Source organism: Nannobrachium achirus (assembly GCF_963921795.1).
Source record: "Nannobrachium achirus genome assembly, chromosome: 8".
Taxonomy (NCBI): Eukaryota; Metazoa; Chordata; class Actinopteri; order Myctophiformes; family Myctophidae; genus Nannobrachium; species Nannobrachium achirus.
This window is the reverse complement of record NC_137817.1, coordinates 18,371,760-18,443,848: the sequence shown is the minus strand read 5'-3', so window position 1 is coordinate 18,443,848 and position 72,089 is coordinate 18,371,760. Positions and strand designations below refer to the sequence as shown.

At 42.2% G+C, this 72,089-nt stretch overlaps 2 protein-coding genes across 3 annotated transcripts; both read left to right on the top strand.

Moving 5' to 3' along the window:
- The first annotated feature begins 36,326 nt into the window (after positions 1-36,326).
- rbm7 (RNA binding motif protein 7) lies at positions 36,327-46,752 on the top strand. 2 transcript variants are annotated; one of them, XM_080731065.1, is made up of 5 exons: positions 36,327-36,480; positions 37,714-37,876; positions 41,811-41,871; positions 43,797-43,887; positions 45,697-46,752. In XM_080731065.1, the coding sequence occupies exons 1-5, from the start codon at positions 36,388-36,390 to the stop codon at positions 46,120-46,122; spliced, it is 834 nt and encodes a 277-aa protein (XP_080587191.1). In that variant the 5' UTR covers positions 36,327-36,387; the 3' UTR covers positions 46,123-46,752. The 2 variants fall into 2 exon arrangements, with proteins under 2 accessions (XP_080587191.1, XP_080587190.1); XM_080731064.1 differs by having other exon boundaries at positions 45,670-46,752.
- Positions 46,753-50,636: 3,884 nt separating this feature from the next.
- Positions 50,637-66,669, top strand: LOC308289968 (homeobox protein BarH-like 2; the record flags this gene model as incomplete). The annotated part of the gene is made up of 4 exons (XM_080731748.1): positions 50,637-50,823; positions 62,130-62,457; positions 65,744-65,828; positions 66,364-66,669. 4 exons carry the CDS (start codon positions 50,637-50,639, stop codon positions 66,667-66,669), a joined length of 906 nt encoding a protein of 301 aa, XP_080587874.1.
- Positions 66,670-72,089: the final 5,420 nt, after the last annotated feature.

Sequence of the window (72,089 nt, the reverse complement as noted above, 5' to 3'; positions counted from 1 at the left end):
GACTTTGTTGAACGTGTAAACAAGAGAGTGTGGCTGGGTTTGACTGACAGAGACAGAGAAGGATCATTTCAGTGGGTAGATGGAACACCACTAAACACACCAACGTAAGACTTATCTCCATTTTCTTGCTAATTTCAACAAACAGTACATTTCACATATTAAATTATATATTGTAAATTTTAATCTTATTACACTGCTACTAATAAATGATGTATGATGTCTACTTCACTGTTTATATTATAGAACATCACATAAATGGTAAATGGTAAATGGTGCATTTATATAGCGCTTTTATCCAAAGCGCTTTACATAGATTGTGCATTACATTCACCCATTCACGCACACATTCATACACCAGTGGCGGAGGAAACCATGCAAGGCACCAACCAGCTCACCGGGAGCAATGTGGGGTTTAGAGTCTTGCCCAAGGACCCTTCGACATTAACTCAGGGGGAGCCCGGATTCGAACTGGGAACCCTTCGGGCTCTAATAACGGTTTCTCTACCCCTGAGCTATGCCGCATCACATGAGATCATGATTAAGAAAGATTGAGAGCAAAAACATCCTTGTCAATGTGTAGTAATGTATTCAATATCCTACTTCTCCAGGTACTGGGAGGATGGTCAGCCTAATAACTATGGTGGAGATGAACACTGTGTTTATTATTATGATGGGTATGATATACCTAAGTATCCTAAACCAGGATGGAACGACATTAAGTGTTCTGATTCTAAAAACTGGATCTGTGAAAGACTGTGCTGAAATCATCATTTCACAATGTGAGCTGGGGCAGGTTGCACCACCAGAACGTAAGTTCACAATGTGAGCTGGGGCAGGTTGCACCACCAGAACGTAAGTTCTGCCCTAAGTTAGGGTGTAAAGTCCTTACTAGAGGCTTAGTAACTACTAGTTAGTTTGTAACTAAGTGAGTTACTAACAGGTGTTGCACCACGACTTCTTAAGGCATAACGTAACTAGTAATGCATAGACTGTTCCTAAAGTAATGTATGGTCGCATAAAATGACGTCATAGCTCCCGAATCCAATGAAAACGAACTGTTTCTAACTGTTTCTTCGGATTGTATCACAAATTATATTGGCCTCATACATTTTCCCCCGTTGTGAAGTAACGCAGGGCAACGCATATTTGGAGACACAGGGGAAGAGAGCGCACCGTTCAATTCGCTGTTGTGCTGTATATGCAGTGGTTGAAAAGTACTCAAATTAATTAAAAAAGTATCATTCCTGCAATATAGAAATACTCTATTAATAGCAGACACATCGTGAGCTTGTAGATCGGCTATTTTCAAATGGCCGAAATGTATATAGGGCTTAATGTATGTTTTAAACAGATGGGTCGTTTCATTTTTAGTAGTTACTTACAGATACGTTAGAGTGGTGCAGCAGCTGAAATTTTAGTAATGCGTAAGTCTTGACTTAGAAGCTATTTACGTTACAACTAGGCTACGTTTGAACTTAGTGTGAGGTGGTGCAACACCGCCCTGGTGTGTTGCTACAGCTACATTATGGCTGTGTTTGCATGTGGTAGTTTGTGTGTTTGCTTTGGTATATCTGCCTTGCAATTATATCCCATTAACATTTATATAGTCTCTCAAGAACAGCCTCAGAGAACGCTACCGATAGGTGTCGCCCTTTCTTCTTTGACGATGGGTTCCCAGATTGACATTTATAGAATGTGAATAACCATACTAACCAGTAAGACTCCCTAATCGGGAGATAAGCGACCGTTGGTCGCTTATCTCCACAAATAGGCCAAAAGTTTGTTTTACCAATTATCAAGACATACAGTGACAGTTTGCCATGGTTACTCATTGAAGTTGAATCTCCATATATGGAGATAACCTACGCATCACACTAAGTCTGACCTCACCAGCCCATATTTGGGCATGAGCAACTTATGTCTCCATATATGGAGATATGATGACATCACACAGTCCTCAGCCGATGATGTGGCGTGATGTCATACAATACACAAACGAGCCCTACAGTATAAAGGGGCAATTCTTGCCAGGAAAGAAGCATTTCTTCGACTCAGACCTTATCGCCAGGGTTGGCTTATAGCAGCTGTCGGTAGGACCATATATGGATTCTGTTAGTGTGGATCTCCTAACAGGGCATCATCTGGGATACAATCCCTTTTATGCCCATATATGGAGATCCCTAACAGAATCCCTTTCATGCCCATATATGGAGATCCCTAACAGAATCCCTTTTATGCCCATATATGGAGATCCCTAACAGCATCCCTTTTATGCCCATATATGGAGATCACTAACAGCTAACAGAATCCCTTTTATGCCCATATATGGAGATCCCTAACAGAATCCCTTTTATGCCCATATATGGAGATCCCTAACAGAATCCCTTTTATGCCCATATATGGAGATCCCTAACAGAATCCCTTTTATGCCCATATATGGAGATCCCTAACAGAATCCCTTTTATGCCCATATATGGAGATCCCTAACAGAATCCCTTGTATTCCCATATATGGAGATCCCTAACAGAATCCCTTTTATGCCCATATATGGAGATCCCTAACAGAATCCCTTTTATGCCCATATATTATAGAGAAATCCCTGCTCTGAGTATCTGACATCAGTGTGATGTCACCTGTTTATGCCCATATATGGAGATCCCTGCTCTGCGTATCTGGTTGCTATGGTAAACAGTTGGTTGCTAGGGTAAAAAAACATGGTTGCTATGGTAAACAGTTGGTTGCTAGGGTAAACAGTTGGTTGCTAGGGTAAAACCATGGTTGCTAAGGTGGTTGCTAACGTACACTAACAAACCAGCAACAACAGACTGTTGCCACAGCAACGTACACAAAGGTTTGTGTACACATGTGGTGTGATGTCATACTGATGCGGAGATATGAGCAGGGCAAAGGTGTGACGTGTGACGTGTGACCGACGGACGGACGGACGGACGGACGGACGGCCGGTGGAGGTTTTCATAGTAAACTGCTCCCTGACGGTCGCAATCAAGGAGGTTGAGCAGTTTGAAAAATAATTTACTGCTGCTTAGTCTGAGCTTGTATTGGCAATGGAGCAGACACAACTGCTACTAATACTATTTGTGATGTCAGCACAGTCTCATCTGCACTCATGCTGTTTCCTATGCATTGTTTGAAAATTCATCTACAGTATTACCAGTTAATAATAACCAGTAAGGTCGCTTAAGGTCGCGTTGGTCGCTTATCTCCACAAATAGGCCAAAAGTTTGTTTTACCAATTATCAAGACATACAGTGACAGTTTGCCATGGTTACTCATTGAAGTTGAATCTCCATATATGGAGATAACCTACGCATCACACTAAGTCTGACCTCACCAGCCCATATTTGGGCATGAGCAACTTATGTCTCCATATATGGAGATATGATGACATCACACAGTCCTCAGCCGATGATGTGGCGTGATGTCATACAATACACAAACGAGCCCTACAGTATAAAGGGGCAATTCTTGCCAGGAAAGAAGCATTTCTTCGACTCAGACCTTATCGCCAGGGTTGGCTTATAGCAGCTGTCGGTAGGACCATATATGGATTCTGTTAGTGTGGATCTCCTAACAGGGCATCATCTGGGATACAATCCCTTTTATGCCCATATATGGAAATCCCTAACAGAATCCCTTTCATGCCCATATATGGAGATCCCTAACAGAATCCCTTTTATGCCCATATATGGAGATCCCTAACAGCATCCCTTTTATGCCCATATATGGAGATCACTAACAGCTAACAGAATCCCTTTTATGCCCATATATGGAGATCCCTAACAGAATCCCTTTTATGCCCATATATGGAGATCCCTAACAGAATCCCTTTTATGCCCATATATGGAGATCCCTAACAGAATCCCTTTTATGCCCATATATGGAGATCCCTAACAGAATCCCTTGTATTCCCATATATGGAGATCCCTAACAGAATCCCTTTTATGCCCATATATGGAGATCCCTAACAGAATCCCTTTTATGCCCATATATTATAGAGAAATCCCTGCTCTGAGTATCTGACATCAGTGTGATGTCACCTGTTTATGCCCATATATGGAGATCCCTGCTCTGCGTATCTGGTTGCTATGGTAAACAGTTGGTTGCTAGGGTAAAAAAACATGGTTGCTATGGTAAACAGTTGGTTGCTAGGGTAAACAGTTGGTTGCTAGGGTAAAACCATGGTTGCTAACGTACACTAACAAACCAGCAACAACAGACTGTTGCCACAGCAACGTACACAAAGGTTTGTGTACACATGTGGTGTGATGTCATACTGATGCGGAGATATGAGCAGGGCAAAGGTGTGACGTGTGACGTGTGACCGACGGACGGACGGACGGACGGACGGACGGCCGGTGGAGGTTTTCATAGTAAACTGCTCCCTGACGGTCGCAATCAAGGAGGTTGAGCAGTTTGAAAAATAATTTACTGCTGCTTAGTCTGAGCTTGTATTGGCAATGGAGCAGACACAACTGCTACTAATACTATTTGTGATGTCAGCACAGTCTCATCTGCACTCATGCTGTTTCCTATGCATTGTTTGAAAATTCATCTACAGTATTACCAGTTAATAATAACCAGTAAGACTCCCTAATCGGGAGATAAGCGACCGTTGGTCGCTTATCTCCACAAATATCACAACCTCCACCTCTCACGTCATACGGGTAGCCATAGTTACACCTGGAATGTTGAATCTCCATATATGGAGATAACCTACGCATCACACAAAGTCTGACCTCACCAGCCCATACTTGGGCATGGACGACTTATATCTCCATATACGGAGATGGCCATATATGGAGATACGATGACATCACAGAGTCCACAGCTGATGATGTGGCGTGATGTCATACAATACACAAACAAGCCCTATATAAAGGGGCAATTCTCACCAGGGAAGAGAGCATTGCCTGGAATGTTGAATCTCCATATATGGAGATAACCTACGCATCACACAAAGTCTGACCTCACCAGCCCATACTTGGGCATGGACGACTTATATCTCCATATACGGAGATGGCCATATATGGAGATACGATGACATCACAGAGTCCACAGCTGATGATGTGGCGTGATGTCATACAATAAACAAACAAGCCCTATATACTGATGCGATACGATGACATCACAGAGTCCACAGCTGATGATGTGGCGTGATGTCATACAATAAACAAACAAGCCCTATATACTGATGCGGAGATATGAGCAGGGCAAAGGTGTGACGTGTGACGTGTGACCGACCGACGGACGGACGGCCGGTGGAGGTTTTCATAGTAAACTGCTCCCTGACAGTCGCAATAATTGTTCTGCCCCAGGGCCTAGCTCCTCTAGGGGGCGTAATTGTACTGTCTTACAGCCAGCCACCTAGCTCCTCCATCTCTACTCAGGTATAAATACCTTTCTGTGTTGGAAACTGTCAGTCGACCTTGAGCCTCAGAGCTGGTAGCAGCAGAACTATTCTCTCCTCACACAGGACCTTGAGAGTCGTGAGACTGTAAGCTTATGTTTATTATTTTCATAACATGTACTGTGCAAGATATGTATGACATGACTTTATTGTTTCAAGAGAGAGAAAATGTGGAGCAGTATGCTTATGTGAAACAGCTTGTGATTAGCAGTGTTTGTTTGACACTAACCTAAGTTTACTTACCTGTTTATATATTATCAATTGCTGTATATTGAAAATATGTTTGTATGATTGTACAACATGCTAAGAAAGTACAATGTATAATTTCTGTTTGTTTGGCCATGCTGGCTTCAGTGCACCTGTTGATCATATCTAATTATAGCTCTGGTCCATAGTTATGTTCCTCTACCTCCCAAATCCTGGCAAATCCGGAAAGACCCGTCGTCTGACACACCTGTTATGGATCATTCTAATTGGTGCATTGGCATTTCATCTCAATTGTAACCCACCTGACTGCCTTTTGACTGCCTTGGTGTTGAGTTTGTGTGCAAATGTGTCAAGATTATTATGTGAAGATGATTGTAACCCACTTATTTCTTTCTGATTGCAGTTTTATAAATAAAAACGCTTTGTGCCAATGAAGGTGGTCTGTCCATTTATTGGAGCTGTTCCTGTTAACTATCTGTCAAGTCACATACATATTAAATGGGTGTGTGATAAGGACAGACTAATAATAACCATCTGTTGGAGCCAAATTACATTTGTATTTATTTTGTTTTCTTTATTTAAATGAATGGTCTGGCCTTGTTACCAGAAATGATGTCATGTCAATATCAGGTGGTTGTCATGGTTGCACCTGTCAATCTGTCAATCAGTTGGTTGCTATGGTTACTGATTTATACCTGGCAGTGGGCGATTGCAGTCAGCTGTGCAATGAGTTTGGAAACAAACAGTTTTCAATCGTGTTTTCATGGCCGTACAGGTCGGCATTCAATGTTTTTGTGGAGTTTTTGTATATATTTTTGGCTTTTTATGTACAATAAATGGATTGGTATACCCAACTTTATATCACTGCTCTGGACATTGAATAGACACATTTTATTATTTTATAGACACACACGTCAAACGTAAGCTTTTTTAATAAGATTTCAAAGTTTATTTTGAGTTGTAGTAACGCAATTTAGAACAATGGCTCCCATTACTAACCTTTCTATTCGGATGGATTCTCCATCTATTATGCCACTGGTACGTGGGTTTATGAACTATCCACAGCCTTCCTCTGAGACAGAGGGGGTTTATCTTTATCTTAACTTATTTTAACAGTTCCTCTTCTTTCTTGTACTTGTATCATTCATTGTCTTGTATCACATAGAAAAATATTTACATTAAAGTTTCTGACATGGACAAATTACTTATAAACTATAAACAAACTGGAATATCCCAGAATATACCCTGGGTATAGTTTGGTCGGGGGTATACTCTAACTGAACACACTACATTATAGAGTCATTACGGTTATTCTTAATTTAAGAATTTAGAATCTGTAAAACCAAAGTCATACTTTTAGACATGTCTGGCGTACACACACACGCACACGCACACGCACACGCACACGCACAGCGCACACGCACACGCACACACACACACACACACACACACACGTCCATACTTTTGGAGATTGAAGGTACAGGTCGTATCAAGGGCTACTTTGGACCGCCCACCAAGTGCTCCTTTCGATTCAGGCATATAGAAATGACATTTAGTGTGGCTTGTGGGACATCAGTCACAAACACAATGTTTACGGGTGTACAAATGTCTGCCCAAATCCAGATGTCAGGTCTATGTCCTGACTTCTATATATGGATGGAGACCACTTGAAACTGGATTGTCAGCTCTCTCACACACACACACGCTCCCGCAAACGAGCACACGCGCACACATACACACACGTTTTAAAAGTATAGGCACTATTTCCTCCATTGCTGCCTGCCTTTGCTTTCTGCTAAGGGCCAATCCAATCTACTCAGGTTACTGGCCTCCTTTCCCCCCAGAGACAGATCCCCACCAGAGAGGTAGTGTTGTTTGAACAAAACTTTCCAGCATGTCTTTTACTGTTAAAAGTAAAGGAGACAGCCATGTGGGCACGGGCCAAATATAGGAGAGTAAACTAAGAAAAGGTGGAGAGAAAAGAGCAAAGTGCATGCGTGCGTGCGTGCGTGCGTGCGTGCGTGAGAGGGAGAGGGAGAGAGAGAGAGAGAGAGAGAGAGAGAGAGAGAGAGAGAGAGATGGGGGGCGGGAGAGGAGGAGAAGAGGAGAGTGCAGACCAGCTTTAAGAACACATCCACAGAGGGCTTTTAACATATCAAGCGTTAGCTGGGTAACACTGTAAAGGCTCCCATCTCCCTGCTCTCTCTTACACAGCCTGACAGGCAGTCTTACTTAGCCCATTGTAGGAAACACTGGCATCCTATTATTAATTCATTCCATTTCATAGCTGCACTGTTGCACTACGTCCTTTGTTGCTTATGGAGGAAGAATCATATTACACCCAATCTCTCATGTCACAGCAGTGGGGGGCAACCCCCTCTTTGTGGTCAGAGTGGGCTATTGGACTGATCAGAAACAACCATCATTAATCATTACATGCTTAAAATGTCTCTCTCCAGATAGTCAGAATGTATTCATATAAAATTATTATATCATTCTGTTAGATTTTATTATTAAATGATTGACTTATTTTGAGGTTTTAATTAGCAGCCTCCAATAAGACATTGATTGATCACATCAGCCTTGGAAAAAACGGCGGAGTGATTTTGTGCCCGAAACGATTGCCCACCCCTGAGCTAGTGTTCATGCAACTCCTGAAACAATGACTATACTAGAAAGACGCAATTCTGGGAAATTGCAAGTGTGGTTGCCGTGACGCGAGTCACACTTGAAAATGAATTCTATCCTTGTCCCCACACACACACACACACACACACACACACACACTGACCAAGGGTCAAATTAGCCTTCATGATATTGGGGGATGAACCATTAGCTCAAGAACAGCTATATACAATCAGTGTAATATCACTTTTATGCCTTTTTTTGTGAAATTCCTGTACGTAGTTACTGCACTCTGCCTTTGTAGGGCAGCGTAGACCTACTGTACATTTCGCCACAACGCATCCCACACTTACATCCAAACATCATTAATAGTAAACAGTGTGGTTAACAGGTTTCTATCCTACATGTAACAGTGTCCATTCGGTGGCAGCAGCAGAGTGGGTAGAGAGGCCAGTCCTCGTCAAGGTTCACTGCTCCCTCCTGTGCCCTCAACATGACCATCTGAGCAGCCTTCAGATGGGTTAAGCTAAAAACTGAATTTCCTCTCACAGGATCAATAAAGGCTGCTCAGGTGTCCAAAACGGTTATTTTTCAGGAAATGGAAAAGTTGTTGTTGTTCCAATGGATCCATTATAGTCATTATTTAGTCACAAGCTCCTTAATATCTTTCATTGGTTCAATATTTATGAAGCCCACATACTGACTTAACCCCCTTCACCTTAATTACCCCCCCCCCCCCAAATAATCAAAGATAGCCGATATGAGCGCAAGCTTTGTGTGTGAATTAAGGGTTCAAAGATGGTATTTGATAAATATATATTATTTGTAAACAACAACACCTTCTTATTCCCCTATGAGATACAATAATCCATCAGAAAGAAATAAGACAGGAGAGTGATTCAGAGTGAGAATGGAATGTTTACTATGGAGAGAGAGAATTCAAGGCAGGTACAGTACAGAAATAATGGTTCAATGGTTCGTGCTCTCTCTGAAAATGATGTTTTGACATGAGTTTTAAGTATGGTAATTTGGTCAGTCAATGGATGACGTTTCAACAGTTCATAGGATGTAAGTGGGTTCCATATACGTGGCAAAGAGTTCATAGGTTCCTGAAGGGATGTCCTTCCCTTGTTTTTGGTACAGGCTTCATGGCAGTAGATAAGGCCTCATTTCTACCAGACAGAAACCTGTCAATGCTGCACATGGCATTATAGCAGGACACAGTCACGAGCTGTGCCTTAGGGTGGTCAGTTGGTCATCAATATGAAATGATAAAAAGATGATATAAACCACAACAAAATACCTAACAGCATTATTTAAGTGGTGATACAGTTTAAGCTAATAATGTTACAGCTTGTATCATTTTGTAAATATTTCAGTATTTCTGTAGATGACACTTTTATCCAGAAAGATCTACCAGTGTAGTGTCAAGATTACAAAAAGTAAAACCAAAACTCATTTGGGAGTTTCCCCTAGTTCCTGTGGCTTTGAGTTCATGGATGTGGTGAGCTCATGGATGCTTAAACAAAAATCACACTTTTAATGTCCCACTAAAACATTCATAAATGTTTGGCACTGGTGGATGGATAACAGAAATAGCTGATATGCATGTTTGCTTTACTTCACGGCACCATTTCATGACTCTTTCAATAGATTGATTGCATCCTCTGCAGTAGGGACTCTCACGCGCAGGAAGAAGTAGTCTATTTGTGCCTCCTGTTTCCATAAAAGTGCCATATGTATCCTAAAACTATGAGTTATGGTGTTGTGCAAACTATGTACACTATTTTTGAATATATAAATTGTAGTGCTTCGTGGTCAGCATGCACAATCTCCCAAAAAGGGCCCATGAATTATGAATGATGAACAAAGATCCCAGAGGCTCAGGATGTTGCTGCCAAGATGTACAGTACAATGAGTCGCTTGGCTGATGAAGATACAATCAACAGCATAAAACACTTCCAAACTCAAGTTTGTTATAATTATCCAGCAGGCAGGCATCCCTAGTGTGCGCACATACAGTACGAAACAGAGCTGCTACCTTTAAATGCATTTTGAGAAAAAATAATGCTGTATTTGTTCCAAAAGCTTTATACCCTGTTTATACCGGTATATAAAATGTCACAATGCGACATAGCTCTGTTTACTGTGTGTGTGTGTGTGTGTGTGTGTGTGTGTGTGTGTGTGTGTGTGTGTGTGTGTGTGTGTGTGTGTGTGTGTGTGTGTGTGTGTGTGGTTTATCTATAGGCTACCACTAAGCCAATCAGCGTCATATATCTTGTGCAGCAGGCCAAGGAACAACATGCTTGTATAACAAATATGCCAAAATATATCACAACATTTCACACAGGGATGCATTGTGAGCTTGTAGATCTGCTATTTATTTTTGAGCGGTACTCCTGTATAAGGAGCTAACCACTCCTACATCTGGCTTTGTTCGTTTGTCCCTTCTTTCTGTAACTGCCTATTTCCCTTTTAAGCCCATATATGGACTCCAGGCATGCTCAAATATGGAGTCAGGCCAGACCAAGATGCCAATACTACGATGTCATGATGACATCAAGGTAATATGGATGGGTATTCACGGATATCAATAGGGCCATTTCTTTTTTGAAGACCCGCTGAACCGATTGACTTCCCACTAGTCGGCACATCACTCCCTCAGGTTCACAAGATAATGTGGGGCTGGGGACAGACGAATCAGATCAAAATGTATCTGTCAATGTTTTGAGCGGTGCAAACTGCTTCTACATTTCACTTTGTGTGTATTAGTAGGATCTCCATGTATGGAGAAGTAACTGACGTCACGGACAGAACGGCCCATACAAGGAGATATGCATGTGAGTCGTGTTTGCACCCCTCACTTCTCACTGGTGCGATCTTTCAAATTCCATCCGATTGGCTACGATTGCCTTTCAAAGTTGGCGGGAGGGCCCACATATATTTCAAATCATTGGCTCAAAAAAATAAAACATCCACATGATCATGAAGCAAGCCCCAGACTCCTATAAATATTCCCCCATTTAGCGTTTTCTTCAAACACACTTCTTGCTACTTACTACTCCTGCAGACTTTGTCCAAAACTCACGCAAATTGGTACACATCGTCTACGCAGTCATGTAATCAAGATGCATCAGTCAGACTTTTCAGATACCATTCAGATTGGTTACGACTCACTTCCGAAGTTTGGATTTAGCCCTTGGTAAGCAAACCCGGACGGGCGGAGGCTCTGTGCTCAGAGGAGCACTCTTTTCATTTCTCTTTTTACCAATCCCCACTGTAGGTCTAGGAACGATGTAGACGACCATGTGCATCCACTGATTCACATGGAGCTCAGATCTCCTGTCCAGTTGACCAGCTGTCTAATTATTTTTATATATCAAACTTTAAAAAAAAAAAGTCATTGTACAGTAATTGATTATTATGTTGGTCTTGACATCTTCCCCAGGCCGCTTGTCATGTTGGATTCATAACACCTCATGTCATGTGCATTACTTAAACCCTTGTGTCAGGTACATATTTTTAAATCCTTGTAAGCCATGTAGCCAGTAACATACTTGAAGCAGAGTAGCTACAAAAATACACACATAGGCCTACAAAATAAATGAAGATTATGGAATGATTTACTGCCCTCCAGTCAGGCGCAGCATTGAGGTGAGACGCAGGACAAGGTGGAGGGTGGAGTCCTTATGGATGTTGTAGTCAGACAGGGTGCGGCCGTCTTCCAGGTGCTTGCCAGCGAAGATCAGCCTCTGCTGGTCAGGGGGAATTCCCTCCTTGTCGTGGAGTTTTGCCTTGACATTCTTAACATTATCACTCGGCTCAACCTCCAGGGTGATAGTCTTGCCAGGGAGAGTCCTCACAAATATCTGCATGTTTGCTCAATTCGAGTCACCCAATGTACCACTAGAAGTCAATTTGAGACACTTTTATGTTGGAGGTGACATCACAGTTAGTTCCGACCTCGCGTTGTGATTGGCTGAGAGGCGTATTTGTGTGCCCGTTTTGACTTCACACTTCAATCGCGTCACGTCATTTCACTTCACATCATTTCACTTCACGTCATTCCCATTTGTTCACGTGCCAAGGAACTACCGATATAGCGCTAGCCAATTGGGTGCAAGCTGTCTGTCCAATGTCCATCATATGGGATCCACACTATGCCAATTTGCTTCTCCCTTTGGCTACAGCTGTGCGACTATTGCATCATGGTTGATACTCTATGCTTGTAAAATAAATTATAACAATAGTCAGCAAATCTCTCGGTTATACCAACATTGTTATTTTGAAGTCGTTATGAACTTATTAGTGAAGATTGTAATGATGATCATTAGCAGCAGAGGTAGATTAGGAGACGACCAAAAGAGACCTATAAAACTGGACTCTTTCTACTGATTCGCTGCCTGATTAGCAATGATACTAATGTGTATTCCTGATCTCCTTGGCTATCGTTCAGTGTTTATTCCTTGTGTTCCATGGCTTAAAGACTTAGATTGGATCTTTATTTTTGACTCTCTGCTTGTTTTTGGACTTTAAATTCTGCCTTCCCCGGCCTTTGGATTCGTTTGCCTGTATTTGAACTGCTTGTACGGTTTTGACCTCTGCCTGCCTCAAGTCAATGTAAGCCTCTTCCCTTTGGTTCGGTCGCTAATAAATACTTTGGACTTACTCTGTCTGTGTGCCTGCATTTGGGTTCAACTGTACTTTAACACAAACCGTCAATGTAAGACCAACATACTAGTGTATACATGATATGACAACATACCCAAATAAAACTACTGTAGTTATGACTGCCTTAATGTTCGAGCACATTCATCTCTGTCACTTTTACAGGTTAATCTTTCTTGCTATCAGTTACAGTACAGGTACACAAAATTCACCGTTTGTCAGCCTTCTGATTGGTCCCTGAGACTCCCTGACTGGCCAACCAGAAAAAACCATTCACTTTTTGCTATCGGGGGTGGAGTTTGTGCAGTGGAGAATGTTGCTTCAGGCTTTCAAAAACTGTCCGCTCTGCGCGACACGGCATTCGTCCAGTACGGCCGCGGGCGGTGATAGCGATCTTGCTCATCATAATGAATAAGCTTCAACAAACTAGTTCACATGGACCTTATCAATGGTCTAAGAGTTACGATTGGGTACATATATTTTAAATGGGCAGAATTACGAAAAGCCAGCCTATTATGTGAGGAGAACTATAATCTGGCTCTCCTCTTCCTACCCAAGATGCAATGCGCTTTCTCTTTCTATTTCTATTCTCTCTCTGATCCAGAGGATTAAACTAATTAAAACATATATTTTCGGGGGAAAACTACTGTTTTGCTATGTAATTACTGTACCTTTTTCTTCCCTTTTTATTAATATCACGTAGATGTGTTTTTTTTGGTACTTTATATAGCTGTAATGAGGCTATGAAAAAATAAAAAAATACCATCCACTTCCACTATAAAAGAATCTGCAATGGATGATTCTGTCCCACTGGGATTAAACAAATTAAAACATGTATTTTCGGTTTTGCAATGTAACTACTGTACCTTTGTCTTCCCTTTTTATTAATACCAGTAAGACTCCCTAATCGGTAGAAGAGGGCCATGTGAGAAATGAGGGGTGGGGTGTCCGCGTTGCCTTGGCGGACGAATAGGCTCTCCCGGACCCTCCTAGCCCGAGTTACGGCATTTTATGTGAGCTGCAGTGGAGGGGGTCCTCCACTGGGGGCGCCACCACTTTTGCATCCGTTCTGGAGCACCAGGAGTCGGTATATCACCTAGATGTTTTTCCTTTGGTACTTTATATAGCTGTAATGAGGCTATGAAAAAATAAAAAAATCCCATTCACTGCCACTATAAAAACAATCTGCCCAGGGTCAAATGTCCCACCATAGTAACAGGGCAGAATGGGGCGGGATTTGCAAAAGCCTGAATTGGTGACGTACTTTAGGTCTGTGACTCCAGTGCTGACTGTTTTTCACTGTTTTATCAGAGATGTTTAATCTAATAGGCACACCTTTCTAGTTACTTTCTGAATGGATAGTAACTATAAACATTTTATGTAGTCTTTTTGAATTTTCCATCAATTAAAAAGCTTTTAAAATTGTGAAAATAGCAGATTAGATCACAACTCGTAACAATTAGATGCGTCATGAGCTTTACTTGAAATATAGCTTAATTTATTGATTCAAAATCTATTTTTGTAAGTGTGGGCCTCTGGGAGACACCAAATGTATCGTTTGGGTCTTGAGCTGCAAAGGTTTGGGACTCCAGAAGTCAATTAAGCTTTGCAGGCAAATAGTGGGGACAGTGTCATGTATCGTTCAAGATAACTGGCAGAGTGACCAAACTGGGTAGGAAAAAACTTCCAGATTTAGCATTTTCTGAGGAGTGTTTGCCTCTGGCTGGGAGTGGTTGCCTCGCTGCAAAGGCTGGCACATTGCCGTCAATCATTAAATGGTCCTCCCTGTGAGCTGCCAACCATGCACAAATACTTCTCATTCAGGCAACATTTACCTAATGCTAATAAGGATGTTAAGTGGAAATAGAATTAAAGTGTTAAAGTGCACAGTCCACAGACTGTAAATTGATCATGCTAAGCTAAGTGGTTCCCAAACGTTTTAGCTTGAGACCCAAAAGAGAGATTAGACCTTAATTTGCCTGTGACCCAATCTAGTGAAAATAGCAGATCTACAAGCTCACAACGCAGCGCAAACTTCTTAAATGTGTGAAAATAGCAGATCTACAAGCTCACAACGCGGCGCAAACTTCTTAAATGTGTTTTCTAATTTATGGAATTTCTTCGGTTTTTCTTCTTTTCCTTAAACATTTAATTTGTTTTTTAATTCATGCAAATTTTAGCTTTTTTTGGGAATGCTTTTGAAAATGTTTTGAAATAAAAAAAATGTCCGTAACCCACAAATGCGGCCCGATCCAATGTTTGGGAACCAGTGTGCTAAGCTGCAAAAGGCTAAAGAGTGGGGACTCGGGTGGTGCAGTGGTAAAGTGCCTGCCCTCCACCACATGGTTTAACAACAAACCATTATGCGCCAAACCTAGGCCATATGAGCAGCATTTAAACACCTGCACAGGCCTTAAAGTTAATTTGGAACAGATCCTTTGAGTGCGAAGCATTAACGCCAAATGAAAAACTCAATTAACATTTAACCAAGTGGTAAAATAGAACAATACAAACAAGAGCACCTCTGGGCACTGTGAAAATAAGCCCTAATTAGCCAGATGGAAATTATTAAAAAAAGATAATCAGGAGACCTCCCTCAGTGTGATACAGGCTGTGTGGGTGCATGGGAGAAATAAATACTTCGTTTTCATGTAATAAGAAAAAGTAGTGGCAAAGACTGGGAGCGAAAAACAAACAAAAACACATCTCTAACCTTAAAACATATATAATAAGGGTAGTAATAATAATAAGGGTAATAATAATAATAATGATGATAATAATAATAGTATTAGTAAACACACACGCGCACTTTCCCAAGAGTCAAGCGTTCCATATGAAATGTAGAAGAGTAAAAGGCATGTGTGCTCCCAAAAATGTACAGTAGACCTACTCAAGTAGATATACTTAATTAGTTACTTGCCCACCAGCTTGCTATGGCTGACTATTGGCTTTTGAGGACTCACTCACCAAAGGTTCCATGGCTGCTGCAAGAAGCATCTCAGCTGTCCAGTCTCTTAATGCAGTTTTGCCTCAAAGTAGTCTTTAAAGTCAGGTAGTGGTAAATGCAAGAGGCTTTTTTTTCTCCTTTTCTTTATTCAATGAATATCATTATAGTTTCCAAACTGCAACACAAATCTAAAATGTGTTTGGTTCCATTGGGTGACATATTGTATCTTTCCCTCTGTACCCATGCCCTGACAGGTTGTTGATTCACAGTTATGGTATGCAGCTTATGGTTTTGTACTTCCGTACTCCTTGTTAGACACAATAGAGCAAACAATAAATCTGCTATTAACCCATCCCTCTGAGCCACGATGAGCCCACATCATCCGTTTTACCGTGCGTTGCCATGAAGTGAATTTGAAATGCCTGTGATGCTATCAGACCTGCATGCCAGGTTGTACGATGCACAGAGAAGATTTATGGAACAGCACCGTCAGCCCACCAATTCACAGCCATACCTGCTGCTATGATTACACTCAATGGCATTTTTCTTGTACTTGCTGCATGAATTGATATGCATAATTTATTTACTTTCTGACAGGTTTTAAATAAGAAGCATCAAGCCACGGAGTAACCTTGGGGCCACATCCGAGTGCTGTCACTTTAAATAAAACAGGAATAGGCAAATGCAAATCCAGTTAATTCTTCAGAAAACCCCAGCTCTCAGTTAAGAAGGCTCTGTCATCTTTCTTTGTTTGTTATTATCGGTAACTCCTATGAATATAGCAACACAATGTTTGGCCCGGGTTGAATTCATTTCCGACTCACAGGTCTTTAAGGGGATTATTCTTTTCTTCTTTTAAACGTGGGCCCTAGTTTTACAGTAGGTCATATGAACCACAAATGAAGGGTGGTTGTAAATATTTCCAATCGTTCGCCAGAGAATCAAATGGACCAATTCCAAATATGGTGTGGTCCATTGTGCTCCAAATTATCTAAAAATAGAATCTCCCGGGGGAAATTTTTAATAAAAGTTTCCCTTTAATACGGCTGAGTGAGGAGCAGCTCAGCAGCATGTCTGTAGTGAGGCAAACTGGACAGACAGAGCTTAATAATGAATAAAGAGAAGCAAGAAGCCTCAGTCGATGGTGGAGGTGGAAGACGCCTACGGGCGAAAAGCGACCTTGCACAGGACGGAATTCATTTGCAAGTGTGATTTGAGTTGCGGTCGGTTGGTTGTTTAAGTTGGACTGGTTAAACTGACACATTATGTCCATATATGGGCATTCCCAGATATGGGCTTAATATTTGACATAAAAGGGATTCTATTATATGGGCATTCCCAGATATGGGCTTAATATTGATGAGCATAAAAGGGATTCTATTAGTGTGGTTGCCCTAACAGGGCATCATCTGGGAATCAGATGTAGAGGGCAGGGATCTCCATATATGGCATAAAAGGGACAAGGACGGGATTAATTTGCAAGTGTGACTTGTGTCGCTGCAACCACACTGGTTAAACTGACACAATATGTCCATATATGGGCTCGGGATTCTATTGTATTGGCATTCCCAGATATAGGCTTAATATTGATGGGCATAAAAGGGATTATATTAGTGTGGTTGCCCTAACAGGGCATCATCTGTGAATCAGATGTAGAGGTCAGCTCCATTATGAAGATCTATAGGTGATGATCCAGTCTTCTCCATGTATGGATATCCATGGTTTGATCTTTGATGATGTGATGTCACAACAATGTCACAATGTCAACAAACAGGTCAGCAGCTATAGACATGAGGCGTATGGACAATATGTGACAGTTTTCATGCGACCTATGGTCGCAATAAGCAGTGATGAGACTGACCCAGTTCTTAGACTGTTTTTTTAACTAGACATTATCTTATTTAACTTTCAAAGAATGCACAAGCAGGGCCTCAGCCATTCGATATACTATAGGGTTTTCCTAATCCAACCCTTGATGCTAGGGTTAGGGTTAGGGGAGGTGCCAAGCAGGGAGCCATTGGGTCCCATTTTTTGACGGAGGGAGAATTCTCCTCCCATGTCGAAGAATGCAGGAAAGAATACCGGTATTTCATAGTGCTCCATCGGCCGTGAGACAAATTTGTGTGGACATCCCATCAATAAATAGTTGAAAATTTGATAGAACATGATGTCCCTAAGGTGGAGCACGGGTCAGCTGGTGGGGGTGTTGATACAACGAATACAATATTTTGGGGAGATTCCTCTTTCTCTCCTGTGATCTGGTGATCATGGGGAAACCGACCACCTTACTCAACACATAGCTGTAGAGTCCAGGAAAGGGGATCATATCACACTCACTGGTCTACCAGTTATAGTTGCAATATCATCGCTACTCGCTGACATACTCATTAAGTCATTTCCATTATATAGTCACAAAGGTTCTTTTTTTTCTAAATTAAATTTCTACTTTATATTCATGTGGGAAAATGTCGCATCTGCATCTTCAGTAAAAACATATTTCTTACAGGAAATTAGTTTGGCTTCCACTCTAATGGTTCACAATTAAATCACTGTCACTGGGCACATTCAATTATCACTGATAGATTCGGTAACAAGTCCATTTGTTTCGTTTTCCCTTCAGAAAATAAGAAGGCCATCTGTCGCAAGACAAATGATCAGTGGGCTTTATCATTACGGTATATACGGTAAGCACTATGACATCATGTGAACGTGAATGTATTTGAATTGTTACCGTTGTTCTATAGGTTCACGTATGTTATGCTCGAGGTGTTTCTATTTGTAAATGAACGAGCAGCTTTCACCAAGAAAGCTTGAATATAACTGTACGCTCTGTGTCATTTCTGCCTGAGCTTTTCTATGAATACCAAGATCATTTTCAGCTATTACCTCTCACCTACTCATTTGCTCTTCTGGAGATTTTTTAAATAATTAAATTTATTTTTTAAATTAAGACCATTTTAAATTAATGATCTGTTGCAAATGTGGCCATGGGGCCTGGTATGATCTGTTGCATTGCTGTTGTTGCGCCTAAGGAACTCAAAGTACAGTATATGAGGATGTGACTTGAACGAGAAACTTTTCAATCTAGTAGTAACTGCAATACTATAATCCAAATTTTGGATTATAGTCTAGTAGCCAGCCCATAGAGCCCCATCGTGAACCCGGACATTTTGAGTACCCTAAAGTTTTATGTTAGAAATGTTGAGTATGGGTCCCCAGCATGTAGAATCTGCCGGATGCTAACTTGTATATGTTGAGCAATTTTCATAATTAGCACAATTAGCTTTAATTAGCATAATCACCTATAATAATGGATAATATGTCAAAAACTGATTGGCTGATTTGAACAATATTGGAGTGGTTTTGGGGGTTATTGAGGATGCTGAATCCATTTCTGGCATTTTTGTTAATTCAAAATGGCTGTTTTAAACCGGAAATGGCCATATACCAACTTAAATTGGGATGATTTTGATAATTTTTTGTTGATTTTCCAAATGATGAAGTGACTATTTTTGCTAGGCTATTGTGGCAGTCATTGTTCTAATCATTTTGTGTGGATTGTCTATATTTGGCTTTTGAAATGCAGATAATGTATAAGCATATATATAACCACATTTATAATTTAATTCATAATCAAAATCAACAAAAAAGTATCAAAATCATCCCAATTTAAGTTGGTATATGACCATTTACGGTTTAAAGCGGCCATTTTGAATTTAGAAAATGTCAGAAATGGATTCAGCATCTTCAATAACCCCCAAAACCACTCCAATATTGTTCAAATCGTCCTATCAGCTTTTGACATATTATCCATATAGGTGATTATGCTAAGTAAAGCTTATTATGCAAATTATGCAAATTGCTCAACATAATAAGTTAGCATCCGGCAGTTTTTACATGCTGGGGACCCATACTCAACATTTCTAACATAAAACTTTAGGGTACTCAAAATGTCTGGGTTCACATTTTGGCTACTAGACTATTAGTACTTGTAGTTCAACAACTCGTAGATTGTATGATGGTAGTTTAACTATAGTGCGTTTGTAGTGTTATTGATTTATTGATTGTTACTATGATGTCAAAAATGCAACATATGCAGTAGTCAGTAGAGTAGAAGAATATATGCACCAGTAAGACTCCCTAATCGGGAGATAAGCGACCGTAGGTGGCTTATCTCCACAAATAGGGCAAAAATTTGTTTTTCCAAAATCTTCCTGATCCATGTTGATGACATGAGTGTAGACATGCTGTGTAGTGATATTCTGTTTTTAGGGCAAAAACTGTAGGAGCAGTGTCCAAAAATGTGTTTTAAAAATCGGCCTGAAGGTGGCGCTAGAATAGGGCCATGTGAGAAATGAGGGGTGGGGTCTCCGCGTTGCCTTGGCGGACGAATAGGTACCGGCCCCGGCTCTCCCGGACGCTCCTAGCCCGAGTTACGGCATTTTATGTGCGCTGCAGTGGCAGGGGGTCCTCCACTGGGGGCGCCACCACTTTTGCATCCCTTCTGGAGCACCAGGAGTCGGTGGTCCCCGGGAATTCCCCGTGAGCAGCCCCGTTGGGGTGGTAATTTGGTCATTTTTGCACATTTGGTCATTTTTTACATCTGGGGGTCCCCCAGGGACCCCCAGGTCCGGGGGGGTCCTTGGAGGTTGTAGTTTGGCAGGCAAGGAGTGTGTGTGTAAAATCTGGCATGGATCGGGTCAACGGGTGCGGAGATATAAGCAGGGAAAAAGTGTGACGTGTGACGTGTGAGCACATTTGGTCATTTTTTACATCTGGGGGTCCCCCAGGGGGTCCCTGGGGCTCCGGGGATCCTTGGAGGTTGTAGTTTGGCAGTCAAGGAGTGTGTGTGCAAAATTTGGCATGGATGGGGGCAACGGTTGTGGAGATATGAGCAGGGCAAAAGTGTGACGGACTCACTCACTCACTGACAGACAGACAGCCCGTGGAGGTTTTGGTAGTAAATGCGACCTACGGTCGCAATAAAAGGCATACATTGAATTTAATAAGTGCACTAACTGGCTAAGCCAAAAGGACACAGCTGGAAGAATATTAACTGTCTTGCTCAAACCAATAGGAGCACCACTGTAACTTCAATAATGTAATGGACATAGTTCTGCATTTGAAGGATGACTAAAATCTAATTGTGTTAAATGACAACTTTCGTTTTTTACAACAAGGGTTCATATTTTAGATTGTAATTAGAGAAAAGAAAAGATGAGTGTTAAACTGTTTTCATTTACTGCTTTCTATTGTTTTAGTGATTTTAGTATTTTGATTTCAGTGGGTGGGGGCATGCATACAAGTGGCTAAATATGTCTTTTTAGACATAATAAGCCGGCAATTTCTTTGTTATTATTTACACCAGCCCCCATAAGTCACATCTGCCCATGAAAGATGGCGGTGCATCTTGGGAATGGGCTTATTGTGTCTAAAAATACATATTTAGCCAGTTGCATGCATGCCCCTAACCTGGGGGCATGCATGACTAAAATATTAACCCTTGTTGTAAAAAAAACAAAGTTGTCCTTTAAGGCACCGTACAGACATCTGCGTCACGCATCATCATCTTATCGTCTGAGAATGGCCACTGGGGGCGCCGTACTAATGCATTCTCAATGCAAGGTTGTTTGGTGTTTTGTCGTTGTCGTGTCTCTTCAAGAGCGTACAGGCTGCGGTTGAGCTAGAGACACGGCAACGACAAAAAACCAAACAACCTTCCATTGACAATGCATTAGTACGGCGCCCCCAGTGGCCATTCTCAGACGATAAGATGATGATGCGTGACGCACATGTGTGAGCGCGGCCTAAGGGGAAATCTGAGTACTCACAAAGAAACAAATTAAGAATATCAGAGCACAACACAACAATACAAGTCGTGCATCCAAGCCCATGGAGAAACATTCAGCGGCTTTGACATGGTCCCATCTTGCTCAATTCTGACAAACTGCTTACAAACTTTTCTTCTCTGATATTTTATGGTTAGAATTAACATGGCACAGCCTAGAGCCTCGAGCTCCTGAATGAGTTTGAAATAATGTGACAGTGAAGATAAAGTGTGCTGGGGGTGGGAGGAGCACGAATGAGAAAAAACAACAACAACACAGAGAGGTCTCCTGAGAGCTTCTATGTATTTGAAGGTTAGCTCAGCAGTTTTATGCCGGTATAAGGTCGGCAGACGATTCAATTATTCTATAAAGCTTCTGCCAGCAATTAATTTACGCACAGAGCGTTACCAACAAGATTGAGGATTTTTTTTTACCTTCTTATGCACTCCATAAACAACCTGGCAATGCAGATAGCTACTCCGTGAAATGACATGGCTAAATGCAATTCTGTTTCACTTGCATCACTGACTTCTTGGAGGTTGGCAATTTGGGCCCAAAGGCTAAACTAGGGTAGTTAAGCATATACTTTACAACAGCCTCTGTCACTCAGGAATACTTCATAATATGGCTGTGTAAACATACTTGCATAATGACACAAGTGTGACACACTTTCGCATGTATCTAGTCATTTGAGCATTGTCTCAGCGGGACAGTTATATGGGAAAGTAGCTTCAGTTATGTGTGAGTTAAATGTCTGTTGTGGTAATCAGGGAGCAGCTAGTTAGTGATTGTATTAACAGTTTTTCCTCATTATGCTGCTCTATACTTTTCTCATTGTTTGCATGTGACTGAATAAAACATTTCAGGCTGCCCTTATTTTACATTTCTGGGTACTTTGCTGCCAGCTTTTATGGCCTTAGTTAGTTTGATGTTAGGCCTATTCATACTTAAAAAAAATACCCTTTAAGATATTGTTATCACAAATTGCTCCAGTTTACAGACACCATATGAATGTTGTCATTCAAACAGTTGCCTGCTTAGGCTGTTGCCGGTTGTAAATGTTTCACTTAAAATAAAAAATCACAGTGTGTGAAATGAGCCGTGCTATTTATGAGTTAATTTCCTGCGAAGCTTGGCCAATGGGACCGTGAGTGTACAACAAACTTTGAGCCAAGATGTAGGCCATATCTATACCAGGTGTATTCCAAGCTTCAGTTTACTTTAGGGCATTGACATTTTTTGGGGACTGGACATTTTTGGGGAACCGGAAAAAGCCAGATGTTGGAGCTTAGCTCCTTCCAGGAGCACCGCTCAAAAATATGCCCAAATGCCCAGAATAGGGACGCTAGGGTTCATGTGGTTAAAATGGCATTACCACGGGTTGGTTAAGCTGCTAAGACTTCATGAACTCAAGTGTGCATTTCAAGAAATGGTTTTAATCCTGCGGTTTTGCCTGAAAAGCAACTATGTGCATCTCAAGGAGCTTGTTTGACCCAGCCTCATTCCTGATCAGACGATTATCATAGCGATGAGAATCTTCAAAGAGAAAACTCTCCCTCTGAGGTGGGGCTTGAGCTCAGAGCAGCAGGCGCTGAGCTGCAGTATTGACTGACTCTGAGGCCATGTTCTGCTCCACAGCAGAAATATGGGACACCACTATGCTGATTATCAAGATGGGAAGGAGAGAAGAGAATGCTTGCTTTTGGAAGAACACAAGGAAAAGAATAATAAAAAATATAAATACAAATAAACAAGAAGCCTTTAGACAGTTCTCATTAAATTCAGAAAAGGTGTTTGAAGCCTCAAAACAAAATCAGCATGCGTTATGGGGCTGAGAGAGATGTAGAAAGCTGAGGGTGGGGATAAGGAAGAAGGGATATTGAAACCTGTGTGATGAGCTGTAAGACTATTTTATACTTTGCCACATAATTCTGTTTTGCCAATCACATGTTTTGATGTCATTTTTGTCATACAGTTGTACAACAAAATATAACCTATGCCTATACTAGATACCCTCCCACGCACGCACGACAACCCTCCGTATGGCACCTTCGGCACAGGGGTATTACTATCTGCCTTGATGTGTGGTGGCCGCAAGGAACGAGAGCCCGAGGACTCGCCGGGCTCGCTGAAAATGTGCCGACGCCTCACTTCCCAGGGATGACGAAAGAGGAGGGCGAGACGCAATGGCGTTGGGTTGGAGAGGGGAGGGCGTTAGGCGAAAGAAATAAAACAACCGCAAGAAGAGGAAGCAAATTAAAGTGTTGCCCCCTGTGATTCATTGTGTAACAACCTACGCTCCTTCCCATACTCTTCAACCGCTGAAGTTAATTTAAGTCATTTAAAACACCTCTCAGGAGGGCAAACGAGAGTGGATATTATTAGTCAGGAGGGAGGGGGGAGGAGATGGGAGCGAGGGGCTCTCTGAGGTAAGTGAAATGGAGGCGGAGAAGAGTGGCGGGTTGCTGTGCCGCAGTCAGTCGTTCTGTGGCACGCATGGGGCTGATGCCAGCCATCTCCCTCTCTGTTACTGCTACTCAGCACTGCAGTACTGTAGCAACAGGGTGGATCCCTCCCCTCTGCCAAGTGTGTGTGTGTGTGTGTGTGTGTGTGTGTGTGTGTGTGTGTGTGTGTGTGTGTGTGTGTGTGTGTGTGTGTGTGTGTGTGTGTGTGTGCGCGCGTGTGCGTGCGTGTGTGTGTGTGTGTGTGTGTGTGTGGACTCACAGAAGTGGAAATATAATCACATTCTGTCAGTGCAGCAGCAACATGCAGTGTTGATTTTGCGATAACAAGCAAATACAGTGTGAGCGAACCAACGCGGACACCCCTCAGCGGACGTTTACATCCATATAGTCCAGAGGGCAATGGACTCCAATCCACATTTGACGATCTGTGTGTTGTGTTTATGTAAATTAGAGGAGCCGTTTAGATATTGCTGGTCTGGAGGGAACCCACAAGCAAGGCACTGAACCCCAATCTGCGCCAGTGGACTGAAAACTATGATTACAGAACTCAAACCACCATATAGGGAGACTAACCTCAAAACACTATTTATTCGGGAAATGGAACTCGCTCCTGCATAATATTGAAAACAATCAGTGAGACTTTAAATTTTAAAATTGTGGTAGTTGATAAGCTTGCTCGGGCAACACAAGCAATTTCCTTTCGTGTGTATAATAATGGTAATATTTCTAATCATCACAGCTGTTAAAAAACAAAGAAAAAAAAACATCTTAAAAGCAGGTGCTTAGGCAGATAGTGAACATCAACTTTAAAAGAATTGCCTGCACACTGCCCAACTTGCACTGTACAGAAGGACATTTATTGAAGCAACGTTTCGGTTACTAACCACCTTGACCACGCCTGAGGATTTCTTCTATTGCATGCTAACTTTAAAACATTATAGATTAGTAGCTATTAATGTGTGGTATTAATGTATGGTATTAATACTGTACATACCGTAGAATAGATACTGTATGCAATACTAGTGTATCAATTCCATTTGTGGAATTCATTTCATTGTCCATTGCTAGTGCACAAGTAGACACAGTAGGATAGATAGATACCGGTAGATAGATAGATAGATAGATAGATAGATAGATAGATAGATAGAAACCTGTAAAATGACCATTCACTGATACAATCCTCCACAGCCATGAGTAATATCTGGCATTTGCATCCTGCTGACCAGAAGTGGTTCTGCTGCTCTACTGACTTAAGTGTGATTGATCAGCATCCTCTCACACTGGCCACCGAGCCCATTCCAACATCTCCATTCCTATTAGCCCCACTCCGTCCAATAGCAGCAAGGGAGGTGTAAAATAAGAGCAGGATGGTGGGTGGAGGAGGGAGAAGGAGGATCTGGAGGTAACGGATAAGCGCTGAGTAGCACTTATAAAAAAAAAAGATTCAGGCCATTAAACCAATCATTGAATGGGAAGGCTCTCGATGTCATCACAGTGTAAGCCAGAGAGCGATGGCTTAATTAAAGTTTTATCCAACAAATATTCATAGGGCATTTTGATGATCCCGAATCACTTAATTCCACATGAATTATGAATATTAATGAATAGGAGCGAGAAGTAAGTCAGGCTGATGTAGAGGGGTAAGAGCCTGAGGCAAGATGCCGGGATGGGTATGATGATGATGATGAGTACGAAGTGTCATGCCACCAGTATCGCCGTACACTCCCACCCCAGAAGTCACAGTGAACTATGGCAGTAAGCTGGTGTAGAGGCACTATAATTCCCCAAGATGTCATCCAGGCCTGACTAGACCAGGCACTGGCTGCTTGGTTGGTGGGTGGCCTACATTCTGTGACCCTGTCCCTTGTTGTCACATTGACGTCTTTGAATGCACATTGATTTCAAACGTGCCCTAGAATGCCTGCTCCTCTTTGCGGGCATCTCTTTCATCTCAAATAAAATAATGTGGCCAAATATATGACTATTTTTGAGTTTCCAAAAATAGTCAGAGGTCTGGTGACTCTGGTCATATCATTTTGAACATGAACATGAAGCAACCATCTTAATACCGGGAACTGGTCTAACTGAGGCAGCATTTCTGTTATTTCTACTAGTGCGATGCCTGTCGGAAAGCATGCCCCTTCAGTTAGCAATACCTGAGTTTATAGATACTTCATAAATACCGGCCTACTACTGGAGGACCACACACATTGGGAGGGACGCCTGATTATGGATCCCACTGGAGAAGATGGATGGAAACAGTATGGGGCTGTTAAGTATGACATCATTTTGTAGGCAGAGGAGAATTTCTGCCCCCAGTTTCCGTTAATCTTTTTACTATTTTTACTATTTACACATTTTTCTTCTCTTTGTTGTTGAAAGGAAAGTGTTAGAATTATACTTTAGTCGTTATTTTTGTCTCGGATCTGTTGAAAAAGCGAGGGACAGAAAATGCTCTGGGGGCAGAGTTCTCCTCTGCCTACAAAATGATGTCACGGCTTAAAAGCCCCTAGCGCTCGTTTTCACCAGCGTCGGACTCGGCAGGTTAGCTACTCACCAGCGTGGCAGGTTAGCATTTCACCAGGTTAGCATTCACCAGCGTTAGTTTTACTGAGGTTAAGGTTAGGGTTCAAGCTTCAAAAATTGAGTCCGGGGTGTGGTTATCCATCTTTCCCAGTGGGATCCATAATCACGCGGGAGGGACGTAAACCGGTGGGAATGCATGCCAAACCCAGTTATGCAAAAACCTACCCCGTCCGAGAACTTGCTGAGTACCGTATTTTCCGGACTATAAGGCGCACTTAAAAGCCTTTAATTTTCTCAAAAAACTACAGTGCGCCTTATAGTCCAGTGCGCCTTATATATGGATCATTCATTGACATTGACATTCCCTTTAGCACAGCTCCATCTGTTGGATGCATAACGCAACGGTAGCGTCTATTATGTGCGCCTTATAGTCAGGTGCGCCTTATATATGAAAACAGTTTGAAAATAGACCATTCATTGACAGTGCGCCTTATAGTCAGGTGCGCCTTATAGTCCAGAAAATACTGTACTCACCCTAGCGTGGTACCTATACACAGTTACAAATGGCCTCCGGTCTCCGCTGGGAATGCATGCCCCACCCGTTTATGCAATACCCGTACATAAGGTATTTGTTGTTAGAGTAGGCCTGCCCGTTACGGCCGTTCTCATCCACTACTATAACAATCAACTACCGGTAAATATGGAGGTACATGGATCGTGATTTTGTTGAAAACTAATTGCGCCATGTTGATGACATTCATGATACGTGAAAGGAGGTCAATTTTCGACACGTACAAACCATTTGTACCTCTTCAGAGTAAAATGAACACCAAGCACGTTACTGTAGCCTATATATGCTGTTTATCATGTTTGCAGGTTTAGTCCGTTTTTAGCAAAATGCCTCAAATCGTGAACGCAGCATGCGATTTCCACTAGGTAGAGGAGCAAATGCCACCCTTTTCACATTGGCCTGTTATAGCACCACCAGCAGGTTGACTTTTGCAAAACACACTTGGAACAAAATGCCTCAAATCATGAATGTAGCGTCCGATTGCCGTGAAAGGCCTAAGAAGAAATGGCACCCTTTTCACATTGCATGGCCTATTATAGCGCCGCTAGGAGATTGAGATAAAAATGGTTCCCTGATTGGCCAACCTAACCTGTCGGCTTCACTTGGCTCAGCTTTGCGTCATATTTGTGATGCACTGCCAATATAAGTGGCAGCCTCCAAGGACACACATTTGGTTTAGTGCAGGGGCTGGAATGCAGTGCTCTCACCAATGAAGGAAACTAGACTGCACTCTGTCGAGGAGACAACTGCGTCTTGTGCACGCGTGCCCATGTACGTATGGCCTAATTCTTTGCCAGCAGAGCACGCAAGTACTGCGCGCTCTGCGATCGGTTCTGGGTATGTGACGAGTGACGACACTTGTTGGTTGGTGTTGACGTCTTGGTGATCTCAGAGTGAAGGTTATTTATCTCAGGTCGCACTTATTGGTGGTGACGTCATCGATAATGCTGCTCCCTCCATTGGCTAAAGGCCCTGCCTTTGTACTGTCGGCCAGAAACAGACAGTCGGAAACAGCCGGCACCAAACAGAGTACTTGCGTGCTCTGCTAGCGCAAGTTATAATAATAACTAGAAAGATGCAATTGGAAATTACAAGTGTGGTTGCCGACGTGACTTCTGCAGCAAGCTAACTATCATTTGAAGCTCGACCAATTGATTCCCACTCCCATTGATTCCCTATTGATTCCCTATCCCATTGATTCCCTATTGATCCCCATTCCCATTGATTCCATCAATTTCCAATGGCAGCGGAAAGGTTTATCTAGTGGCGAAAATAATATATCTAGTGAAGTTTATCTAGTGAAAATAAAGTTTCCCCAGAACTACAGTGTGTTGCCCTTCGGGCAACCACACTAATAAGCTACCACCAAACTTACAGATGCTTGCGTGCATAGATAATCATCCTGAATCAGCTTTCTTGACAATTCTTTCTCATGAAGTATAAGAAGTCAATAGAAAGGCGCTAAACTGAACAGTGTTAACAAGGCAATCCACATCAGACATGTTGTGTTTACAATGAGTGAGGTAAATACATTCTCCATCTTAGTATCCTTTCTATAAATGTACGAAATTCCGAGGGAGAGCACATCTGCAGGTCTCTGACCAGGTCAGATAGGTTATTGTGGCCTCCTAGTGGCGCTATAATAGGCCATGCAATGTGAAAAGGGTGCCATTTCTTCTTAGGCCTTTCACGGCAATCGGACGCTACATTCATGATTTGAGGCATTTTGTTCCAAAAGTGTGTTTTGCAAAAGTCAACCTGCTGGTGGTGCTATAACATGCCAATGTGAAAAGGGTGGCATTTGCTCTTCTACCTAGTGGAAATCCTATGCTGCGTTCACGATTTGAGGCATTTTGCTAAAAACGGACCAAACCTGCAAACTTTGGAAGCCAATGTTAGCCAATTAGGATGGAATATGAAATGGTGAAAATGACAGGTCCGTCTTCATCACATGACTATAGAGGTACTGTGTACCAATTTGTGTGATTTCTGGATAAAATCTGAAGGAGTAATATCAGGTGGCGCTATAAATGTGAAAGATGCAGGACAAAGGTTTTTCCTGGGCCTCTAGGGAGTGCACATACCAAGTTTTACACTGATTGGTGGAGTTACACAAATCGGCCTGTTATAAGCCACCATGAGGCTGATTTGAACATTTTCAAGTGACATTTCTTCCTCTGCCTTGTGGGAATATGTGTGCACAATTTCACCAAAACTGCACGCTGTTCATGTTTTGAGGCATTTGGTTCAAAACGGCACACTCCTGCAAACTTTGGAAAGCAATCGTAGTCAATCAGAATGGAATATAAAAAATCTGAAAGACCTGTTTCATTTAATGACTATAGAGATACTGTGTACCAATTTGCAGGATCTTTGGACAAAATCTGTAGGAGAACTATCCAAAAATTTGTTTTGTAGAAATCGGCCTGGTGGCACTATAACAGGCCCCTTGCTCTGGCATCCAGGGAGTGTGTGTGCACAGTTTTGCTGCCATCAAGCCAACAGTGCCGGAGATTATAGCACGGACAGACGGACAGGGTTCACAACAGTCTTGGCCATGTATGTCGGCCTGGCGGAGACAATAAAGTACACGTGGCAGCTTGAGACACTGCTTGGCCTTCTTAACAATTATGGACAGCAAATTATTTACAGTCTCAATGACAAAGCCATTTACAGCAATTTGTATAACCAAGTGTTCCAAACTCACTATTGATTTTCTAAAGTCAAAGATCATCTATTTACTTTTTTAAACGCTGAGTTCTGGATTGCTGGCTGACCTGCCTTCTGTAATTACATTAATCATCATTGCTTTGAACCTGTCAACGTGGTGTCATTTGCAAATGACAATTAGCGAACCAGGGAACGCAATCATGGGGTGAATTGTGTGAAGAGAAATGAGGGGAGCACACTGTGCACACACCATTGTGGGACCACAGTACTCAATACACATTTTCCAGATACCAAGTGACCTACTTTGTTGAAATGCAATGTGAAGAACAAGGCGTTCGGCTAGGTTTGAACTGAATAAATCTTCCTTAGTAACATATGCAGTGATGTCAGCCAGAGACTAATTAGTCATTTATTCTACTTGGATACAGTAGTGGCTGAGTGACTTCATGTGTCTGCTATTGATGTTGCGGTGAGTGAATCTGTTGATTAGAGCTCTAGAATATACAACAACTGGGAACATTGTGGCTTGATCTGGGACTGTGAATCTCCTGTGTGAAGAGGGAGGAGGCCTATGAAAGAGCTTTAGGTCCAAACCCTGAAGGGTTGTGAGTTAGTTGGTAATGGGATATTTATTTTCGGTATATTTAATCACTTTGTAGAAAGTTGGATAGTTTCTCACTTTCAGCTCTTATATGGAACCCGGATGTCAGCCATTAGGCAAAGACATCGTATGACAAGAGTTTAAACAATTAAACATTTGTTTTTGGTGTGTGTGATGACCTTGACAGCTTGACAAGGGTTTCTGGTATTTAATAACAGCCCCTGAGACTACACTGTGAATGATTTGGAAAACCTAAATCAATCATAACACAAAACCAAATCTAATCAAAAGGTAATCTCCTGACCGTCAATTTCTATTTAAAATTCTTACCCCTTTATTAAAATAAATATATATATATATTGAGCATTTCCATGTGTGAAAAGTGCATACTAGCAACCATCTGCAATCACAACAAAGATGCAGTGATCACAAGCACAAGCTTGTTTCAAGGGTGCAAAGGTGCAATATTATCTGTATCAATGCTGCCACCTACTGTTAGACTGGAGGTAATTCAGTGGGACAAATCACCTCCTGGTTTTCAGGTGCTTTGAAACATTTCTCAGGACAAAGAACATCCAGCTAATGGGTTTTGTGTGCTGATTTTAGGACTTTTTAAAAAATAACTCAACTGCAATTCAACTAAAAAGTATTAAAGTATGACAAATGCGTAGTACTATTCTCACTTTCTGGAGGCAGTTAAATGGATGTTCCGCTCTGTATCACACACAGACTCAGCAGGTCTGCCTGTTATGCCTTTCAATTCCTCACATTTTACACCTCCTTTACCTCCGCTTCCGAGTTGAGTGCCTTGTTCCATGGAACAGCAGTTTTTGTAGTCCCCTAAATTCCACCCCATGGCTGTAAAATACAATGGAAATACATTAGGGAGATGTATGGACAGAGACCAAAAATAGATCCAAGCACTTTAGACCTCAGATAACACTGCACAGGTGCAGGTTTATTGTATAGATATCATATTAATTTTACTGCCTTCAACTGGCAATGGCTTTCAATACTTTAAATGGGCTTTTAGTGGGTGTGCAGCACCCATACATCAAGTGTTAACAACCAGGCACAACATAGGCTACACGATGCCAATGGCAAATGATGACAGCATAGATTCTAGGTGCGTTTAGCATTTTATTGACATAGGCCTCATTATAAAAGGACACAAATGACATCTTGAATGGAATAGATAAATCATGCATTGTAAGGTTATAACATAATCATTATACTAGAATGTGTTCACATTATGTTCTAATATTCAACCTCCAGTTGGATATTGTGAAAAATTACACAGCCATGAAGAGCAAAAAGAGGACAGTCAAATTGCAATTGACATATAGGCCTAGCATCCTTATCTCCCACATTTGGGCTTCACCCCCGGCCTGGCTGTGCTGTAGAAGATATTCCCCAAGCATGAAGGGGTAAAATCATTATACTTTGAATCAATCTAATTAATACGAAGGGCAGACTGTGTCCAAGGGCCATCTGATTAGGGTGAAAGTCGAGCCTCTCACTCAACACGCTTGACCTCCAAAGTCAAGTCTCGGTTGCTAGAGCACACAGTTAAACACACTGTTCTGTAAACGCACTGTTCACAGTAAGAAAAAGAAGAAACCTGTTTCTCGATTATTCGATTATCCTATATTTACGTACTTTACTTATCTGCTGGCTGGTGCATAGGGCAAGGACAAAGTCTTTCCACTTCCATCTTTTCTATGTTCATCCAGCTCTGATGGTGTTGCTGGAGCTCCTTCTGTATCGTCCTACGCCATGTCATTTTACGCCTCCCTTTCTTTATTTTGCCTTCTGGGGTCCACTTTAAAGTGACTCTTTGGGACAATGACATGGCCAATCCATGTCCACCTGCGTCTATTGATTACGTAGTGCATTTTTGTTGAGAAGTTTATTACTTGAGATGGTCTTGGGCCAGAATATAGGCCTACCGGTATGCAGGATTTTGTGCTGGCATGATGTGTGGAAAGCGTTAGTAGTGTAGTAGTGTTGATAGTATGCAGTTTTGGTAAATCTGGAGTTCCAGATTTGTTTAAGTCAATCTCCTACTTGTTCCCCCATCGTGGTGAATGATGCTTCCAAGATGTGAAATTATTTGTATTTTCCAAGACTTGTTATGTACAGGGCAGGATTCAAGACATTAATGTCTTGTTTCTTTATGCAATGTTTGTATGCTTTATTGGTGTTTGGTTGTTATAGGCAAAACAATATAAACTCAAGGGCCATACATGTTCTGTATATTTGGAAAATGGCAATAAAAAATATTGTTAAAAAGAAAGAAAAAACAAGGACGACAAGGACGACTCTCCACAGTAAAACAACAGGATAAGGTTGCTAGTTGAGAGATTCTCAACAGATATTCTCCCCTATACCCAACAGACACACAAGAAGCTGCAGAAGATCTGGACATTAATATCAACCCTCAAAAAAAGGGGGAAAAAAGGAAATCATCCAAGCCATTCAATCACTCAAAAACTGAAAGTTCCCAGGTGCCGATAATCTAAAAAACGCACAACTCTCTTAAGCCGATGCAAAGCTGCAAATATCATTCAACAATTCTATATGACTTTTCTTGCACTGTTGGAACAAGCAGCTTTGAGGTAGGATCTGGAGTCTGCCAAAGATGTGTAATGTCAGTATTACTTTTCAACCTTTGATAGATTAGATCGGGTTAAGAGGAGAACCATAAGCCAATGCAAGGCTAGAGGGATTCGATGGACCCCCTATTCCACAATTGAAAACCTTGCCTATAGCCATTGAAGACCGAGCCAAACATCAGCAGGAAAATAATAATGAATTGCGCTCGCTTTTCAATGGTTAATTCATTGAGAGGTGTAGCAGCGAACAGTCATCAGCGTCCTCACTTCCCAAACCAATGGTGGCAAGCTAACAACCGAGTCTTTGGAGGTGTCTTGCCAAAGGACACTTTGACATGTGGACAGGAGGAGCTGGTATTTGAATCACTGACCCACGGATCATTGGACAAATTGCTCCTCCTGAGCCACAGACACCCAACAAAAAATCAAACCTCGGTTCGAAGTGGAGCGGTGAATTTGAGCAGTTCCAGGTAAATATATAAAATATATAAATATATTCACCTATTTATATATTGACATGTGTCAATTCTTGATTGCCCGTGGCTCGCTACGGTGGCTGCATGCTGAATAGATGGAACAGAGATATTTTGGATAGACTGTTCAAAGTCCCTGACTTTTTTCACCTATTTTATATATTGACATGTGTCAATTCTTGATTGCCCGTGGCTCGCTACGGTGGCTGCATGCTTCGTGAGCCTCCACTCTAACGGCTATCACGGGCAGACGCAGACAGCAGAGGGGGTCGACTCGAGATACGCCAACATACCATGCTTGTTAGTTGTTATTAACGGACTACACACACACACAACAGCTGATCTTCACGCAGACAACACCTCGATGTGCGTCTTGCGCGAGGCGTTGTGAGCTTGCAGCTCTCTCTCTCTCTCTCTCTCTCTCTCTCTCTCTCTCTCTCTGAAATACGATTCTCTCTCTCTCTCTCTCTCTCCCTCCTCTCCCTCCGTCTCCCTCTCGCTGCCGTTAACCTTTGTTTTTATCGCGACGTGGTGTGTGTGTGTGTGTGTGTGTGTGTGTGTGTGTGTGTGTGTGTGTGTGCGTGCGTGCGTGCGTGCGTGGCGCGCGCGCGCATGCGTAGATCCTGTTCGAACTGAACGAAACAAAAAAATCCCATCATTCTCCATGCATCCGGGCGGAGGGGAACTCAATTCGATAGGTACCGAAATGTTGTGTAACTGCTGTGCGCACATGCGCAGATCCTGTTCAAACTCAACGGGACACTTCTCACTTGTGAGACTGGACACACATTTCTGCCTATCTATAGGTACCGAAATGTTGTGTAACTGCTGTGCGCACATGCGCAGATCCTGTTCAAACTCAACGGGACAGTTCTCACTTGTGAGACTGGACACATATTTCTGCCTATAGCGGAGCTGCTGTGTTTCACACACCGCTCCAAAAAACAGACAGACTCCAACTATGGTCATAGCAGTTGGACTGGTCATAAACAACAATAAAACCAAAGTCATGCCCATCAACACCAAAACACCAACACATTAACAATATTGTACGGTACCCCCATTAATTCTGTCCCAAATGCATTTGGGTCCCCATCCAGGGCCTTATTTGGGTCCCCATCCAGAATCAATGGGGGTACATTTACTATAATCAATTTGTTTGTCTTAGGAATGCGACGAATGCAAAAAAAAAATATTATTGAACTCATTGTCTCCATGGCATGACTAATCAATAGAAAAACATGTCATTTTGGGGGTGAACTACTCCTTTAAGGCAAGCAAGCACTTCATATTTTAAATGTGTATGTATGTATGTATGTATGTATGTATGTATGTATGGATAAATAGGGTTGTTATACAGGGAGCGTCCATGCAGTGCATTTAGGCAGGCCCGATCTTACTGAGACTGATATGTCAGAAAGAAAGAAGAAGGAAAAAAAACAATCTCTATCAGTCTCTGTTGAGGCTATTTAGCTATTAGTTCACTTAGTGAAAGCAAAATATTTCAGCAATGATCATTTATCATCATTTATTTATTAGGCCTATATCAGTCTAAGTTATTAAGGCTGTAGGCCTAATATGCATCATTTTCTCTGCAGTGGTTCCAAACCTTTTAGCCCCTGGGGGTGCGTTCGGAAATGTGCACTCAACGCACTGGTGTGCCATGTTGTCGTTCGTTTATTCGGTGCACTTTCCAGTGCGCGGCGCACTGGTGTGTTGAGTGCACGCACTCACTCACCAACCCTAACCTCGCCTACCAGGCTTTCTCCCGGGAGAGACACCAACCCTACTCAGAAGATGGGGTTTGGCGGTGTGGTGCGGTGTTCTGATTGGTTGGTTTTCATGGCCGTGTCTCGAATGCTTCTGAGCTGTGAACAATGGAGGAAATAACCATACAGCACTTGCAGCTTAATTGGTCGTTTGGGCTTGATAGTTTCACACACATCAACATGTAAATTAACAGCAGGTATGCCAATGTTGTGAATTAGACCTACATCTCCTAATAGCAACGTTACGTTAGCAACTGCTGCTTTTCATAAAGTTTATCTTCAGAGTTCAGAGTGAAAAAGCACACAGCTGCCTGTTAAAACTGGTCGTTCGTAAATAAGCCACACTGAACGCACTCTCCAACGTCACGCCCACTGCACTCACTACACTGAGCACACACCCGGTGCGGGTTTCCGAACGCACCCCCAGGGTGCGTTCGGTGAAAATCAAGATCACTACTTATTATATTTTATTTGACATTTTTTAGATGTGTTTGTTTGTTGGAAAATGTAGGCCATACAATTATATATTTTTTTAAAGGGTGACCGTCCGTGAGTCCGTGACTCACAAATGGGTCGGTTTACGGCAATGGAATGGGAGAGTATTTTTGCAGGTCTTTCAGTCCGAGTGTATCAAAAAACAACTGGGTTAAGCACCGTTGGGCGTTGGTCCGACCAGTTTAACATTCACCAGGTTAGCATTCACCAGCGTCGGCCGATTAGTTTTACTGAGGTAGTGAGGTTAGTGTTTAGGGTTACGGTTAGGTTTATCTCCGTCTCCCCGACTTTCGGTGCCTCCGCGCAGCCAATCACAAGCGTCTGCTGACTTAACCCGGTTGCTTTTTTGATACAATCGGACTGAAAGACCTGCAAAAAACACCCTTACGTTGGCACGGCAATGCACCACTTTACGATAGCCGCGGCCCTCTGTATAAATTGTGCGTGTTTACATGTCTTGTTAGCTTTTGCGAGGAGTAACAGAAGGACACGAGTCACCATGGGAATTGAAGAAGAGGCTAATCGAACTCTCTTCATCAGAAACCTCGACCAGAGAGTGACGGAAGAACTTTTATTCGAGCTATTTTTACAGGTGACGTTGTTGTTGTTGTTGATGCAGCAGCACACTGATAGCGTAGCCAGGCTAGCTCTTTGTAGCTAACGTTAGTGGTGGTGGTCTTTAACGGCGAACAAAATTCAGTAAACAGAGTTTCAGAGACCGTTTTGAATAAACAGTGTAGTATACGCCGTGGTAAAACACTATAGCTAAATGTCCCAGCCAGGCTTGAACAAAGAAGAAACAACGACCATAGCCTAACGTTGTCTCGCTGTCAGGCTTGTTATGCTAGTCTGTAAGCGGTGGTGTGAAGTAACTAAGTACATTTACTTAAGACTTGAGTACAATTTTGATGTAGTTGTACTTATTTCCAATTTTCTGTACTTTTACTTAAAAATCTCAAATATTGTACTTTAATTCGCTAAAAAATTTGAAAAGATTTATCACTTCGGTTTGAAAATTGCCGATTTACAAGCTCACAATGCATCTAGCCCTGAATACATGACTATCATATCATGTATATGATAGTCATGTATTCAGGGCTAACAATGCATCGTGATGCGAGGCATTGTGATCTTGTAGATCAGCAATTTTCCAAGTATTTTATTACATTTTAAAAGTGTAATGCGACATTCTGCATAATGAGTACTCTATACTTTTGTTATTTTACTATAACAAAAATGTTATTGTTCATTTAAGTACATTTTGATGCCAATAGGCCTACTTTTACTCGAGTAGGCCTACATGTTGAATTCCGGGCTCTTACTTGTAAGGGTGCCCTCATACCAAAATACCTAGAGTGGAATCCGCCAATGCATTTCAATGAGAATGGAGCGTTTTTTTGCCAGTAGAGGATTTCTGCAAAAAACGCTCCATTCTCATTGAAATGCATTGGCGGATTCCACTCTAGGTATTTTGGTGTGAGGGCAGACCAAAATACCTCTATGATATGAGAGTGGAATCTGCGTTCCGCCAAGCATTTCAATGACGAGGGAGCATTTTTTGCAGAAATCCTCTGCTGGCATGAAACCGCTTCACTCTCATTGAAATGCATTGGCGGAACGCGGATTCCACTCTCATACGTATTTTGGTGTGAGGGCACCCTAACAGAGTATTTCTACATTGCAGTATTAATACTTCTACTTAAGTAAGAAATGTGAGTACTTTTTCCACCACTGAACATTGGATAGGGTTTGTGTTTGCATAATGTAGGCAGAGTTTGTGTCCAAATCCATGCATTAGATGTGGTGTGTCTTCTCTTACTTACAGGCAGGACCTCTCGTCAAAACGAAAATCCCCAAAGACAACGATGGGAAGCAGAAAACATTCGGCTTTGCTGTTTATAAAGAGGAGATGTCTGTGCCCTACGCCCTGAAGCTGCTGGACGGGACGTCGCTCTTTGGAAGAACTATGCATGTTGCACCTCGAAATGGTAAAATCTTGACCTTTCATTTGGCTCTTGAGAGTATACAGAAGTAACCATAATAATGTTTAAGTTGACTCTTGATTCCAATGAGCTCATTTTGACCTGTTTGTTTGCTCAGAAACAAATATTTAACAATGACAGGCACAAACGAGGAGTAAGAGTGCTGCTCTAACCAATAGGCTATTATCACGGAGCGGGGCGGGACTTCCGCTTTTACGGCAAGCGGGCAGCCCGACTTCCGCCGCCGCTCTAACTCTATGCTGCGGGCTACTACGACAGCCCTTTATTAGTTATTTCTCTGCGTTTCCATCATTCCAAACATTCAACGTTGATAATAAGTTGATAGGATCGATCTGCGCCGGCTAGACTGAGAGGAGAGGGCTGAGGGAGGAATGCGGAGCTCGGTGTGTGTGTGTGTGTGTGTGCAGACTGTGCACTGCATGTGCAGTGATGGAAAAAGTAATCTAGTAAAAGTATCAATACTGCTATGCTATGCGATGCGCTGTGACGGAGCTTGTAAATCGTCTATTTTCATTTAGCCTTAATGCTTTATAATATTATAATTTTCTATCCTATCAACTTATTATCAACGTTGAATGTTTGGAATAATGGAAACGCGGAGAAATAACTAATAAAGGGCTTATTTTTTTATCGTTTGCCGTAAAGGCGGAAGTCCCGCCCGCTCCGTGATAATAGCCTATAACCATTGATTACATTGCCCCAAAGGCTCTGACATAAGCTGCCAACATAAGGCTGTGATAAAGAGGGAGATCTTTTGGCGCATCCGCAAACCTGCACATGTATAACAAGACGGAGAGATTAATATATTAATAGTCATCTAAAATTTACAACACAAAACATTTCAAGTGTGTGTACCTGTATAGCTAGAGATGTGGATGTAATGGGGGTTATAAAGGGGAAAATGTCTCGCATCAAGTGAACTGTAATTTCTTTTCCTCCCCAATGTATTGTAGCCAATTAATTCCCTCCCACACTGTGTCACTGCTGTTGTATCCTACTGAGCCCCTTTTGGGAGGACGTAGACTCGTAGAGCATTCGTTTTACTCCTCCCGCCTAACACTCCCTGCTGTCAGGGAGTGTTGACCGTAGGGTTATGTACAGTGAATATTAATTCTCCCTGCCTGGTGAACACGGGTTCATACAGATACTCGACAAATACACCATGGTGGATTCGAACCCACAATCTCCATGGTAAACTGACTGCGCCAGATGGTGGCAGCAGTGCGTATGCCTCCATACCGCCCTGCTTTACCATCTGGATTCATTCCAACCAAACCGATGTAGGAGGCGGGCCATTTTTTCAAATTCTTTAGCAGGTGATTGGAATCCGCCTACTGGGTTTCCACGTGGTCTGCAGTCAGACTCTATTGGCTCAGAGCCGCTCAGAGCCCGCCCGTAGCTGCCGCTGATTCGTCCGGTCTGGGACTTTATGAGCGTTATCCAAGAGGGCGATAGCAAGAGGGTGCAAAAGACCTGTACTTCCTGTTTCTGTGTGACGTAGGTGGATACCTTTTTAGGAGGCGGAAGCATGTTTGGAGTCTATTCATTTACAATGGGAGAGCTAACGTGAACACAGAGCAAAATAATAGTTCAGAAGCTATAGTCACTGAACTAAATATTGGACCAGATCATCACAAGCCACATAATATTAACAAAATTGTCATACTAAAGTGGCTTTTTTCAGCGACAACTGAGAAAATCAACTTTATTATTGCTCTTTAGCTGTCCCAGCAACACACTCTCGCGGGATCTATAGCAACAGTAAACAGGACGTGCGCGAGATTTGCCGTCAGAGCCGGCGCCCACTTAGGAGTCTATTTGTAGGATTTGTGTACCATGTCGCACTCTAGTGGATCCAATGCGGATGAGCTATCTTCATTAATTAAATATCTTTGGCGTTATCAACTCTCCCCGAGCGGTCCCAGATGGTAAGGAAGGGCGGTATGCACTGCTGCCACCATCTGGCGGAGTCAGGTTATCTCCGTGGGGGTGGGCTGGCACTTTACCACTGCACCACTCAAGCACTCGTATTTGTTCTTGAACACCATTTTCATGGTGCTGAGCAACACATGTCAAGCAGGGTTGTCCATGTTGTGCTCAGATAAGTAGTTTTTTTCTCCTGTTAAAATCCTGGTTTCATGTACAACAATAAAAAAAAATGGGCAGACCTGCCATGGGGAGTCATGGCAGGTAATAACAGAAAACAGAAAGGGCACTATCGTAGAGCCTTGACGGACTCAGCTCAAACATGTGGGGTTTAAGTTCCGATGCCTTGTGTACAGCTTTGTCTCAAAAAATTTAGTATTGTGAAAAAGTTAAATATTTTCTGTAATTCCCTTCCCTAACCCTTTCATTTATTCTGGATACGTTGCGCCTGCAGTGAAAGCGGAAAAACGCCAAACAGCTCATATCAAATAAAAAATACAATATTACACGAGACCTCTCAAAACAAGGATTTATTTGTCAACCTTTTGAAGTCGGAGTTGCTTTGAAGTCCAGTGTGAAATTTCCAGTCAGTCATTTGGGATGCTATGGCATCTGCTGCTTCCAATTTCTTTACACTATTCTAATTCTTTGAGACAAAGCTGTAGTTGTCCTTCCAATCAGTGTTGTTTTTCCACTTTAGCTCCACAGATTAGCTCCTTAGCACAAAACATTCTTCCTGATTATACAGATGTTCCCTATTAGATTTGTTTCCCTCTTGTTTTCCCTCTTCTTGTTTTCATTTGTATGTTTCAATCTTGCCCTGGAATGCCTGTATATCTGGAATACATGAATTGTATGTAATATCAGTCCTATGCCTGCCCGGATAGCAGACTAATCGTGGCTGCCTTTAAAGTTGTGTACTCCCTAAAGGAATTGTTCGTTCATTCCAAAGAAGTCATTTCGGGCCCGTCATGGGAAGAGAAGGTTGTCTGTAAGCTTATGGATTTTTTTTATTTATTTATTTTTTCTGCCAGAACGTCCAAATGGATTATTATCTTTTAAACTTCTGAGTGCCTCTGTGTATCACAAAGTACCCTATGGCAGCTCTATGACCGGGGTTCTCAAACTTTTTTTATTATACTATAACCCCATATGAGGGAGTTTTTTTTCTTTTTTTGGCGACCCCATCTGTACATATATGGAACCAAATAAATCCATGGTCCATGCATTTGTACCCTCTCACTCTCTGAGTAACCTGTGCCTCTGTCTGTGCAAACAAACCGCTCCGCAAGGCCTTTTGTATGTGTGGCTGCCTTTTGGAGGTGGAGCTGTGTGTGTATGAGGAGTGAAGTCGCCTCCTCTTCACATTGGTCGCGACAATCTACTTTATTTTACCTAAATAAAATGTTTATACCACCATTTTGTAACCCATTGTTCCCTGTGCCAATTGCCTAAGCTGTAATCCTGGGCGCTGCTCTCCCTCTGCCAACCTGGAGAGAGCCCTGAACTGAGCTCATGCTTCCTTCAATGCATGAGGAGTGAGCAGACCGCTTCTTGCCCCCCGACGGGGGAGTTTCCCAGGTTGGACGTAGCGTGTGGAAGGAACACGTTATTCCAACCAGTTCCTTTCCCCTCTATCAGGCGCCCGGGTGGCCAGGGGGAGGCATTATAGAGACCAGGATTACTGCATGTTTGTGTGTTTTGTGAGGGTACTGCTACTAACCCTAGGGGACATGGGGATAACATGCAAACTCCACACAGAAAGGCCCTTTCGCCAACCTCACCTACAGTAGGGTGTGGGCGCTGATGACGCGGAGGAGAGAACACGTCCCCCGACAGGAATCGAACCCAGGACCTTCTAGCTGTGAGGCTACAGCGCTACCGACTGCACCAGCGTTCCACCCCCACTCCTGACCCTCTCGTTTGCGTTTAGTGGAATTGGTTCTTTAGAAACACTATACTTACCCTTTTCTTTTTATACATTTCATCACAGGAAGCACAGTGAATTCACAGACCTCAAGCCCTGTAAACACTCCGAATCCACATGGCCAGTGGTAAGAATGCAGTGTATAAACATACATCTATACTATAATTTTGCAAATGTCTGAGTGAGTGAGTGAGTGAGTGTCTGTCTGTCTGAAACAGCGTTTCTCCTCAGTGGCTGGAGCAATTGATCTGAAATCGCATCACCATTAGCAGATGAACACACCTAACATAACTGTGAAGCCCGTTTGTCACTTTCACAAATCATATACTGTATATTAGCATTTTTATGGTGTATCTATATCTATTTAGCCTACAGTACCTTTTGTGACCACACATGTTAAGGGAGGAGCGCTGTTGTTCAGGCCATGCACAATCACACACAAACCCGCACACACACACACACTCCCCCCCCGGGCGGGGTGGGGGGGGGGGGGACAGTATCTCTGTAGCCATTAAACGAAACGGGTTTCTTACATTGATGCTCCTACAGTACATCATGCAAGCACCAGTAGCCATTAAACGAAACGGGTTTCTTACATTGATGCTCCTACAGTACATCATGCAAGCACCAGTGAAAGTTACTTTCCATCCCTCATATACTGTGTGCACAGTGCACATCCCATAACCCACACACTGCACATCATTTTGGAGCTCATATCTTTGAACGGGTAAGGGCTAGTCATTTAAAATATACAAACGCAATCTATTTAAGCTTAAGCCTCTTAAGTGTGTGTGTGTGTGTGTGTTAGTGATGCGCGGTGCGGCCCGCGCCCGCGGTCAGCCCGCAGGCCGGGTTGGGTTGGGCCAAGAAATGTACACTTTATCGGCGGGGCGGGTTGAGGCGGTCTCGGTCTATAATGCGCACCAAAAGTGTCCTTCCCTATGCTCGTCAGCCAAACTGGTCCGTGTCATGTAATTCTAATTAAGTCCATTACTTCCTGTAAGTAGACTTGAAAATAAAACCATTTGCCTAATCATATTACAGGAGTAGCCTATCTTATTTTGAAATCCTCCACCGCTTTGAGAGGAAGTGCGCTCTGCTTGCTAGTTATTGGCTACTTTCCGCAGCCGATCTGCAGCTCAATGTAAACAGAACTCACGTGTGGACTAGTGTGGATTGTACAAGCTTTTGACTAAACTAAAGTTCATTTTATGAAATGAAAACAATGCTCCTTTGACTTAAACAACGTACACCCTTTGAAAGTTTGATCAACTTTGCACCTCCGCAGCAGATATGGTAAGGAGCTGGTTAATTACCGTCTGTTGGTTCGTTGCTGTCGTGCTGCGGTGAGAGCATAGATTGTAGAGAATAATTATGTTGAGAGGCATACAGCTGTTGCTTTGGTCAAAGTGTGTTGTCTCGGCGCGGTGCGCCAGTGACTAGGCTTGTGACTCGATCCTCCTCTCTCTGTGATACAGTAGTTACTAGTTGTGCTCCGTGTGTATAGTCATACAAATACAGGAGTGTTATCAATTAAAATAAGCATGCATGTCGTCACTCGTCATGCCGTCATATAGCTAATTAACGGTTCATTGCTTTTAAATGTTCGAACGATATTTTTGTATGGCTCTGTTGTTGCACTGCACTAGGCTATGTGCTCTATATCCGTGTTGAAAGTTTCTCCTCCGTTCTGTTTCGTACAGTTGAAATTGGCTGCCTTAAAAAGCCACATTCAAAGACATATTTAACGTGTATTTAATGACGGCGGGCTGGGCTGGGCTGTGAAAATTGATGCGTTGTTGCGGGGCAGGCTGGGCTGGGTCCGATAATTAAAATTGCGGGGGCCCGCGGCCCGTAAAAAACGCCGGCCCACACTTGTGTGTGTGTGTGTGTGTGTGTGTGTGTGTGTGTGTGTGTGTGTGTTTGTTTATTGGTATAGTTGAAAATGTCTTAATTCACAAATTATGTGAATAAGAATATTATTTGTAATTCTTGTTGCACTGTTTCCACATATTAATGCAAATCTAATAATTGAATATTAATTCCTTGCAGTACACAAGGACAGATGAATTCTCCACCCTATAGCCCTCAAATGCAAAGACCGTCATTTGGATCTCCTGATAACATGCAAAAACAAGTCCTGGTAAGCCATATCTCCATTCTTAGTTACTGTCACAGTAGTCTCGCGTAGCCAGACAACTATTCCACAATCTCCGAATGCTATATAGAGTCTGGAACGGCAGCCCCCGAACGGCGAGTATCGGAAGTAGCCACTGCTGCACTGAACTGTAGTCCCATTGGAAACATAACAGAAACACAATAGCTCAGACAAAGTCATTCGAGCGGCCTATTCTTGTTATGAGTGTATAGTTTAAGAAAACGTTTTAAAACAACATGGAAGTAACACCAATAACACCAGAGAAAGACGAAATAATGCCCCAAAAAATAAAGAAAGGAGACGTAACGCTTCCAGTAGGACATGTTATTGATACTGCACCAAGGGAGCGGTTGCGTCACATCCGCTATATCTCGCACTCATCATTTCTATTCTGGTTTGCCAGACTGTATGCATGCCGGGAGCATTTGGCCAAATCGCGGAGGTAACAGTCTGGCCACGCGAGACTACTGTCACAGCAACTTGTCACAGTTTGTGGTTAAAATATGACTTAATATTGAAGCCTATACATCTAATTGTTCGCCTAATTAGGAACAAGCACAGGCTTTGTTGCCATTTTCTGTCTTTAGGGCAGTCCTTCATAGTGGGATGGTGGGTTTGTTGGTGCTTGTTTGGGCTGCTCTTCTAGCCCATACATTGAATGTAGATTTCCCCAGACTAGAGATGTTAACAATTAATCTCAAATCGATGAATTGCTGTTAAGAAATTATTCGATTAAATTAAACTATTATAATAAAGGCAGTGATAGAATAAATGTAATTGTGTTCTGTGCAAACCTTTTGAAAAATGACAAAAGCATGTGTTGAAAATTGGGAACGTGAACACGGCTTCTGGACATTCTTTAGCTCCATTCACTCACCTTCACTGAACTAAATATTGGACCCGATCATAACAAGCATATTCCCACAATTTTAATACTAAAATGGAGACAGAAATTAAAAGTAAATCAACTTTATTATCACCCTCTCTCTGTCCCAGCAACACTCTCGTGGATCTAGCACCAGTAAACGTGTGAGACGTTTGCGAGATTTGCCGTCAAACGACGGCGCCCACTTAGGAGGCTATTTGTAGGCTTTGTGTACCATGTCACACTCTAGTGGCTGCAGCACTATCTTGTATATCAGGGGTTCCCACACTTTTTTGTCTCAGGGCACCCCATAAATATTTATTTTAATCCGAGGCACCCCTACATTATAATTTTCACTCCCAGCACCTTATATTTATAGCATATCGTCGTTGTCGGGTGGAAACCTTGTATGTCGAAAACCGTTCGTTTTGTATTTATCATCTATAAAATGTACTAAACTAGTGAAAACGGCAGATCTACAAGCACACAACGCCTCGCATCGCGAGGCGTTGTGTGCTTGTAGATCGGGCTGTTTTCCCTAGTTTTGTGCGACAGTCTTGTATGATGAAACAGGGCTTTGCTTGACGATCACGTTTGAAACTTGGAGATACAAGGTTTCTGCCCGACAGTGACGATATTTTAGTGACTATGTTGCGAGGAAAACGTTGAGATGATAGCCATTTTGATTAAAACTGACTGAAAATAACTTTGTACTTAGAGTTTAAAATGATACTAAATATTTTTCAAGTGTCCAAATAAATTCCATAATTCCAAATATTATCAAATTATCTCGCGGCACCCCTGGACTGCTGTCACGGCACCCCAGGGTGCCCCGTCACCCACTTTGAAAACCCAAGCTAGAGGCCATAGTGTTGTTACCATCTTTTGTTCTGTCTATATAGATGAGCAACATAATGTTGCAGATTCAGATGTCTCAAATGCAGCAGCTCCAGCAGCAGAATGGGAGCCTGCTGGGAGCGGCACCCCTGCAGCAGCAGAGGCAACCGTTTGGCAGTGGCGGTGGAGGAGGCTACGGCGGCAGCAGTAATGGAGGCGGAGGTGGAGGTGGGCCACAACAGCATGGCAGTGACTCCACTCGACAGCATTCTTCCCAGAGCAACACGACGGGCGGTCACTACAGCAGAGGCCAGCGCTACGCCGACGAACGCTACGCCGACGATCGCTACGCCGACGATCAGGGCTCCGGCGGGCGCCACCAGCAACATGGTCGAGGTGGTTATTACCATGACAACAAGGGCGGAAATAATTACCAGGGCAACAGAGGCAGCAGCCGTCACCACGACGACCGAAGTGACAACCGAGGCTACCAAGACGGTAGACGGCGACGGTACTGAGGCATTATGGGATTTATTTTATTATTTTGAGAATGGGCCCTTGTTTCTCTTTAAACATGTACTTTGTTCTGGAATGTGAAAAGTAAGGGGAAAAAATCAACTCGGGTTGTTTACACGATGCAACCAATTTAAAGATACACAAATCTATGCCAGTGTGCCATCATTGTTTGCTTTTAAACTGCTTTTAGTTTTGAATTCTTGGCTCAAGTGTGAGTTTCTGGCAATGTATTGTTAAAGAAAAGTAATTGTTATGAAAGCAGTGACTATCCGACTGCATAAAAAATAGCTGTTTTTGAAAGGATTCTTTGTAGTATTTTTTTTGTATTTTAAGTATTTATTTTGAAAGTATCCAAAAAAATGTTTGAAATGTGTTTAGGATGTTGGCCAGCTATTTTATGGATTTTTTTTGTTTTTAAGATGGTGGGCTTGGTGGCCCAAGTGCAGTGTATTTTTCGACCAAAAATGAGAAGAAAGAAATGTTATTTTTTTTTGGTTGAAGACTCAACGATTTCACCAGCAGGACAATATTAGAACACATTCCTTCTGTTTAGACTGTTTGATACCATTGAGACCTTTTCTTTTCTGAACAACTTTTTTTTTTTTTTAACTGTAAAACAATCTGTTTTTTAAATGAACATTTGTGTACATATAAAGAGCCTTTCATTGGATTGTGTTTACTGATTTCTTTTTTTGACAAAAAAAAAAGTATTAACTGCATGAACCAACACTCCTTTTGGGCATAGCAGGCTCCTTTTGTGCTGTGGTGCATTGTTTCTATTTACAACTCATGCACATGGACAACTAAGCTATATTGTATGTTGAGGGTACTTGCAGTTATGCATGCTTGTCTGCCTCTATAAATGACCAGTGTGTAAGTAATATGCTTGTACAGCAGGCTATGGTAATCTGCAGGTGGCGCCACACGCATCCCTTTATTGAATCAATTAACTAGATGATAAATATAACTGGGCCATATGATTAGCTATTGAATGTGACATGTCATTTAGGATGCCAATCCAAATGTTGCCACTGATTAATTTTAGGATACTGGCTTCTGGGTGGGATAGTATGGACAAACTATTTTATTTGAATACTTTAGAAGGTCGCATAGGAAAAGCACCTGTCAGTATACAGTTCAGATACAATGTCTACTAATTAACCCCAAGAAAGCCGTTTACATTGGGGTCCTTTTCTGCTTGCAAGTCGTGCAGCACAGGTAACATTGAATGTCATTGTGCATGGTCTGTTTTAGAATTGGGCAGGTTTTAGTTGACTTAGATTAGATATTATTAAAATCTATTGTGTACCAGAATTAGCTCCAAATCGTTCCGTCTTGTTTGAGACTTGCCATATCATGTTACAATTAGCGGCTGTGTTGCCCTCGGTGTCGCATGTGCTTGAAACAAAGTTGCAGGCCAAATCTCTTAATGTCCACGCTGAGGTCATAATCTACCCTTCCGAAAGTGCTTAGGCCGCTAACAACAGCTCCCGTGGTGTATCAACATGCATATCCCCAATAAAGCTGCCGGGTTCCAAAAGTAGAGGTGCATTTGCACCCTCTCCACTAAGCTCTTTGTCTTGCCTGTAATCTACCCTATAGTGTCAGATTCCACCCTGATACTCCGAAGTCGCCCTAATGAAGAGTATCCTGTGTTCTTTGTCGCGGGCCATTGGTACTAGGAAGACCACCGCGTTATTGCATGCGCCTGCGCTGGCAGTGCAGGCAGCGCATAACTGTTTTAATTGATTGATCTGCTTGGCGTCTCCAGCCCCGCAGCAGCCGGATTAGAAATCCCGCTCAGTAGCCGCTGCTGTGGACTTATATAGAAGCGGAGTGTAGTAGGCCTAGGCTACTAAATAAATCGATCCACCACCAAAAGCCCCCCCTTCCTTCTTCCAGAACTTGGAAGTCCCACCAGCTCGGAGTCGGTGGCAACAGACCCGCTCTCGCGCTCAGGTTGTTGGGTTCATCGGTGCGCCGTATATCCAAACACCTCTCTCTCTCTCTCTCTCTCTCTCTCTCTCTTTACCCTCGGCCCAACCCAGCCCCTTCTCATCCTACTGTCACCCCACCCACCCCTCAAAATGTGATCCACATGCGGCAACAGCTTCTCGGCGGCAGTTGTTCTCATCTTCTCTCCCGGCCTTTGATCAACCTACCAAACCCAAAACAGCCCAAGCTTTTCTACGCAGATCTCCCATATTTCCTCCAGCAATAATCCTTCGCTCTTTGAATATGGGCGGCTGTAATCTAGGAGAGAGATGGGTCCCCAACGAGTTATATTTACACTCCCTGTGCTTGGGAAGATGGTAATCGTTTCTGCGCAGACGACCCGGCGTTTCAAAGTGAAAACTTGATCTGCCATCTCTCTCGTCGTAGGGCCAGGCGTATATGGGCTCTCGTCTCGCAAATACGAGTCGTCTCAAATAAACATTCAATCAGCAATTATGGCGAAGATAACGTTTAGTCTGTCCACATGATGCACCCAGACAGAATATAACAGAAGGAAAGAAGTATTTTTTTCCCCGAAATGAATATAATAAACATTATTATGCTATTAGACTCCATCATTTTCACGGGATGTTCGGAAAATAAGAGGCCGAAAAAATAAAATGTCTAAACACATTTTTCAACGAAAACTAGGAATGCGAAAATATATTCTTTCTGAGAGAATTATGCGATGACACCTGAGATTAGTCACTTTTCTTTCAGTTGTAGATGCAGCCCTTGTCATTTCCCCATAGCCTATAGGCCAATATCGAGTAAGTAATTGTGTTGACTAAACCTAACATCCGATATCTTTAATTTACTTTTATAGCCTCTCTTGACAGTTACGTTGATGTCACCAAAGAGAGATGCATTAAAAAGCTATAGGCTTATAATAAGCCTATATGTTAAACTGCCGAATGACCGTTTTGTAAGTTTAAATTGCTTCTTGCACACAACAATTTCGTTAAGAATGTAAAGCCTTCAAAGACCTTTTAAAGCAAATAAATAATTTTAAATATTTTGTAAATAAATAAATAAATAGGCCTAGCCTACTATGCATGTTTAACAGTGTTGCTGTTGTTATAGCTGTTAGGTCTATACCTATTAGCTTCATTGTTCTATGGCTGTACAGTTTCAGATCAAATTAATAATTATTGGAGATAAGAAAGTAGCCTACTCGAACAAAAATATCACAACACAAAATATAGGCTATTTATTTAACTCCATATCAGTGTAAATCTGAAATCGTATGTTGTTTATTTGACTCATCGGTCGTTTTGCAATAGTGAGGAGTTGTGGGTTGCCTCATCTAAACCTGAATGACGTCAGTTTACTTGTGCGTAAACCTAACAGGGACACTTAAATCTGTCGTTTGCCAGAATAGCCGTAAAACATTTGAAATTCGTTAAATTAAACAACGAATTAATATAATTTATAATATTTCACAGCAAACATCTACTAATGCTGTTTATAATATTAAACTGTTTATAATATTAATAACACCTTTAGCAAGGCGTCTTCAAAACCTTCAAAATGTTTTTGAAGAAGCTAAAGAAATGAAGGGGGAAAACATTGCAATTAAGATAAAATAAGAAATAGGCCTACAAATAAATCATGTCCAATGTTGTTTATGATCAGAATACTGCAATGCAAACGTGCATTATATATTAACTTGGCATTGGTCGTCTTTATTTAGGCTACCATCAATCGCCATTGTTAATTAATAATTATTATTATCAATACTGTGTTTACATTGATGAATAGGCCCACCGGGCCAGAGGGTAAAATTACCCATGCATTTCATAATTAATTCAACGACCAATCGGTATAGGACTCTATTAGCAGTGGTTCTCAAAGTGGATTTCAGGGGGTCTAAATTGACCCTTGCAAGTCTGTAACTTTGACAGTGTACAAATGGAACCCTAACGGGTCCATTTGGTTCCATTTGTACACTGTCAAAGTTAAGGAGAGACCTTTACATTTCAGTTCAAGTTTGAGAACCACTGGTGTATAGTCAAAGATTTTGTTGGGGAAGGGGAAAGAAATATTGTGAGAGTCAGAGAGGGAGACTTGAATTGAGGGGGGGGGGGGGGGGAGAGAGAGAGAGAGAGAGAGAGAGGGAGAGAGAGGGAGAGAGAGAGAGAGAGAGAGAGAGAGAGAGAGAGAGAGAGAGAGAGAGAGAGAGATTGACTTGGTGTTGTGGGATGGAGGCAGGCAGCAGTAGTTAAGATGTGAACAGGGATGGTTTATATAGCAGTGGGTGTGAGCAACACATTGTAGTCACTTCATTACCACTGCAGCGCTGCGCGCAGCTCCACCAAGGCAAGCTACAGCAGAACAGGCTGCCGCGCAGACCGGGAGAGAGACGAGCAAGATTAATATATTAAAAAAAAAATGATTAAAGCTAATGAGCTCTAACAGACACGCTCTTCCTAAAGTACAAGTTGTAATTATAAAGATTTTTGATCCAGACCAGATCGTCGGTGCGGCGAGAGCCCATATAGAGCGCACACAGCGGGAGATCATGCACTGTCAAGCCGAGCTGAGACTCTCCTCCCCCGGGCAGCTGAAAGCGGCCAGGCGGCGGTACAAGACCTTCATGATCGACGAGATCCTCTCCAAGGAAACTTGTGATTACTTTGAGAAACTCTCTCTCTACTCAGTCTGCCCGTCGCTCATCGTCCGTCCGAAGCCTCTGCATTCATGTTCGGGTAAGCTAAAGATACAACTTTATACTGGAGATGCGTTCTAGGCTAGCCATATAGACAGTCATAGCGGTTATTTCTGACACATGGACTAGTCCTGCTGTTTTCTGATTACAAAGACCCGTTGTTGTTGTAAGCATTGGAAATTATGCCATTGTGTAAATGTAATAACATAGGCTATTCATATTTTTTTTATAAGAATGGACTTGCGCTAAAGTTATGTGTTTTGTTTGTGCGCGTGCATTTCTATTATTAATGAATTAAAACAACTTCATCATAATAATACCTAATGAAGTTTGGCTATCTTTCACACACAAAGAAATAAGTAGCCGACATGCAATGTTTAAACGGCGTTAGGCTATATATAAAAGCAATCCACAACCATTTGGTTGAGTTAGCCTTAAGTAGTCTGCAAGAATCAAAGGTTGAAGGAATTAAGACGAAATGCTTTGACATGCCGGGAAACGCTGCATGCATGGTCAAAAGTGTAGACATGTAATATTCAATAAATAATTAAGTTAGACCTACCGGTACCTTAAACAAAACATCTACAGACACCTGTGCAACAGGCTTTTGCACATGCAGCGCGTGTATGCCCTCACAGAGTGTGATGTAATGACTGAGGTACCGCATCCATCCATCAGCCGACACATTTATCATTCACCACCACCTACAGTATGCAAAAGCAAAACAGTAGCCTAAATTGTTCGTATGTATGACGGGAATAACGTGTGTCTTGTGTAAATGGTCGTTGGCCTTTGCGTGTGTCCAGATAAATAAACAGCAATTAGGCCTACCAGACGCAATTAGGCATATAAAATACAGCAGGTGACAGGTGTAGCCTATAGGTCTATAGTTCCAACTATATGTATTTATTTATCCATGCATTATGTACACTATTATGTAACAATGCAGTGGTTCTCAAACGTTTAAAAGTCAAGGTATCCCTTAACTCTTACTTGCTACAGGGGTCTTGTATATAGGGTCAATTTTTGAACCCCTAAAAGGAACCCATGAATCTACTGTGAGAACCACTGATCCAGCCCATTCTCACCCCTTTGTGACTGATCAAATGTAGCTTAGAGCATCATCATCATGCTTAAATCCCAATATTGTCATAGGATAATTTTTTCCTCTGTGAGAGCCACAGACTAGCCTATTACCTGGATGAGTGTGATGCCCCGGGTCCTTCCTGTGGCTGCACATGATACATTGCTTTTTTTTTGCCTTGTCAAGTAACGTTAGGCAACGGGTGCACCAGGTCACTGACGATACAGCTATAATAACAACTAAATCATGCAGAAGGAAAACCATTCTCGCCAAACTCGTTGCTGCTGCTGAAACCATCGGCCTGTTTGTTCTCATTCACTGGGATTAATATATGAAGCAGCGGCCCGCTCTAATGGTTTAGGGCCATTGGATCTCAAAGTGGGGTCCAGGGACCCCCCAGGGGTCCGTGAGGGAGTTCCAGGGGGTCCCCAGCTAAATGATAGTTAGAAACCAAAATGGACCCTTATGGGTATGTAACTCAGAGAGTGTATAAATGGAGTGGACACTGGGTCGGGAGTCCGGGACCATTTGTGGGTCGCGGATTTTTGGGTCCTCTATTTTTTCTCCTTCATTTTGTTTTTAATAGGCCTATTCAAAACATTTTCAAAAAACATTTCCCAAAAAGCTAAGATTTTCATGAATATAAAAAACGCAATGATTTCTCATTTAATTTAATTTCAATGTCATAATAAATAAAAGAAAATCTGAGGAATTCCCATAAATTATGAACCACTGCTATAGCCTAATACTTCAGCAGTTATTTGGGATGGTTACACTTGTGTTTCTTACATGGTTATGTACCATTTGACAACAGGTGCTAAGAGTATAGGGGGGGGGGGGTCCTCCCTTAATAATTTAAAATGGAAAAGCCAGGGTCAGAAAAACACCCTATTTTGTGATGATGATTGATGATGATGATGTGGCAACATTGTGAATGTGAGATACGGATTAGGCTCACTGAATGAAGTTCATGGCCGTTTGATCAGCTAATTACAGGCAGGTGTGTCTTATATGATGGAGCTGCTCTCAACGTCGCACAGGCGCTGACGCGAAAATTATTAGACCTACTATTACTACTATAATAGGCTACTATTTCAATATTAGGCTACTACTATTTCTGAATGACATAACCCCTTCATTGACACATGAGGATAGGCATATGCTAAATGCAAGTTAGTGTGGAATATCACAGGAAATAAAGTTGGGATAGGCCTATGCAAACCTTTTTATTTTATTGTATTGGAGTTGTTGGCATATTCTTAATTCGTTAGGCGGTAGACCTATATAATAGCCTACTTTAATCATTTTCTGGCGTGTCAAAGCAATCCTGTCATTTCCCCCTTTCAGTAGCCCGAGATGAATGTGCTCTTCAGCTTTTGATTATGAATCCTAATCTGCTTTATTTATGTAACTGTAACCTCGGCCAAAGCGTTAGGCTGCCCTAACTGCGTGGAAATTCTTCGTAGCCTGCCTAATTATAATGGACAAATAGGAATACAAGTGCATGGCCTATCATACGAAAAAAGTTGTGCTTTTCATGCACGTCATCCACGTGAGAATAATAGCCTAGGCTATTGGAGTTGCTATGTGTCAATCATGATTAACCCCAGGGTATAGGCTGTGTTTTAAGTTGCAGAAATGCACTCACTGACAGTGATAAACCAGTCGGCGCGGCACCACGCATCCCCCCAGTCAAATGAGTCAATCGAAGCATAATAACTGTGTATGTAATCGTTAATGAAACCGTGGTTCGTGACTCGCGAGGCAGCAACCATCGCAATCAAGTAACCATTACGATAATTGCCCTAAAAACTCTGAAATAATAGCCGCGTGCAATTTGATGACAACGATGGCTGGCAGCAGAGGCGTCAATTGGGTATGGCAAGCTATGGCAGCTGCCATACCTTGGCTACGGGGGGAAATAATAAAACTGACTTTTCATCGTGCCTGTTGCTAAGGTACGGCAACATGACTGGTGTCTTGCACGCGCGCGAGGGCGCGCGTGCAAGACACCAGTCATGTTGCCATACCTTATCTTTTGCTGAACTGACGCGCTACTGATGGCTGGGTAAAAATAGGGGAAAGCAATTGACTCGTGTTGGACGGCAGCAAGAGGGCACTATGAACTGGAGTTGGCAGTTGGCACCCCTCCCTGTGTACTCCCGGTCGGATGGATAGAGTAACCCGTCCCGCTGCATATCAGAGCACTGCGCCCACCACTTATTTGTAGCTGAGGGGGTGTGAGACACAGTATATTCCATAACTTCAATGGTTCGCTGGGCTCTTTATAGACGCTGGCAGGCTTGTAGGCCATGAGCCAAAGAGAGAGGCCTCTGTGTCGGCCCTCTGTCTCTACACAAACATACACACATCAGTGAAACGTTGACTACTGTGTTCTTTCTGCTTAAAGGGGGCTGCGATAGCTCCCCACTGCCAGCGGAGGCCGCTAAAAGACAGTGCTGCTTGGATATTATGATGCAGTGGTTAAGTAAAAGTATCAATACTGCAATATAGAAAATACTTTGTTTCAAGTAAAAGTCCCGAATTCAACATGTAGGCCTATCCTATACTGATTGAAAGTACAAAAATATTGGCATCAAAATGTAGTTAAAGTAGCCTATACCAAAAGTAAAAGTAGGCCTACAGAATGTTCCATTTCAAGTTTTCAAATGTATAACAATCTTTTGAAAATAGCAGATCTACAAGCTCACAATGCACATTGTGAGTTTGTAGATCGGCTATTTTCAAATGTTCAAAATGTATATAGGGCTGAAGTGGTTAATGTATATTTTGTAATCCAATTAAATCTGCAAATTAACTAGTAACTTTAAGTGTTCAAATGTATGTAATGAAGTAAAAGTACAATATTTGGATCTGAGATGTAGTGGAGTAGAAGCATTGGAAATACTCAAGTAAAGTAGGCTACATATATTTCAAAATTGTACTTAAGTACAGTATTTAAGTAGCTTAAATCTAGTTACTTTACACTACTGAATATGATGTAGCCTAAAGGGGTTCAGGTTAATGTCAATGTGTTTGTTTGTTTTATGTAATAGGCCAGGCAGTCAAGCATGTAATTATGATTGTCATAATCTTTCTTCTCAGTGCACCACCACATCCATTATGATAGCTCTCATTCAGAACAGTAGCATTCTGCATAGAACATGGTACTAACCCTGCCAGGTTTAGAGGTTAGATTCCCACTGGATAAACAATGCTAAACATGTATGCACTCATACTGTAAAGACACACTTTATTAACAATAAAACAGTTTGCAAATAGTATATGGTACGATTTACAATGGTGCTAAGCTAAAAGGATAACACAAAAAGCCCTAAGGGCCTCCTGTGCATTCAATTCATCAAGACTATCTATCTATCTATAATGTACAACTAGAAAGATGCAATTGGAAATTGCAAGTGTGGTTGCCGTGACGCGAATTTCACAACTGAATTTCGTCATTCATTTAATATTTAGCCCATATCTTGGAAAGCCCATAATATGGACATAGGCCTACTGTGTCAGTCTCATGTGGTCTATGATGTCAGACATCTATGATGTCAGCCATCTCCATATTTGGGAAAAGTTAAATGTTTAATTAAAGTCAATGGAGAAAATGAATTAATGAAAAAATAAATAAACTATATAACGTATCTCTCTATCTGTCCCGATGAAGCCGGTCGATTTGACCTATGGCCCAAGTGCTTGCCACCAAAAATGTGGGAGGCAATGGAAGATGGAATAAAGTCGGACAAGTATAGTCTGGTTGCCCTACAGGGGCAACCAGACTAATAAACTTGGGATAAAAGCTTCTGTGAAAGACGTCTCAATTGTATTAAGTCACTCATTTTAATAGTTAATCATATGTTATTCAAATCCTGTAAACCTTTTTTATTAGACTACAGATTCATTTGGACTTTCCGTTTGTCCTCATTCATACCATTATGCCACATTATCTTTGTATGACTGATCTGTTATGTTCAGTGAGTGAAATATCCATCTATCTATAAATGCGAGAAGTCTCTGCGTGTCTGTCTGTCTGTGTGTCTGTAATCCGCGTATCTCGAGAACCGTTCGTCCCACCGGCTTCAGATTCGGCACGCGCGTTCCCCGCCGCGGCACGGAGTGCAGTGCCGGGTCTCGACCCGACCCGACGCGCGGTTTTCCCGAACCGGCGCGAAACGTTCGGAATCTCCTTATTTGATTGTTGGTTTATTTGGTTGATTGTTGACATCAGGCTGTTCCGGAGGAAATCGGCGAAAGCTCTGACTCATTGTGACATCACTTCATAAAAGGCTCTGACATCACGTACGCCACATGAGTCAACAAAAAATCTCTGTGAGTGTGTATGTATGTATGTAATCCGCGTATCTCGAGAACCGTTCGTCCCACGGGCACGCGCGTTCTCCATATATGGGCATAAAATGAATGCCCCAATATATGGGCATAAAATGGATTGCAGACAGACAGATACAGATATCTCCATATATGGACATAAATGGACAGAGGCAAACAGATGGTCAAAGATCTCCATATATGGGCATAAAATGGACGCAGACAGACAGATACAGATATCTCCATATATGGGCATAAATGGACACAGGCAAACAGATGTTCAAAACGGGTCCTATGACAACAGGTATAATGAGGTTTGCATTAAAGGGGGAACCGGCACTGTGTGACAGACAGATACAGATATCTCCATATATGGGCATAAATGGACACAGGCAAACAGATGTTCAAAACGGGTCCTATGACAACAGGTATAATGAGTTTGCATTAAAGGGGGACCGGCACTGTGTCTGCAACACAGTTGGAGGCACAGACAGATACTCCATATATGGGCATAAAATGGACGCAGATAGACAGATATCTCCATATATGGGCATAAAATGGACCCAGAACTATAACTGCAGTGATCTCCATATATGGACATAAAATGGACAGCGACATACAGACAGACAGATACAGATAACTCCATATATGGGCATAAATGGACACAGGCAGACAGATGGTCAAAACGGGTCCTATGAAAACAGGTATAATGGGGTTTGCATTAAAGGGCGGGGCATTCATTCCCTATTTACATTGTTCCGAGTTGGCCAGGTCGCCGACTAGACGCGCTTCTAGTAATAATAATAACTAGTTGTATAAATTAGGTTAAATGATTGGTTAAACAATTTTAATCCCTTCTCTCTGTGTGACCCATTATAACTTTATTACAATAACGTTAGTTACATAGCACTTTTTAAATCAAGAGTTACAAAGTGCTGCACAAAAAATGGAACAATGAGACAAAATGCACATTAAGAGTTGCAAGGATAGGGGTGATGTGATCATGTTTCTTGGCGTTAGTCAAAAGCCTGACAGCAACAAGTTGCGAAGAAGAGTGATTTCTGCATGGTTTAGACCTGAATAGAGGGTAATGCAGTTGTCAAAGAAGCGACGTGATTAAAGGCATGGATGACCTTTTTGAAATCTGCAGCGGACAAAAATGATCCCCAAACTTTCTTTTCCATGTTTTACGATTTAGAAATTTGTTCAAATAGCCGATTTATAAGCTCACAATGTGTCGATGTAGATCAGCTAGTTGAACTATTTGAAAAAAGAAAAAAAAAAAGAAAATTGAAAAATATGACTGATAAGTTTAGGCCCAAGGGGTAAGGCATCGTGCAAGATAGGGCCCTTGGTGTCTCACCTGATAAAATCCTCAGTGTTTATTTAACCCCCCAGGGGTTGTTTTACCCTAAGGTGTACCACCCTGGCTAGTGGCCCCTACTGGTATTTTACTGTATGGGGGACCACCTTGGCTAGTCAATCGCCACTACTGAAGGCTTAGAGAAGAAAGGGAGGAGAGCTAAAAGTGTCTTCATTCATCCCATCTTAAAGCATAATCCACCACAGACAATAAAGCCTGCCATTAAATAGAAAGCTGGCTTGAGGAGGGTTGACTGCAATCGTGTCAACACGCAAGTGTGCGCACAGTCGGCACACACACTCGCATACACACGGTCCAACGTGCACATAAATAAAAAATTGTGCATTCACACAGAGCCACACGCATGCAAACAGAAAATACACAGTATGGGTGCATGCATATTCCGTGACGGATATATTTCCACAACTAGCTGTCATCTCTATACCATTTCGGGGCCACGAACATCAGCCCTTCGCCATCTACGCAGACTAGGGATCAGATTTAAAAACCTGTTTGTGCCCTAGGCTGATTTGGAATCCCACATGAAAACTCACAGCGATCAGGTTTCATGTAAAATACTTATTTAACACTTAACAGGTAATGTAATGCCTCGTGGATCGGCACACAGCATCAGTCAGCATGTGCATTGGAAAAATACTACTGCAACTACTGCACACAGAGTAATGTGTCCTTGACACTTTAATCTTCCATAATGTTGAGAAGTGTTGTTTAACTGCTCCAATCTGTCATATCCTCTAGGTGAAAGAGTCTAATTAAAGCAGAGAGTTTGAACAGAAGAAGAGCAGGGGCGTCAATTGGGTATGGCAGGGGTATGCAGCTGCCATGGGTCCCGGGGGGAAAATAAAAGCTACTTTTAAATATAAATCCATGAATGTCTCTTTGTCTATCCGCTGGTTATTATGTTGTTAAATTACAGTACAATAACTACAAATGCAAAATGTTACATAATGGTCACTTTAACAAGGTATTATAATTATATTCTCCACACTTGTATTCTCCCCAGCTTGACAAAATGGTATATTCCCAGGTTCCGCAGGTCAGCTGCACAGGTGCAATGTATTATTGTTAATTGTGACACGTTTACTAACATGCTAAGTTTAGCTGCACTTGAAAAACCATTCCAGGCTGCCATATCCAGCCCAAGAAACCGTAGAAACCTGTGTAAAAAACTGTGTAAAAAACTGTTAAAAGTCTTTTTTTTCCAGACATTGTGAAAATAGCCGATCTACATGCTCACAACGCCTCAGCATGTAGATCTGCTATTTTCACAATAAAACCGTGTTATCCTAAATGTAATGCCTATTTTCCATGAGGACTCCCATCTTTGCAATACCCTAGCTTTTGCTAAACTGACGCCACTGAAGAAGAGGCACTCCTGGTTACCCTGCGTGCCCCACCCCTATGCACTTGTTTGAGAGGGCACGCCGTGCAGGGTGCAGAGTGACAAAACAAAATAAAAGCCATCTAATGGAGCACATCTCAACCTGTCACCCCAAAGTTTACACTCAAAACATTGCACAACGCCATGTACAATTCCTATTGTGTCCTGGATCATCCTCGTTGCATCTCATTGAACAGAAACTGAGAATGACAAATAGTGAATGCTAACTGGTAACAACGCAACAGGTGGTTACAGGGAATACTGTACATTTACCGTGTTGATATCCACTTGACACAACAAAAGTCATTCCAAGCCAGGCAGAGCCGGATACATTTGCTCAAATGTGCTGCTCTTTAAAAGAGCATTTCAGAATAATTTCTACACTTTGACATAGTAATGAAAATTATGTCACGTATGTACAGTAAATGTGACTGTGTGGTTGTCCGCACTTGTGTCTTTAATTTGATAAGTTGACCAAAGCTTTGTATTTAAATGGAATGCTTAACAAACTGCCTATTCTTGATCTATTCTTGGCAGGTATGCCTTTGGTAATGACTACCATAAGCACTTGTGCCAGTCTCCGCATACCGACTGTGCTTATCAAGAGTATCACTGTGCGTTTGCTCGGGGCAGGGTTGTGTCGCACTCCTGCTGTGGTACACAAACGGTTTATTTGTAGACTATTGACAGAACACTGGCACTTGTCAACAATGTGTCAGATCTGGGCTTGGCTGAGAGACAGCTCGCCTGTCAGTGGAAAGTCACCACAAGGTTTGACATTTCCCTCGCACCCTTGACTCATTTCCTCTCTCCCACTTCTCTGTTTTTCTCTCTCTCTCTTTCTCAGTTAGCCGTCCAAAAGAAAGAGAAAAAACTTGAGACAAATTCAAGCTCTTTGTTGACAAGAGACTTCCTGAGGAACGTGACAAGAACCTGAGATATGTTTTTGTTATTCAAGCTGACAGGGTGAATAGTTTATCCGGTTGTCCTAATGTCCCCTCAGTCTTCCAAATCTTAGACGTAGGTGAGAATGTATTAGCGAACCAAGAGATTAATTACTATGGTGCCCTTCGATGATGTATTGGTGTAAGGTTCTAACTACAAGATGCTTCCTTACATGTACAATACAGTACCTCTGCTGGCCAACTACAGCCAGAGTCTTCCACCTGCACCTCCTTTACACTGTCATCAAGCTTTTGTCTCAATAGCCTACAAATAATGCAAAGGCCATCGGACTGCCCATTTTCCTTTAAAACTACATTTAAAACTGAGAAATGAAGAGAGGGCGGGAAATAGACGACTTCTTGTCTGGACCTGCTGCAAAAACAGCAGCACAGTCTCATGTTGGAAGATTAGTGATGAGCTCAGCAGCACCCTACCATGATGTCATGTTGAGCCCAAGGCAGTGTCTGGTGTGTGTGCATGTGTGAGCGCGCCCGTGTGTGTATGCACGAGCGTGTGTGTGCGTGTGTACGCGTACACGCAAGGCCTGCGTTTGTGTGTTGGGTACACATACAGAAGAAATAATTGCAACGCAGCATAAATCACTTTTAAGTTACTTGGATATTTTCAACAGGAAAAAAGTGTCAATGTAACTGGTGACACTTTTTTTCCCCCACCTGTTTTGTCTAGTTGGATATAAGACATTATCTGCCACTTACCTGCCATAAGCCATGAACTTCATGAACTCATGTGGATAAACGTATAAGAGATAATTGCATGGGTGGCTGCATATGGCATATTTGTGTGTGTACAATTTATTACATGGGGCAGACATGTAAATGTGTACTATGTGCATGTTATTTATGTGTGTGTGTGTGTGTGTGTGTGTGTGTGTGTGCGTGCGTGCGTGCGTGCGTGCGTGCGTGCGCGCGCGTGCGTGCGTGTGCATGTATGTGTGTGTGTGTTCACGTAATGTCTGAATGACATCACGTGTTGCATGCCGCCCTTCAGTGATGGCCTGATGTACGTACATCTGCTCAAACACTAGCTTTGATCTGACCTCCTTATTACTTCCTCCACCCCTCATCCCTTCTATCAGTCCACAATGCTTCCTGTGTGTTATAGCGTCTTTGAGTTGTTCTCCGTTTGGTAATAATGGCTATAGGACTAGCTTTTATCTTTGAAACATAATGCAGTTCAATGCACACACACACAATCCTTACACATAAACACATGCTGCGGCTACCAGCTTGGCTACAGCAATGTGTCCCCCTCTGCCACCACCCTCCCCCCTCCCCCGCCAAGCACTAGACAAGTGTTAGCCTACTCTTTTTATTGATTCTGGCGTCTCGACGCCTCTGTCTGCACTGATAAAGAGCGAGAATGTGTGTGTGTGTGTGTGTGTGTGTGTGTGTGTGTGTGTGTGTGTGTGTGTGTGTGTCTGTGTGTGTGTGTGTGTGTGTGTGTGTGTGTGTGTGTGTGTGTGTGTGTGAGAGCATTTGACTGAGTCAACTGAGAGAGAGAGTGGGAAAGAGTTTAATTGTAGAAGGGTATGGTCTTTTAGTCCTTGGATTTATTACTGCCATCTGCATGCGGGTGTGTGTGTGTGTGTGTGTGTGTGTGTGTGTGTGTGTGTGTGTGTGTGTGTGTGTGTGTGTGTGTGTGTGGTGGGGGATTGTGTGTAATAAAGAGAATGTGTGCACAGCACACTCATGTGTGTATGTGTGTGCAGGCTTGTGATAGGGATGGCATGGGGCTAGCGTTTTTCTTCCCTGTTGAAAAAATAATTATTCAACTTGTGAGTTCAAAGGAGCCGTGTAAAACACACTCTGCGTCATCGGGATCATAGCCCTGGACATTGAAAAGGTCAAAAGGAAAACACTTTTCACGCTAAAAACAGAGCAATTAAACGTGCTGCATCCAAGCAATTACTGATGGTCGATTAAGGCGCCGCCCAAGCTGTAGAGAACATATAAAGCCCCCTAAAAACATGACACATATTACTGAAGTATTTTATTCCAAAATGAGATATACTACTACTACAAAAAAAGAAAAAAGACATTCACATTTAAATAAACAACATTAGAACCGGTGGTTATTCAATTATTATTTTTGGCAACAAAGCTGCCCTGTGGAGAACTTGAATTTCAGGTGACACTGTGTTCATTGTATTGCGTTTTATTTCTTATCATGTCCTGTGCCCTCTGTTGCTGCCTGCAGGCTCCACGCTGCGTGCCTACCCACTCCTCTCCGTCATCACACGGCAGCCCCCCAACGTACCCCCCCACCTCTCTCAGCCGCAGAGCCAGACCTTGTCCCCGGGCGCCCGGGTGCCACCGCACCTGCCCCTGCTGTCGCCGCAGCACCCCCGGGCCTCCGAGCCGTCACCCAGCCAAACGCCCGTCAGCATCAGCAGTGAGTCGGAGACGGAGCACAGCGCACCCCGGCTGAAGAAGCCACGGCGCAGCCGCACCATCTTCACCGAGCTGCAGCTTATGGGCCTGGAGAAGAAGTTCCAGAAGCAGAAGTACCTCTCCACACCTGATAGGTCAGTACGGGAGCGAGAGGCTCACCTTTGATTGGGTTAGATTAGATGAGAGTTTACACGTATAACAAAGTTTGACCCGTAAGGTATCGTAAGGTTTAGGTTTGACCACGTTAGGCGCACTTGATGTTAATACAATCATTCTAATCAAAATCTTGTATTTTGCTATAATATACAATGTTCCAATACACAAGACATTGAGCAGTGGGTTGAAATCTAAGCCTAAATTAGCAACAATATATGAATGTATCCAAATGTTTTAATGTGTGCACAAATATACAACAATGACAGTCTGGTTGGCTGTAACTCTGGCATGGAAAAGGTTTTGAAAGAACAGTGTGAAAGAACACGCACAAACATACAAATGCATTTGTTAAAGAGAGCTTACCCAACCATAACTTTTTGATTTATACTGCGGGGAATGTATGTGAATTTGCCTTAGCCAGCCATTACCTCAGCGTACTAGCAGAGACAAGAGTAACGTTTTAACCCTCTGCCCTCAAAAAGCAAAAAAGTCTCAACAAAGAAACACTGCCTTATTCAAGAAAACAGGGACAGTGGCCAAGACAAGCAAATAGAAATGTATTACACTGAGTCATTGCCAATCATTTAATATATGTGCAGGTGTATATAAAATACACTTAGCATTGTACAATAAGATGAGGTAATATCTGTGTCGTAGGTTTCATTCTCTGGGTCATTTTTGGGACCTGACATCAGGCCATAACACCTTTTTTCCATTTTTATTTTAGGCCTCGCTTTTACATTTGGCCTATGGGCCATATTTCCAGCATAACTCACTTTAATATTGAACAATAAAATTTGAAAACTTCCCCCCTTCCCTTGAGCAATAGGCGACCTAAACAGCTTGTGCACCAGTGCATCAAGAGGGGATATGTGTAAACCTCACTGCCGTCCTTTCCTCCACTTTTTAATTGAGATGGAGACGCGATCAAATCATTATTGTAGTAACATTTTAAACCCACACACATAGAATAACGGCTGTATGTATACAGTATATGAGCATGCATGGCTTCTCATACATTAACACAGGCACATAGGGCCCTATTGTCGTCCATGCTAAACCCTGAACCCCTAAACTTCTTTGCCTTTTTTACTATTTTGAAAAACATTTTTAAAATACTTCAAATAGTTGATCTACATCGACACGTTGTGAGCTTGTAGATCAGCTATTTGAACTATTTAAAAATGTTTTTCAAACTAGTAAAAAAAAGGTAGAAGTTTAGGGGTTTAGTGTTTAACATGGACAAAAATAAGGCCCATAATCTAATACATATTCAACACACCATTTTATATTGCATCTACCTTGCAATCAAATAACTCCTGAAATAGACAATTGGGAAGATTCATCTGTCATTCTGTTGCATCCCATCCCCCGGGAAAACTCCCACGACGCAACATTCAATACATGACTACGTGCTGCGAGCCAGCGGTGAAAGAGTTTAAGCCATGCTTCAGTCTCTTGAACAAAGTGCCTGAGGCAGAGGCACAACGTCAGTGATCAGTGATCAAAACCAAGCCAACACACCCCACACTGCACCCTGCGGTGCCAAAACACAGGATCTTGTCAAAATATCTGATTCTGACGAGTTGTTGAGAACTAATTAAATCCCCCCAGCTGTAAGGGTAGATACAGATAGAAATCTTTATTGTCCACAAGTGGAAATTTGTTTTGGAAAGCACAACCTGAGAAAATCCCCCTCTTCGAAATCCCACATCACAAGTGTGGTGTGCTCCCCACTTTTGGTTTATTGTGATCCTAAGCACAGACAACTTCAGATCACCTCCCAAAACCTCACCCACCCGGCTCCCTTCTCTTCCCTCTCTTGGCCTGGAACCTCTGCGGTCTGTGATTTGAGATTGTGTACGAGAGCAACCCAAGAGCAAAACAAAAGTTCCTGGTAAACCACAGCTTAGAGACGCTCTAATGATTTATCTCACTCAAGCAATAATGATTTTTATGTGCATTCGGATTGTTATAATCAGGGCCATCACGATCGTCATCATCATCCTTATCATTGGGTATTTAGCGTTATCTTAAATTCCATTCTGCTAAGCGTCTAAGTACTGTGGACGTCTTTCAATTGCCTCCACGCAGTGGAGTCTTCTGACTTCTACAGTGGAGCTGTTGCTGTAAGTGTGTGGTTTCCCTCCATAGAAGACTAATGACCATAAATAACCAGGGTGCTTTCCTCTACTGCAATTACTTTTCCTTGCCTCCAGTCTCCCTCTGCAGTGATAGACTGTGGAGGTTGTGGCTGATGGACAGCTTGATTGCTGGTATTTCTGCCGTAGTGCATTTTGAAAACACAGTGCGTGAATGGGTGTACGCTCACAGACAGTACGTGCTCGCATAAGCGTGCATACTTACTTGTGCGCGAGCAGACATGCTCACACATTCACATACACGCACGCACACACACACACACACACACACACCCACACACAAGCACCCACCCACACACACACACACACACACACACACACACACACACACACACACACACACAGAGACCACACATCCCGTGAGAGGGCTCTGTTTTTGTGTCAGATCTCTGTTTCTCTGTCTGCACTTCTGTCTAGTTCCTCTGTCTAGTTCCTCTGGGTGGCTGCAGGAGGATTGAGAGTTGGTGGCGAAAGCCTTTGAAGGGAGGAAAAGGTGGCGGAAATCTTATTTTAAAAACTTGATAAACCCTATGCCTTTCCGTCTCTCCCCTTTCTTCATCTGTCCCTTCCTGAGCTATATCGTGTTACACGGCAACCAATAGCCATATTAGTCATGGGCTTGTGCACATGTGGTGGATGCATCCAGGGTCCTGTGCAAACTCTACGACTGTTGCTGGATTGCTGACTCCTGGGTGCAGTTGTTTTCGACCTGGGGTTGCCCTACAGCCACAGGTGTACAGTGTCTGTGTGAGACAAGAGGACCTTGAACTCTGGCTGCCAGTCAGGCAGCTTTGACGTGAGAAGGCAGGGAAAGTGTTAAGAGTACTAGCGTTGTAGGCTGAGGTTTGCCCCAGGTGTAACGCCTGGTTGCATACTTGGCAGACAAATCTAATCATTTACCGTTTATATTAATGTGTAGTAATTAAAAATAGTGTTCCCTTATCGTTTTGTTTGGGGGCTATGGTTCCAAAAATAGGTAAGCGACATAATCATTTATTTCAACTGTTGCCTTGAGAATAGGTGCAGGTTGAAGCAGTTCAAAGGAAATTTGTATAAAATCTGCATTATGATATGAGCTGTGTTTTATCTTTTGTGTGTGCAGGCTAGACCTGGCCCAATCCCTGGGACTCACACAACTCCAGGTGAAGACATGGTACCAGAACAGACGTATGAAGTGGAAGAAAATGGTGAGAGAAAGTACTGTCATTTGTTTTACTCTGCCCAGGCTAGAAATATGACTATATTAATTAAAAAATAATAATAGTAATTTAAAGTCAAGTCTATTGGTCCTGTCTTGCTAAATATTTAACTTAACTCAAATTGTTCCTTGACCAAAAGATGAAAATCATGTCACTCATAAGTGAATAGAAAAAAATTAGGAAGCAAAGTAGAGGAAGAAAGAAAGTATATGTGAAAGAGAGAGTGCAAGGGAAAGAATGGAGGAGGGAGGGAGGCCAGTAGAGATGCAAGAAGGGACCAGTGTAGGTTTTGACTGATGATAATGATAGCGAGCACAAACGCTTGTGTAGCTGGGTCAAAAGCTCAGAGAACAAAAAAGTGACCTCAAATCGTTAACTCTTAAGATAAATGAGCGTAAAAGGAGCAGCCAAGAGCAATACGTCTTCTCTTAATTACTATAATAACTGGCGTTGCCTTTGACTGCTGCTGCCATTTATCACGAAGAGGTCCACTGAGACCATATATGTGTGTCCTCTTTTCCAGGTGCTGAAAGGAGGTCACGAGGCCCCCACCAAGCCCAAGGGGAGACCTAAGAAGAACTCTATCCCGACCACGGAGGAGATCGAGGCGGAGGAGAGGAGACTGAGGTTGGAAGAGGAGGAGGAGATGAGGAGGGTTGCAGAGGACGCGGTGCTGCCTCACGGAGGGGAGGAGCCTCAGTCGGAACCTCAGGACCTTAGCAGGGTTCCCCAAATAGTAACAGAGACCCACAATCTCGCCGGAGAAATGGAAAGCTCCGAGCAGGAGTCTCCACTGCCGATGCAATCAGAATCTCACGCGGCAAGCTAAGCAAAAATGAAAGCCGTCAGAGACTACAGCCAACTGGAAAACAGACACGTAGTGCCTCAGGATCACTGTAAAAAAAACAAATGTCCTGTCTGGTCTTCAGAACCATTTGTTTTGGGGGTTTTGACTGGAAGCTTTAGTGACGTTCAAGCTCAACTGATTGTAACTGATTACTTTTCCTATAGCAGGTGCATTGCAAAGATATAAACACTATAGGCCCTGTTTGCACTGATAAAAATGTGGCCTTTTAGAAACTAGAATTTGAATGGATCTCCTGCCAAAGATGCACACAACATGTAATAAATATAGCATTGTTTGGTTTTGTGTGATATGATATGGGAGTTACAATACTGTATGTTGCCTCTCCATCCTAGAGACCTTTTCACATTTTGGCATATGCCAAAATGTCAAAATGTGTCTTTGACTATTAGTGTGGGCCTAGTTATGTACTGTATATAGATCAAATCTCTGCCAAAAAGTATATTATTAAATAGTCATAGTGCCTTGTCTCTGAGGAAAAGCTTTGCAAATGTGTTGAGAAAGTAATGCAAATTAAATGCAAATATATTTTTACAGTGTTTCACATAATATTTGGAATACATGTGGTGTTTTTGGAAGCAAAGTCAAGTTTGATAAAGAAATGTTCCGTGCTGTAGAATGCAGTTGTTCAGCACAGCTGCTTTTGTCATTTTCCATATCCCTCTGTAATTTACATTTTTAAAAATGCTGTTTCACTTTTAAACAAGATATTTCTGCCAAGCAAAGCACTGTATCATAATGTAGAAATGTTATGTATAAAACAAAAAAAGTTCATTTGGATATTCTATATGTGTAAGATATTTTAAGTCGCTCTTTTGAGTTTGATTTATGACCCGTAGGGGTTTGTCGGATGGTATACCTGTACCTGTCCATTATCTATCTATATTCTTTTGTCAAGGAGGGTTGATTGAGCTTAAGGAAGCCTCTTAAGCTGTCTAAGACTCTCAGAGGGAATAAATCATTGCCTGTGCCAAAGAAACATGGAAACTGCCAAACAGTAAAAATCCTTCAGAGGTTCTCAGCCTGCGGGCCTGCATGAATGCCCCCATGCTAATACGTTACACTCAGTCCTATAAAACTGTCCTCAAATTCCTGTCAACACTTTGAATTTTCCACATTAAACTCTCGTTGTTCTCTTTTGACGATTTTGTAATGATAAAGAGTCTCATTATTTGAATCATACAGATCTATTTTTGTTGTTTCATCAAAAGAAAGGTGCAGTATTTTTCTGATGTAAATAGTGCTTGTTTGTTATTCTTGCTGGCTGTTTTTTTTATTTAGTTTGTGTACATTTGTCATTTTTACTAGGTTATATATATATATATATATATATATATATATATATATATATATATATGCGCGTGTGTGTGTGTTCTGTGTATTTAAAAACATTTAATAAAACATCAATAATTTCCATTTTACGTTGAGATTATTTCCATGCTAATAGCTCTGATTTGATAATGATAGTTGTTTGGCCTGTTTCACAGCCTCCCATATGGCACTAAAATCTAATCTCTCTTCAGATCAGACGATCGAAAACGGCACTCAAAGCACGAGGGTATTATTTCAGAGAATGCTTCTTAATGTATTTCAGCCTTTTGAAGAGCCTGTCGTAAATCACGTTCAGGGAGAACAAAGATTTAGTCCTGCCATGTTTTGACGTTCATCAACTCTATCTCTACAGCAAATGAGCTGGCCTTCGGTGCACCTAAAGGCACTTCTGTGACCCTGAGTGAGTTACAGTCTAAAGAGTATTTTTAGTGCCTGATACCGGACACGGATGATTTCTAAAGCAAACTGTGCAGGTTAGCACTGAGTGAGGTACAGCATGCACTAACGCCTTGTGTAAACATTCTGAGCATGCTTTGTGAGCTTTCAAAAAAGCATACGTCCCTGTGTGTACTTTTCTTCAAGGTATGGTGTTACAAGTCAGTCGTCAGTCTTGTGGAGGAAATTATTAAAGGCGCAGGGTTGGGGATTGTACTTGTGACACCGAATGGCTATTTTTCAAGGAACACCTGCTGCAGGAGCAGTATTTGGCACTGTGCAAAATACTTGAAACAGTTTGAGCACCAAAAACCATTTCCATGTAAACAAACCTGCCATCAGTATTAACAGCCATGCTGGTTGCTACGTGTAAATGAGGATACACATGGCATTCTTACACTTGTCCTGACCAGCAATGGCTTTGTCAGCTCTAGGAACCTAGGATGGAGAGAATCATTTCTTTGTTTAGGCCATTGGCTCGAGTGATATCTTGTTATGTTTCTAGATTACTTTTGAATACAGCCGCACTTGGTGACTGGAATCTTTATATTCTTAAGGTAGCATTTCCTTCCATCATGACGGCAGCAAGTACTTCTTTAAAACTAACTAAAACCACAAAACAAATTCAACATATCAACAGAACTTCCTATAATAACAAATAACGTCCAATTGGTGATGGCACATTGATGTGCTTCTTTCTTGAGAGACTCAAGGCTAGATTTTTCATCTGCTTGGAGGATCCATCATCATCGTCTGTCTTAGTAATTAGTATAATTTTGTAATAGTAGTAACTTTCAAATCTATTAATGTCACAATAACGCAGACATATGATCTCAATATCCTCTGAAATGGGGTGAGCGGAGCATTTGTGTGCATGATGCCAACTTCCATCTGTAATGAGCACTGTCAGAGAAACAGATACTATTTACCTTGGCCTAAAAACGGAGCCTAAAATAAGCCATGAATAAGTGTCTGGTTCTGAACACCTGGAGGCAAACTCTATGGCTATGCTTGTTTTTTGTCAGGACTCTTACACAGGTCCATCTTCCCAGGTTAAATACAGTAACTCATATTTGCCTGCATTATTTAAGGCTTTAACGTACTGTAAGGGTGGGCGATATGGTGATAAATATCGTTGAGACGATACAATGTCTCCACGATATGCCTTTTCAGAGATATCACATGTATCGTGATACAATGAGGGAGCCTTATAAAAGAGAGATTCATTGCAGAGATAGAGAGATTCATTGCATAATGTAATTTAAACCTGCATTTTGGTCTAAATCAGTAGTTCTCAAACCTTAAAATGTCAAGGTCTCCCCTTAACTCTGACAGTATACAATTGAAACCAAATGGACCCATAAGGGTCCATTTGGTTTCATTTGTATACTGTCAGAGTTACATACTTGTAAGGGTCAATTTAGACCTCCCAAAAGGAACTCAGAGTCCCTACACCCCACTTTGAGGACCACTGGTCTAAATGGTCTGTTACTCCTTTATCCTTTAGTTTTTGTTACCTTATAGGTGGTTGTACTGTTGAGTAACTTGAACAATAACCATAAAAACCAACATGAAAAAGAATCGTGATAAGGTCGTGTATCGTGATACAGCTTGGAAAAATATCGCAATATTGTATTTTTCCATATCACCAACCCCTACTTTAACGTTTTAATAAGTGACATAGGTTGCATACTGTAGATGTTCAGGGAGAGATTCTCTGGGCATTTCATGGATGGCTGGAACATCCACCTCCAGGCAAAGGGCAAATGGGTTGCGGTCAACAAGCCAGTGTCTCAAATGCCAAGTGCCTTGGGATAATCCTTCTGAAATGCAGGATATTTCTACTGGCACATACACGTATATAAGGAATAATAACACCACCAATACAGTCTATGGGGATTTACCTCACTTGACTGAACACTGAAGCCATTTGTTTGGAATAACTTTTAGTTGAGTTTGAGTTTTAAAAATTTGATTTGCCATTCATCAGGCTTAATGTCACAACCTAGCCACCTGGTTAAATGAGGGCTAACATAACAAAATCATCCTGGCACAGGTACTGTTGGGCTTGCTTTAATTGTTGGGAATGAAGGCAAACATTTGCCCATTAAAAAAAAACCTTGCAAAAACACTGACTGGCTGGCAGGCAAGCAGGCCTACTGATACTTAAAACTACACTATATACAATGCAGGTCTCCACAAGCTACCAAGTGCGCTTGCGGCTAATTGTTGTGAGGCGAGGTAAGGGAAGGACTTTCAGAAAGAAAGAAAAAAGCCTTGTGGTAAAAACACTGGCGGCTTAATTTGAGAGACTCTTATTTTCTCACAGGTCCAAGTTCAAATGAGGGTCACAGGGGTGTGCGCAAGCAGTATCAACACCCCAGCTAGCCCCTAGCCCGCCTAACCCTTATCCAGTAAGACATCCATCGCGCACGTTCACCTGTCAAGTTTAGCTCAAGCTCAAGCAATTAGCCTGCGACAATATGAGAGGGTTTGGGGGAAGGGTGGCTTGCAGTGATTTACCTTCTGCTCCTCTGTTATGACAGGGGAAGTCATCACTAAATGTCGAAAGTGGGAGTTACAGCAGGACTTACCAAAGTCAATAAAGGAAGACGTTCTCTCGGTGACATGCACAATGCTCCCTATTGTTCTCTGCCACAGCAGAAGGGGAGCCGTCATCAGCAATTGGAATCAGCATCAGAATAAGACTTTTTCACCCTAACCAGTGCAAAAAAAATTACTTGCAGTAAAGGATTTCCTTTGGAGAGATTATTTCAGTTTCTTTCATGTTTTGTGTTTTCTCCCCCCCAGCTCCAAGTTTAGCCATCGACAATTCCCAATGTGTGTTGTGGACCCTGTCACTGGCAACCTCCCTACTGTAGGCCTGGGAAGGGTGTACACACTTATGTGCTTCCTCCGATACACGTGGAGTAGCCAGCCAATTATTTTAACCAGACAGCAAGGATTAGGCTTATCACATGGAGAACGTAACGCACATGGAGGTTCACACTATCTCCCCCAGATCCCCTCCCCAAAGAGCAGGCCCCAATCAGCCAGCAGGGGCTGCTAGAGCAGCTAAAAGGCCACCCACACACAATTGTGCACCTGGCCAGGCCCAGGAGCCCCTCCCGGGAATCGAACCGAAGTCTCTGCAGTGTTGGATGAATGTTTGCCACCAGGACTCACCACTTTCTTCTTTTTTTCTCTTTACCTCGACATTCGTTTGTACTACCGAAGCTCTAAATTCAGTTATGGTCATGGTTTATATATATATATATATATATATATATATATATATATATATATATATATATATATATATATATATAGCGCGCCTAGTGCCGGTCCCAAGCCTGGTGCATTTATTTGGTTATATTATAACCAAAATCTGCGGACATCAAAACAGATTTCTATTCTTACAACATACTTAAAACATAAGAGGGTTTACTTCCCAGTGTCTGGAGTGTATTCAGTGCAGTTCAGTAGACTTAGATTACACAAAAGCTCAGATTAACATTCTCTACCCAAAATGGGCCACAAAGTAGCATCTGAAATTCAATTAAAATCTTCAAACAACTCAAAGGGCCACTAATATGTTGACTGGGCTTAATGAGTTC

Coding starts and splice junctions, on each gene's coding strand:
- rbm7 (XM_080731064.1), top strand. CDS start 36,388: ATGGGAATTGAAGAAGAGGCTAATCGAACTCTCTTCATCAGAAACCTC. Junction 36,481..37,713: donor TATTCGAGCTATTTTTACAG/GTGACGTTGTTG, acceptor TCTTACTTACAG/GCAGGACCTCTCGTCAAAAC. Junction 37,877..41,810: donor GCATGTTGCACCTCGAAATG/GTAAAATCTTGA, acceptor ATTTCATCACAG/GAAGCACAGTGAATTCACAG.